General features: G+C 45.9%; 1 protein-coding gene across 1 annotated transcript; it reads left to right on the top strand.

The window, feature by feature from the left end:
• The first annotated feature begins 1,173 nt into the window (after positions 1–1,173).
• ESCO2 (establishment of sister chromatid cohesion N-acetyltransferase 2) lies at positions 1,174–42,145 on the top strand. The gene is made up of 10 exons (XM_073624895.1): positions 1,174–1,341; positions 18,848–19,802; positions 26,008–26,077; positions 26,189–26,243; positions 26,340–26,478; positions 29,805–29,936; positions 34,200–34,289; positions 35,070–35,213; positions 36,893–37,077; positions 40,583–42,145. Exons 1-10 carry the CDS (start codon positions 1,289–1,291, stop codon positions 40,713–40,715), a joined length of 1,956 nt encoding a protein of 651 aa, XP_073480996.1. The 5' UTR covers positions 1,174–1,288; the 3' UTR covers positions 40,716–42,145.
• The last annotated feature ends 29,944 nt before the right edge of the window (positions 42,146–72,089 follow it).

Here is a 72,089-nt window from a genome sequence, read left to right on the forward strand (position 1 = left end):
TGCAGTTCCGCCACGTCCCTTGGGGAGCTTGCCCCTCTCTTGGAGCTTGCATCCCTCTGGGAGCTTCCCTCCCTCTTCTGTTATATTTGGTGTTTCGCACCATTGCTGCTATCAGATGGTAGAATACACCAAGAATTTCTATTAGTAGTATATACTGTGTATTAGATCAGTATATATAAATAAAGTATCACACTAGTATTTAGTGTAGATAAGTATACAGATTATCGGTCTGTAATAAGCTCTAATCAAAGTCGCTCTGTGCTATTAATAACACTAAAGATTTCTGTTTTGTCAGACAAATTCAAAACACGTCTGTTCACTTCAACTGACAGCTGAATGATTGGATGCATGCTGTGGCTTCTATTTATACCCTTGCTTCCACTGTGATGTCACACTGGATGGTGAGAGTTGATTGGCTGCTGCAGATTTTTTTTTTCTTACAAGCTGACCTACACCTATCCTGGAAGTGATGACTGGCAACACATGATGGGGGGGGGGGGAAGCACTCTGTCACTTGGATTATTATTATACAAATCTGACACTTGTGTTTATTAGGTTTTATTTTGAGTGGGGGGATTGACAATCATAATGCATTCGTTGGACATTCACCTTGTCATGTGTTTTTGGAAGGTGACTGGAAAGGAGGAGGCGGGGCGGGAGAGGAGAGGAGGCGGGGCGGGAGAGCCACAACACGGAGAAGACACACACGGGGGGGGGCTAAATGCAGGATAACACCCGGGGGGGGCGGGGGCAGACAGGCGTGTAAACTCATAGGGGGCGGAGGGGAAAAAAAACAAAAAAAAAACAACACACCCAGGGGGCGGAGCCGTTATAAAATGCAAAACTCCGGTGGGTGTAGCAATATGTCCGCTCTCAGTATATCCTAACTATGGAGGAGTGCGGGGAGGATGTAGCAAGATGGCGGCGACGGAACGTCAGTTCCGTTACACAAACTGACGGGTCGCCGTATCTGAAGAAACATCGCCAAAGCGGGAGAACATACGAGGGGGGGGGGCGTTGTTACGTCATAATCGCCAACCTATCAGAAACTCCAACCGCTTGTACTGCGCAGTTGGGAGTTTTTTTTTTGAGACAACACGGCGTCAGGAGCGCGCGCGCTACCAGCTCGCCTCACACAGCGCGGACTCAGTGTCGGGAGCGCGCCCCCCCCCCCCATCTCGCAGAGGATGCCGGGAACTGAGGTTTGAAGTCTCTGGCGGGAGATAGTGAGCGGTAATCGCCGTGTTCAGTCAGTGTGTGTGTGTGCTCGGACCGATCTCTTCCCGCCATGGCCGCCCGGACACCCCGCAAGAGGAAGTACAGCTCCGCCACTGGAGACGGGTGAGAGGGATGGGGGGACATTGTTATCTCATACAGTATATAGATTTACACTGTCTGGTAATACATAGCTAGTATGTTCAGCAACTACAATTCCCAGCGTGACCCGAGGATCCGTGGGGGGATCTGGAGGAGTTTTTATTTATTTTATTTTTAATTTTTTTTAAATTATTTTGTATTCTCATATGATTGTTCTGTAATGAGTTGCAGTTCTCAGGGGGACCCATAGGTGGCGGTGTAGTACACGGAGCAGATTACAGTAGCTGTCACTGTTGCTATCATGTAATGGACTGCAGTTCTCAGGGGGACCATAGGTGGCGGTGTAGTACACAGAGCAGATTACAGTAGCTGTCACTAGTGCTATCATGTAATGGACTGCAGTTCTCAGGGGGACTATAGGTGGCAGTGTTGTACGCAGATCTGATTACAGTAGCTGTCACTAGTGCTATCATGTAATGGACTGCAGTTCTCAGGGGGACTATAGGTGGCAGTGTTGTACGCAGATCTGATTACAGTAGCTGTCACTAGTGCTATCATGTAATGGACTGCAGTTCTCAGGGGGACTATAGGTGGCAGTGTTGTACGCAGATCTGATTACAGTAGCTGTCACTAGTGCTATCGTTATGTAATAGTAATGGACTGCAGTTCTCAGGGGGACCCATAGGTGGCAGTGTTGTACGCAGATCTGATTACAGTAGCTGTCACTAGTGCTATCGTTATGTAATAGTAATGGACTGCAGTTCTCAGGGGGACCCATAGGTGGCAGTGTTGTACGCAGATCTGATTACAGTAGCTGTCACTAGTGCTATCGTTATGTAATAGTAATGGACTGCAGTTCTCAGGGGGACCATAGGTGGCGGTGAAGTACACGGAGCAGATTACAGTAGCTGTCACTGTTGCTATCATGTAATGGACTGCAGTTCTCAGGGGGACCATAGGTGGCGGTGTAGTACACAGAGCTGATTACAGTAGCTGCCACTAGTGCTATCGTTATGTAATAGTAATGGACTGCAGTTTTCAGGGGGGACCCATAGGTGGTGGTGTTGTACACAGAGCTGATTACTGTAGCTGTCACTAGTTCCATCGTTATGTAATAGTAATGAACTGCAGTTCTCAGGGGGACCATAGGTGGTGGTGTTGTACACAGATCTGATTACAGTAGCTGTCACTAGTGCTATCGTTATGTAATAGTAAGGCCCCTTTCACACTGGGGCGGTGGGGGCGTCGGCGGTACAACAGCGCTATTTTTAGCGCTGCTGTACCGTCGTTCTTGCAGCGGTATTCGGCCGCTAGCGGTGCGGTTTTAACCCCCTGCTGGCGGCCGAAAAAAGGGTTAAAATCCCTCGTACAGCGCAGCTATAGCCGCGGTATAACCGCGCTGTCCCATTGATTTCAATGGGCAGGAGCGGTGAATACACCGCTCCTTCACCGCTCCAAAAAAGCGGTTTGCAGGACTTTTTTCACCGCCCTGCCTGCGCACCGCTTCAGTGTGAAAGCCCTCGGGCTTTCACACTGAACAAACAGCGGAGGCTGTTTAGGGGCGGTTTGCAGGCGGTATTTTTAGCGCAATACCGCCTGCAAACCGCCCCAGTGTGAAAGGGGTCTAATGGACTGCAGTTTTCAGGGGGGACCCATAGGTGGCGGTGTAGTACACGGAGCTGATTATAGTAGCTGCCACTAGTTCCATCGTTATGTAATAGTAATGGACTGCAGTTCTCAGGGGGACCCATAGGTGGCAGTGTTGTACGCAGATCTGATTACAGTAGCTGCCACTAGTTCCATCGTTATGTAATAGTAATGGACTGCAGTTCTCAGGGGGACCATAGGTGGCAGTGTTGTACGCAGATCTGATTACAGTAGCTGTCACTAGTGCTATCGTTATCTAATAGTAATGGACTGCAGTTTTCAGGGGGGACCATAGGTGGCGGTGTAGTACATGGAGCTGATTACAGTAGCTGTCACTAGTGCTATCGTTATCTAATAGTAATGGACTGCAGTTTTCAGGGGGGACCATAGGTGGCGGTGTAGTACATGGAGCTGATTACAGTAGCTGCCACTAGTGCTATCGTTATGTAATAGTAATGGACTGCAGTTCTCAGGGGGGACCATAGGTGGCGGTGCTGCGCTCCAAGTGATGATAAAAAAAGTATAAAAGTGCTAAGTGTTCAAAATGATAGACTCCAAAGTATTCAAATTCATACACTTCAAAAAAACACAATATAAATGCAAAATAATAGTAGACAATCTAAAGCGCTAAGTACTCAAAATTAGATGGATGATAAACTTCCAATGTGCAATATAGGGGCGACTTGTACAAAGGAAAAGCATCCAAATCGAGGCTATCCTAAACAGAATAAGGGCCCTTTCACATGGACGTGTCCGGGCTCCACTTTGCTCAGCGGGGATCGCTTGGTCACCCATAGACTTACTATAGGGCTTCCGTTGTCGGCTGTGTCCTCTGCACCCGCTGCTGACAGCTCAGCGTGGGACAAGACTCGCAAAAATGTATAGCGATTGCTTCTTTACAGGGCTAGATAGGTTAATGTTAGATCATGGATGTCTGGAGATGTAGAGATGTTAGGGTGGACTTATACTTTAATACCTGGTGTTGACAGGTACCGGCTCCCACTTCCGCTTGAATTGACTGGGCAACGCGAGAAAAAGTCTTCCTCCTCACACATGCGCACCAGGCAGCTGGCTGTCACATAGGTACTCACATAAAAGCAAATAAATAGAGTAAAAACAAAAAAGAGCAGCGAGCGGAAGAAGCAGACGACTCCCTGATGAAGTCACGTGATCGTGACGATACGCGTCGGAATAGACGGGCACCGGAAATGTGAGGGTGCGAGCTTGCTGCTCGTTTTGTTTTTACTCTATTTACCTGCTTTTATGGGAGTACCTACCTTGGCTGTAATCAAACACCTAGTTTTTACATACTTCACTATTGGGGTCCCCCGTTCTCTTTCTCTATATTATTGTTGTGTCTATCTAGGAGGATTTCTACCGCTATTGATTTATATAAAAGGAGATATATTCTAATGAGAAGCATCCACCAGGACACCAGGCTCCATAGATATTGCCATCTAGAAGAAATTCTTAGGGTGACCTACTGCAGGACCCCGGAATTCCGGATTACCTCCTGGCTATTTCACGCCGTTACCTTACAGCGGTAAGGAGCCATTGCACCCCGAGGTGTGACTGCACTGAAGGAAAAAAAATCACCAATTCACACCATAACAACACATTGGGGGTTGATTTACTAAAGGCCAATAGACTGTGCACTCTGCAAGTGCAATTGCTCTAGAGCTTAGTAAATGAGGTAAAGGTTCAATTTGCAAAGAGAACTCTTTACCAATTACATGCAAGGAAAATAAAAATACAATTTTATTTTGCTTGTACATGATTGGATGATGGAAGCACAACTGAACTTTGCAAAGTGCACAGAGTATTTGTCTTACACTGTGCCAGCTGGTGGATGTTAGAGACGTTGTGCTCCTCCACCTTCTGTTTGAAGATGCCCCACAGATGATCAATAGGGTTTAGGTCTGGAGACATGCTTGGCCAGTCCATCACCTTTACCCTCAGCTTCTTTAGCAAGGCAGTGGTCATCTTAGAGGTGTGTTTGGGGTCGTTATCATGTTGGAATACTGCCCTGCAGCCCAGTCTCTGAAGGGAGGGGATCATGCTCTGCTTCAGTATGTCACAGTACATGTTGGCATTCATGGTTCCCTCAATGATCTGTAGCTCCCCAGTTCCGGCAGCACTCATGCAGTCCCAGACCATGACACTCCCACCACCATGCTTGACTGTAGGCAAGACACACTTGTCTTTTTATTCCTCACCTGGTTGCCACCACACACGCTTGACACCATCTGAACCAAATAAGTTTATCTTGGTCTCATCAGAGCACAGGACATGGTTCCAGTAATCCATGTCCTTAGTCTGCTTGTCTTTAGCAAACTGTTTGCAGGCTTTCTTGTGGATTATCTTTAGAAGAGGCTTCCTTCTGGGATGACAGCCATTCAGACCAATTTGATGCAGTGTGCAGCGTATGGTCTGAGCACTGACAGGCTGAACCCCCACCCCTTCAACCTCTGCAGCAATGCTGGCAGCACTCATATGTCTGTTTCCCAAAGACAACCTCTGGATATGACACTGAGCACGTGCACTCAACTTCTTTGGTTGACCTTATGAGGCCTGTTCTGAGTGGAACCTGTCCTGTTAAACCGCTGTATGGTCTTGGCCACCATGCTGCAGCTCAGTTTCAGGGTCTTGGCAATCTTCTTATAACCTAGGCCATCTTTATGTAGAGCAACAATTCTTTTTTTCAGATTCTCAGAGTTCTTTGCCATGAGGTGCCATGTTGAACTTCCAGTGACCAGTATGAGAGTGAGAGCGATAACACCAAATTAAACACACCTGCTCCCCATTCACACCTGAGACCTTGTAACACTAACGAGTCTCATGACACCGGGGAGGGAAAATGGCTAATTGGGCCCAATTTAGACATTTTCACTTAGGGGTGTACTCACTTTTGTTGCCAGCGGTTTAGACATTAATGGCTGTGTGTTGAGTTATTTTGAGAGGACAGCAAATTTACACTGTTATACAAGCTGTACACTCAGATTAGTTGCCTGCCGCATGCAGCTCAGACTGATTGTTGAGTGTATGTTAACCACCTGCCGCCCGCCACATAGCAAACTGACGGCGGCAAAGTGGTTGATAAATCCTGTCATGACGTCGCCAGGATATCAAGCCACTGCGCGCCCCCGGGAGCACGCATCACAGCAATCGTTGTTGTGGAGTGTCAGTCTTACACACTGCAACACCGGTCTAGGTAAAGAGGATGCCCACACTGGACCACCAGGGACGCCCTCCACTAGTCACCACCAGGTATGCCACCCATGGCCACCAGGGATAACAATCAGTGCCCACAATGGATGTCTGCCAATCAGTGATGCCCATCAGTAGCATCATTAGTGCACTTCATCAGTGCCCGTCAGTGCAGCCCCATCAGTGAAGGAGAAAGCTTACTTATTCACAAAGTTTTGTAACAGAAACAGAAAAAAATTTTCTTCAAAATTTTCGGTCTTTTTTTATTTGTTTAGCAGAAAATAAAAACCGCAGAGGTGATCAAATACCACCAAAAAGAGAACTCTATTTGTGGGAAGAAAATGATAAAAATTTAGTTGGTACAGTGTAGCATGACAGCGCAATTGTCATTCAAAGTGCGCCAGCGCTGAAAGCTGAAAATTGGTCTGGGCAGGAAGATGTAGAAGTGTCCTGTATTGAAGTGGTTAATGACCCCTCACAATCACTTTGCAAAACTTTGAAATGAATCGATTTACTATCTTCATCAGTCAGCCAGCCGATTATTTGACCTGCATACAGAACGCATTATTTGTTTACATATCATGTATTACAGTGCAGCACACATACAGCTCAGTACACCGTCTATACATGTCAGTAAGTCAGTCCTGGGCAGGAAGTGAGTGGTTCTAAAGGCCACAATTTTTTTTTATACAGTATATTTCTCCTCTAATAGTATATACAGTATATTTCTCCTCTAATAGTATATACAGTATATTTCTCCTCTAATAGTATATACAGTATATTTCTCCTCTAATAGTATATACAGTATATATCTCCTCTAATACTATATACAGTATATCTCTCCTCTAATGGTGTATACAGTATATCTCTCCTCTAATGGTGTATACGGTGTATCTCTCCTCTAATGGTGTATACGGTGTATCTCTCCTCCAATGGCGTGTACGGTGTATCTCTCCTCCAATGGCGTGTACGGTGTATCTCTCCTCCAATGGCGTGTACGGTGTATCTCTCCTCTAATGGCGTATACGGTGTATCTCTCCTCCAATGGCGTGTACGGTGTATCTCTCCTCCAATGGCGTGTACGGTGTATCTCTCCTCCAATGGCGTGTACGGTGTATCTCTCCTCCAATGGCGTGTACGGTGTATCTCTCCTCCAATGGCGTGTACGGTGTATCTCTCCTCCAATGGCGTGTACGGTGTATCTCTCCTCCAATGGCGTGTACGGTGTATCTCTCCTCCAATGGCGTGTACGGTGTATCTCTCCTCCAATGGCGTGTACGGTGTATCTCTCCTCCAATGGCGTGTACGGTGTATCTCTCCTCCAATGGCGTGTACGGTGTATCTCTCCTCTAATGGCGTGTACGGTGTATCTCTCCTCTAATGACGTGTACGGTGTATCTCTCCTCTAATGGCGTGTACGGTGTATCTCTCCTCTAATGGCGTGTACGGTGTATCTCTCCTCTAATGACGTGTACGGTGTATCTCTCCTCTAATGGCGTGTACGGTGTATCTCTCCTCTAATGGCGTGTACGGTGTATCTCTCCTCTAATGGCGTGTACGGTGTATCTCTCCTCTAATGACGTGTACGGTGTATCTCTCCTCTAATGGCGTGTACGGTGTATCTCTCCTCTAATGGCGTGTACGGTGTATCTCTCCTCTAATGGCGTGTACGGTGTATCTCTCCTCTAATGGCGTGTACGGTGTATCTCTCCTCTAATGGCGTGTACGGTGTATCTCTCCTCTAATGGCGTGTACGGTGTATCTCTCCTCTAATGGCGTGTACGGTGTATCTCTCCTCTAATGGCGTGTACGGTGTATCTCTCCTCTAATGGCGTCTACGGTGTATCTCTCCTCTAATAGTATATACAGTATATATCTCTTCTGTTATTCTCAGAGTATATTAGATATTTTGCTCCCTAACCATATAGTTGGTTATTTATATTTCCCACTGCATAGAGATATTTAAGAATAAATTGCCTTTTTTTTTTTTTTAAACTTTTTTTTAAACTTTACATATTAACTAAATTATACACCGTCCTTTTTTTAAGGTTATTAACTGATTAATCGAAACAATAACCAGCCAACTAATGGATTCTGAAAATATTGGTTGGTTACAGCCCTAATCTGATCCGATGGGTGTGAGCACAACCTTGCGATTTGATTCTGGTGCAGACAACAAAAAAGGTCCTGCACGATTTGGGGCCGAATGCGTTGTGAATTCAGCCATTGCAGAATTTGTATCGCACGCACATCGCATGTGATCTGCTCAGCAATGTGATATCTGTCATCACACCAGTGTGAACCGGCCCTTAAGAATGATCACAGAGGACAGAGGGCAACATTTCAGAGCCCCATCAGGATTCCTCTGTCACATGCCTGACAAAAGGCTCCTGCACGGCCACAATATGTTGTCCTCTGTGATCTTCAATAAAGAGTTTTTTTCCATAGTTCTACTTTAATCTTCAGGCCTAAAATGATATTCTACACGTGAGCAAAAACCACAAAATAGGCTCTGATAGCAAAAAGGTTTAGCCCTGGTTCACCCCCAGTGTGATCTTGTAATCAGTGAGCCGCAGATCAGTGCGATTTGGAGCTCCGATTTCATTGCAGCTGTCGACTTCCTTTAACAGACGTCAATGCAAGTCGTAATGAAATCACAAAAAAAAGTAGTGCAGGGACCTTCTGCGAAGCTGCTGCGACTGCAGTCGCAACAATTTGAACAGTTCCATTGGCGGCAATGGGGTACGACTTGTCGTGCGATTTTTTTTTTTTTTTAATTAGTCGAATCGCACTGGTGTGGACCAGGGCTAAAAAGGGGTAAGTCCACCCTTTCATGAAAAGGTGAACGACCACCAAATCCCCCGGACAGCCTTCTGGAGTGTGATGCTGGCAGTACACACATGTGAATGAGTTCTTGGGGAGAAGATCGGTGAATGCGGCACACAGAGCCGGGAACACGTCTTGGTTGCTATTTTTATCCAGGAGGAATGTAGCTGTCCAGTCTAGAGGGGAGGACCTGTTCACACCAGTGTGTGTGCGTCACATGCATTGCTACAACGCATTGCAGTGTTTTTATATTGAAAAAATTAAAAAAAACTTTATTGAGCTATTTAACCCGTTGCATAGCAGTGCATATTAATGTGCAGCACTTTATTAGTTTTATATATAACTTTATTGAATTATAAGTCCAGGTTCACATTGCTGTTAGAAATTGTACGAGTTCCGCTGAGCTCGCACGGTTCCAACCCGGCAATGCAGTCCGACTTCGGGGGAGATTTGACAGATATCTGCGCGGGTTGCTGCACAGACGTCTATACAAATCTTCACCCCACAGGAACTACTTTTGAGAATCGGTGCGTCGTGTCAGTCGGCTCCGCACCGATTCGGACGATGCAATAGCCGCGATGCGATTTGACATGCCAAATAGTACCAATGTGAACCAGGGCTTAAACGATCGACGCAGCTCATTAACACTTGTGTGAATGAGGACACCCCCAGAACCAGCACCTTCATGCAGCTTTCATAGGCCTGTCTCTGTTGGTCAGCAGGTAACATTGTTCTCATCCTTGTGCTTTACACTATGGGGGGTCGGTTAGTAGTTTTGGGGAGGTCCGTACTTTGGGTGGTCAGGTGCTGTTGTCATCCACCTATCAGACTGTGTGTGACCTCTGGGGTTGGCAGTATAGACCTCACACAAGCATTCTCTGGCAGGGAACTCTGGGAATTGTAGTTTAGCTCTCACAGGACTGTGTGCTGAGCATAGCAGGTGGAACTACAACTCCCAGAATGCCTGCGGTGAAGATTTTCTCCTTTTTTATAGGCAGTCACCCCCTCCCCCTTCCCATGCTTTGGCTTCTGCAGGCTGGTGAGTGCAGAGGGGGAGAGGAGCACTACACAGGGGGTGCAAGTACATGTCTCACAGGCTAGTGGTAGATTGTAATTAGACTACTAGGTAGGTTGCACACAGGCTGGTTGGTGGGGTAGGTTGCACACAGGCTGGTTGGTGGGGTAGGTTGCACACAAGCTGGTTGGTGGGGTAGGTTGCACACAGGCTGGTTGGTGGGGTAGGTTGCACACAGGCTGGTTGGTGGGTAGGTTGCACACAGGCTGGTTGGTGGGGTAGGTTGCACACAGGCTGGTTGGTAGGTTGTGCACAGAGATTGCTAGGTATGTAGCATGCAAGAGGCTGGTAGTGTCGAGTTGTCTTCACAGGCCATGTGCCCCATAGATCAGGATGGAAGTCTCCACCATGTACAGTCCAGGGGGGGGTCAGCAGTATATCTTGCAGTCATGGCCCATGTTCTTCCATTGGTGTATAGGAAAACTAAAGCTGCCCATACTTTATACAACTAGATTGTACAATCTCTATACAAACTTCTTTTAGATTTACCGAAATGTAATATAAAGACGTGCCTAAAGAACACATGGAATTTTATGCAATCGGGCAGACCCTCGTTGATGGTCGATCTGAAGGGCAATTGTACAATCAGATCTGCACAGTGTATGACCCATGTTTATATCGGGTGCAGAAGGGATACTCGTCTTTATATTGCTATGGTAAACAGACGATGCAATGGGAGAGATTTACTAAGGCCTGGTTCACACCTATGCGTTTTTTTTTAGTGTTTTCAGTTTTCCAGAAACACACTACAGTCCATTTACCATGGTTTCCTATGTATGTAGTTCACATCTGTGCGTTTTATGGAAAGAGACAGGGACTTTATTCTGGTTTTTGGTTCCATAGACTTCAATGGATCAAAAATGTGTATTGCAAAATGCACCCAGAATTAGGGCTGGGGAAAAAAATCGATTTAAATCTTGAATCGAGCTGAGAGGTCAAATCGATTCAAAATTTAAGCAGATCGATTTTTTTTTTTTTTTTTAGATATTTTTTTTGGTTTTTTTTCACCGCGCCGATCCTAAGGAGCTGCGGGCAGGAGTTTTTAGGTGAGGCCGCGGCCGAAGCCGGGCCTCGCCTAAAAACTCCTGCCCGCAGCTCCTCTGGACCTGTGTGGTGTCCAAAAAAAACCTCTTTTTGAATCGTGAATTGAGGTTTTTTTTTTTTTTTTTAGAAAATCGCCCAGCCCTACCTGGAATATGCAAACTGCAACCTGCATAGGTATGAACCAGGCCTCAAACTGGAGCATGCAAAATCTGGTGCAGCCGTGCATAGCAACTAATCTGCTCCCCCCCCACTGAATGCGGCTTTGAAATCGTGCAACTTCACTTGAAATCGAACAAATTCAAAGCCTCAGGCATGTCGGTGTGATTTGGCTGATATCTGTGCGGCTTCATGCAGACATGTGTATTTAAGTTGCACCTGAAATCGCCAAAAATAGTGCAGGATCCTTCTTTTTCTTTTTTTTTGTACTTCTTTTTTTGTAAACCAGTTTGAACAGTTCCATTTCCGACCATAGCGTGCAACTTGTCATGCTATTTGGACCTGTGAAAGTTGCGTTGGTTTTAGTAACTAAACCCCAAAGTGTTCTCCACAATATCGCAGCCAGTGTGAAATGTGATAGGATGAAGGTATTGCAAAGCTAAACTTTTTTCACAAAGTATAGAAATCTAAAATTGCAGCGTTGTGTAAGGAATCCATCATGGCGGAAACCCCGTCCAGTACAAGGAGATAACATAGGAGGACCTAGAAGTGTTTTACTAGACTTTTATTATTCTTCTTCTTCTTGTCATAAAGGGAAGTCTGTCAAAGCACATTGTGTATACATCATTGCTTTATGGTGGCCTGCAATGTACTAAACTTGTATTTATCTAATGCAGAGGTAAATCTAAGCAGCTCTCAACATGCAGATAATGGGGCTGATTTACTAAAACTGGAGAGTGCAAAATCATGTGCAGCTCTGCATAGAAACCAATCAGCTTCCAGGTTTCATTGTCAAAGCTTATATGAACAAGCTGAAGTTAGGAGCTGATTGGCTACCATGCCGAGCTGCACCAGATTTTGCACTCTCACGTTTTTAGTAAATCGACCCCAAAGTGTTGCAGGGAAAATGGAATCTAAAACAGAAATGCCGTTGAAGATGACCGATTTTTTTTTTTTTTTTTTTCCTTCACTGTAAGTCCTCATTCCTAGAGGAGCCGAGGCCTGTAGATGGAGGATGGGCTGAGTGTTGATGTGGCTGAAGCCTCCAGATACCTGTGTGCTCGGCTCGTTTACACCACAATCCCTGCGTTTGCTGTGCTTTTTCATTTCTCTTTGAATAATTAAAGTGGAGGGCCACCCTGAAAAAAAAAAAAAATTCACCAAAAATCCTAAAAAAAAAAAAAAAAAAAAAAATTTTGAAAAAAAAAAAAAAGTTTCTTAGTTTCTGTCATAAAATGTTTGTTTTCTCCTGCACTGATGAGGCGGCGCTGATATGTAGAATTGATGGGCACTGATGAGGCAGCACTGATATGTAGAATTGATGGGCACTGATGAGGCGGCACTGATATGTAGAATTGATGGGCACTGATGAGGCGGCACTGATATGTAGAATTGATGGGCACTGATGAGGCAGCACTGATATGTAGAATTGATGGGCACTGATAAGGCGGCACTGATATGTAGAATTGATGGGCACTGATGAGGCGGCACTGATATGTAGAATTGATGGGCACTGATGAGGCAGCACTGATATGTAGAATTGATGGGCACTGATGAGGCAGCACTGATATGTAGAATTGATGGGCACTGATGAGGCGGCACTGATATGTAGAATTGATGGGCACTGATGAGGCAGCACTGATATGTAGAATTGATGGGCACTGATGAGGCGGCACTGATATGTAGAATTGATGGGCACTGATGAGGCGGCACTGATATGTAGAATTGATGGGCACTGATGAGGCGGCACTGATATGTAGAATTGATGGGCACTGATGAGGCGGCACTGATATGTAGAATTGATGGGCACTGATGAGGCGGCACTGATATGTAGAATTGATGGGCACTGATGAGGCGGCACTGATATGTAGAATTGATGGGCACTGATGAGGCGGCACTGATATGTAGAATTGATGGGCACTGATGAGGCGGCACTGATATGTAGAATTGATGGGCACTGATGAGGCGGCACTGATATGTAGAATTGATGGGCACTGATGAGGCGGCACTGATATGTAGAATTGATGGGCACTGATGAGGCGGCACTGATATGTAGAATTGATGGGCACTGATGAGGCGGCACTGATATGTAGAATTGATGGGCACTGATGAGGCGGCACTGATATGTAGAATTGATGGGCACTGATGAGGCGGCACTGATATGTAGAATTGATGGGCACTGATGAGGCGGCACTGATATGTAGAATTGATGGGCACTGATGAGGCGGCACTGATATGTAGAATTGATGGGCACTGATGAGGCGGCGCTGATATGTAGAATTGATGGGCACTGATGAGGCGGCACTGATATGTAGAATTGATGGGCACTGATGAGGCGGCACTGATATGTAGAATTGATGGGCACTGATGAGGCGGCGCTGATATGTAGAATTGATGGGCACTGATGAGGTGGCGCTGATGGGCAGCAATAGGTGTTACTGTGATGGGCACCGAGACTTTATTGAGGGGGCACTACTGGCAGCTGTTGGGCACTGATTGGCACATCTGATGGGGGGCTGCGCTGATAATCAATGTTCTGATTATCAGCACAGACCCCCCCCCCCCCCCCACTCCGGACAGGGAGAGCAGCAGATTGGCTCTCCCTGTCAGTGCAAACCGAGGATGTCAGTCTGCCGTATAGACCGGGCGGGAAGTGGTTATCCACTTCAGGCCCAGAAGACCATTTTTTGTGATACAGCACTGCGTTATTTTAACTGACAATTGCGCGGTCATGTGATGCCGTACCCAAATAAAATTGATGTATTTTTTTTTCCCCACAACTAGAGCTTTCTATTGTTAGTATTTAATCACCCCTGCCATTTTTTTTTTTTTTTTTTTTTGTGCACTATAAACAAAGGCTGACCATTTTGAGAAAAAAAAAATATATTTTTTACTTACTGCTATAAAACATTCCCAATAATTGAAAAAAAAAATCTAATTTCTTCATCAGTTTAGGCCAATTTGGATTCTGCTACATATTTTTGGTAAGAAAAATCCCAATAAGCGTATAGTGATTGGTTTACGCAAAAGTTATAGTGTCTACAAACTGCGGGATAGATTTATGAACTTTTTCTTTTTTTTTTTTTTTTTTTTTTTAGTTTTCTTGTTTACTAGTAATGGTGACAATCAGCGATTTTTAGTGGGACCGTGGCAGACATATCTGACACTAAGTGACACCAATAGAGTGATCAGTGCTAAAAAAAAAAAAAAAAAAGCACTATCACTGTATAAATGACACTGGCAGGGAAGTAGTTAACATAAGGGGTGATCAAAGGGTTAACTGTTCCCTATGAGTGCTTTCTTACTGACTCTAGGAAGAGACACCTCTGTGCAGGAATCTCCATCTTCCTGACAGAACGGTGGTCTGCCTTGTTTACATAGGAAGACTGCCGTTTTGTGTCTTTTAGTGAGCGATCGCGGGTGATCCAGACCCGCTGATTGGCTCCCGCTGTGTCCAATCACAGCAGGAGCGTGGCTCCAGTAGAACGCGCACACCCAGAGCCGATGGGAGATATTTTATACAGGTACATGATTTTGCACTGAAGGGCCACCCTGCTGCAGTATATGTACGTGGGGTGTGTTTGTTTTGTTTGTTTTTTTATTTTTACCAAGTTTTGTTCACATGTGTTTGCAGTATGTTAATGTGCAGAAAGATGCAGTATGCTGGACTTTTGTTTCGTTTTCTTTTTTTGCACATAACAGCACTTCATTGATGTAAACTGGGCTCATTGAAATACATAAATATTTTTTCTTGCATATGTGTTTTATGCTGCGTTTTTACTGTGTTTATATGTCATTTACAGTGGGGGGGAGGAGTATTTGATCCCCTGCTGATTTTGTACGTTTGCCCACTGACAAAGAAATGATCCGTCTATAATTTTAACGGTAGGTTTATTTTAAACGGTGAGAGACAAAATAACAAAAATATCCAGAAAAACACATTTCAAAAAAAGTTATAAATTGATTTGCATTTTAACCACTTAAGCCCCGGGCCATTTGGCTGGCCAAAGACCAGAGCACTTTTTGCAATTCGGCACTGCGCCGCTTTAACTGACAATTGCGCGGTCGTGCGACGTGGCTCCCAAACAACATTGACGACCTTTTTTTTTTTTTTTCCCCACAAATAGAGATTTCTTTTGGTGGTATTTGATCATCTCTGCGGTTTTTATTTTTTGCGCTATGAACAATAAAAGAGCGACAATTTTGAAAAAAAAAGCTATATTTTTTACTTTTTGCTATGATAAATATCCCCAAAAAATATATAAAAAAACATTTTTTTCCCTCAGTTTAGGCTGTTACGTATTCTTCTACATATTTTTGGAAAAAAAAAAAATGCTATAAGCGTTTATTGGTTTGCGCAAAAGTTATAGCGTTCACAAAATAGGGGATTGTTTTATGGCATTTTTATTAATAATTTTTTTTTTTTACTAGTAATGGCGGCGATCTGCGATTTTTATCGTGACTGCGACATTATGGTGGACACATCGGACAATTTTGACACATTTTTGGGACCATTTTCATTTTTACAGCGATTAGTGCGATTAAATTGCACTGATTACTGTAAAAATGACACTGGCAGTGAAGGTGTTCACCACTAGGGGGCTAGGGAAGGGTTAAGTGTGTCCTAGGGAGTGATTCTAACTGGGGGGGGGGGGCTGTGTGTGACATGTCACTGATCATAGCTCCCGATCACAGGGAGCAGAGATCAGTGACAGTGTCAGTAGGCAGAACGGGGAGATGCTTGTTTACATTCGCATCTCCCCGTTCTTCCTTTTCGTGAGACGACCGCGGTCGGACTTGCGGAGCTCGTACAGGTACGCCCATTTGCCTGTCCGTGCCATTCTGCCGACATACATCGGTGTGCGCCAGTCGTTATGTGGTTAATGAGTGAAATAAGTATTTGACGCCTTCACAAAACATGACTTAGTACTTGGTGGCAAAACCCTTGTTGGCAATCACAGAGGTCAGATGTTTCTTGTAGTTGGCCACCAGGCTTGCACACATCTCAGGAGGGATTTTGTCCCACTGCTCTTTGCAGATCCTCTCCAAGTCATTAAGGTTTTGAGGCTGACGTTTGGTAACTCGAACCTTCAGCTCCCGCCACATATTTTCTATGGGGTTAAGGTCTGGAGACTGGCCAGGCCACTCCAGGACTTTAGTATGCTTCTTCTTGCGCCACTCCTACATTGCCATGGTAGTGTGTTTTGGGTCATTGTCATGCTGGAATACCCATCCACAACCCATTTTAAATGCCCTGACTGAGAGGTGGTTCTCGCCCAAGATTTGACGGTACACGGCCCTGTCCATCGTCCCTTTGATGCGGTGAAGTTGTCCTGTTCCCATAGCAGAAAAACACCCCCAAAGCATAACATTTCCACTTCCATGTTTGACAGGGGGGATAGTGTTCTTGGGGTCATAGGCAGCATTCTTCCTCCTCCTCATCTAAACACGGCGAGTTGAGTTGATGCCAAAGAGCTCGATTTTGGTCTCATCTGACCACAACACTTTCACCCAGTTCTCCTCTGAATCATTCAGATGTTAATTAGCAAACTTCAGATGGACCTGTACATGTGTGTTCTTGAGCAGGGGGGACCTTGCGGGCGCTGCAGGATTTCGGTCCTTCACAGTGTAGTGTGTTACCAATTGTTTTCTTGGTGACTATGGTCCCAGCTGCCTTGAGATCTTTGACCAGGGCTGATTCCTCACCGTTCTCATGATCCTTGAAATTCAACAAGGTGAGATCTTGCATGGAGCCCCCAGACCGAGGGAGATTGACAGTTATTTTGTGTTTAACCTGCAAAAAATCGCACCAACTTTTGTCACCCTCTCACCAAGCTGCTTGGCGATGGTCTTGTAGCCCATTCCAGCCTTTTGTAGGTCTTCAATCTTGTCCCTGACATCCTTGGACAGCTCTTTGGTCTTGGCCATAGTGGAGATGGAATCTGCTTCTGTAGACAAGTGTCTTTTATACAGTTAACAAGCTGAGATTAGGAGCACCCCCTTTAAGAGAGTTCTAATCTCAGCTCGTTACCTGTATAGAAGACACCTGGGAGCCAGAAATCTTGCCGATTGATAGGGGATCAAATACTTATTTCACTCATTAAGATGCAAATCAATTTATAACTTTTTTTTTTATGGATGTTTTTCTTCTGTCTCACTGTTAAAATAAACCTACCATTAAAATTATAGACTGATCATTTTTGTCAGTGGGCAAATGTAAAAAATCAGCAGGGGATCAAATACTTTTTCCCTCACTGTTTGTAGCGCTTGAGTCGGCCTCAACCCGATAGAACACCTTTGGGATGAATTAGAGCGGAGACACTGAGCCAGGCCTTCTCGTCCACCGCAGTGCCTGACCTCACAAATGCACTTCTGGAAGAATGGTCAAACACTCCCATAGACACACTTCTATACCTTGTGGACTCCCAGAAGAGTTGTAGCTGCAAAGGGTGGGCCAACTCAATATTGAACCCTACGGACTAAGACTGGGATGCCATTGAAGTTCACGTGTGTGTAAAGGCAGGTGCCCCAATACCTTTGGCAATATAGTGTATATACCTGGTCCTGCCTTTCCGGGCAGGGGATGCGAACGTGCGCCGCCGCCGGCTCGCTCCTGCTGTGATTACACACAGTGGGAGCCGATCAGCGGGTATGGCGGACTCTGTCTGCTGGCACCTGCCGATCAGCAGTCTACCTATGTAAACAAGGGAGATTGCGGTTCTGTCAGGAGGGAAGGCAGTGATCCTGTGTCTCTGCAGAGCACCTCCCACACAGTAACCAAGCACGGGTTAGGCACACATTTCAGCCTTTGATCTCCCCTGATGTTAACCCCTTCCCAACCAGTGTCAGTTCAGTGACAGTGCATATTTTTTTAGCACTGATCACTGTATAAGTGTCACTGCTTCCCACAAAGTGTCACTGTCTGACTGTCTGCCGCAATATCGCAGTCCCGCTATAAGTTGCTGATCACCGCCATTACTAGTAAGGAAAAAAAATTATCTATCGATAGATATCCCATAGTTTGTAGACGCTATAATTTTTGCGCAAACCAATCAATATACGCTTATTGGGCTTATACATTAAAGCTAAACTGCAGGTATATATTTTATTATATAGTTATTTTACATTGGTCCAGCGTGGACCTAACCTAAGTACACATATCCCATATCTGTGGGATCCTTGTGGAAGCTGGAAATCGCTGTAGTTGTCACAGCTATTTCAGTGAACCATGCCGTCTTCCGGGTCTAGTGCCAAGCAGCTTTCCTGCTGCATGGTAAAGACGGGGTCGTTCCACTTGGCACAAGTGCCATTCACAGAGTAGTTTCATTTTTCTAAATGCAAACAAGGTGTTCTCTGATTGGACTAGTTTTAGATTGCAACGTCACCATCTTGCATCTCCACCACATTCAATCAAAGAATGCTTTTGTATTAAGAAAAATGCATGGTGTTGCTGGAATGTAGATGACCCTGAGGACTTCAAAGAATGCCATGGTTGACATAGAGCTGCCTGTATATATTTATTTGGGGGTTTATATATTTGTTTCAACAATTCTATTTTTTGTTTCCTGTCATCAGACGTTGGTCGTCATTTGGGACCCCTATCAAGAAGTTGATAGTGGACTGCAGCGTTGTCCTAACTCCCCTCCAACCCAGGAACTCCAATAAGAGCCACGTCATGAAACGTGCGCCCACACTGGCCTACACCACTATCAAAGATCCCAAGGAGAAGGAGAATTTTGGGGCCTCTCCTGTGAAGTCCAGCGTGGCCAGGAAGCTTCTTGTCTCTCCTCCAGCAGAGAAGGATATGGAGAATGATGCCTACGCCTTTCCACCGCTGAGGTCACCCACCTCTGCACAGAAGGCCATGATGCCGGCCAAGTCTTTCTACAAGAAGGGTGCTTTGTACGTTGGCCTGTTGGAGAGAAAACTGATCAAGGAAACCAAGTCTAAGGGTGGTGTGGTCTCCTCGCCTTCGGCCAACAACAGAATAAAGAGTCTCAAGGGGAAAGATTCTTTGAAGTACACAAAAACCAAAAAGCCACCAAGTCAGAAAAAGAGGGCTCCTAGTCAAGGGGTACCATCCCCCAAAACGGAGAAGAAGATGGAGGGAAAAGAGACTCCCTCACCAGTGGCCACAGAGAGCCATGCCCCCAGTCCCCAGAAGAGCGCTATCTTGGGATTAAAAGTGAAACAGAGGCCCAAACTCACGATGGGAGCAGCTTTTTTTGCTACCAGTAAACGGCCCTATTCGTCACGCAAACTTCCCGCTCACATCAAGTTCCCTTCGTCCTCCAAGCCAAAACCCTCACTGCAGAGCAGCGCTCAAAGTACAGGTTCGCTTCCCAGTTCTGATGAGAAGGTGAAGAAGAGCGCTAGTCTGGAGAGAATGTCAAGTGAAGAGAAGGGCACTGAAATCATCAAAACTAGTGACCCGAAGGATGAGAAACCAAAGAGCGGAGACATCCTGGTTCCTCAACCAAAAGTCACAAAACGATCCCAACCTTCCAGGCAAGATGATACGGAGTCACAGGTATGGTTTTCAATTTTTTTTTTTTTTAATTTGCTGTAAGCTTTGAGGCTTGCAATCTAGAGCTAAATGTAATTGGTCAGGATTATTCATGGTTCTTCTGCCCTGAATAGAGAGGTTTTTTTCAAAGCCATGTCTGGTGAGGCTCACCACCAGGCCTCATAGAAAACAGTTGTTGTATATCTCTCACCTAGGGTTGTCCCGATACCGATACTAGTATCGGTATCGGCACCGATACCGAGCATTTGCCCAAGTACTTGTACTCGGGCAAATGCTCCCGATGCTTCCCCCGATACCTAGAGGACAGCTGTGATCGGCGTGTGGGGGAGTTACAAGATTTTCCCCCAGCGGCTTTCACCAGCTTTAGTGACATACAGCAGTGATCGCTCACAGCTGACTGTCACTGCATCCTCCTCCATGCCCCCTCTGTTCCTCTGTGCCTCTCCGCTGTCCCCCTCCGTTCCTCTCTCCTTATCTGTCCCCCTCCGTACTCCCCCTTCGTTCCTCTCTCCTTATCTGTCCCCCACCGTTCTCCCCCTCCGTTCCTCTCTCCTTATCTGTCCCCCTCCGTTCTCCCCCTCCGTTCCTCTCTCCTTATCTGTCCCCCTCCGTTCTCCCCCTCCGTTCCTCTCTCCTTATCTGTCCCCCTCCGTTCTCCCCCTTCGTTCCTCTCTCCTTATCTGTCCCCCTCCGTTCTCCCCCTCCGTTCCTCTCTCCTTATCTGTCCCCCTCCGTTCTCCCCCTCCGTTCCTCTCTCCTTATCTGTCCCCTCCGTTCTCCCCCTCCGTTCCTCTCTCCTTATCTGTCCCCCTCCGTTCTCCCCCTCCGTTCCTCTCTCCTTATCTGTCCCCCACCGTTCTCCCCCTCCGTTCCTCTCTCCTTATCTGTCCCCCACCGTTCTCCCCCTCCGTTCCTCTCTCCTTATCTGTCCCCCTCCGTTCTCCCCCTCCGTTCCTCTCTCCTTATCTGTCCCCCTCCGTTCTCCCCCTCCGTTCCTCTCTCCTTATCTGTCCCCCTCCGTTCTCCCCCTCCGTTCCTCTCTCCTTATCTGTCCCCCTCCGTTCTCCCCCTCCGTTCCTCTCTCCTTATCTGTCCACTGCATTCCTCTCTCCTTATCTGTCCCCTCTGTTCTCCCCCTCAGTTCCTCCGTCTTCCCCCTCCTTCCTTTGTGTATGGATAGAGTCAGCTGACTCTGTCCATTCACATAACTGAAACATTGTAATCTCCTGTGATTATGATGTGTCAGTTTATGAATGGAGAGAAGCCGCTGTCTTCTCTCCATTCATTCTCAGTGCAGCTGAGGCTGCAGAGAAAGGGACTGGGGAATCTCTATCCTCTGTCTCTTTCTCTGTCTCAAGGGGGAGATATCAGAGGTCTGTTAAGACCCCTGATATCTCACCTAAGCCCCCCAAAAGGGCTGATTAAAAAAACAAAACAAAAAAAAAAACAATAAAGAATAAAAAAATTTTATTGTAAAAAATAAAAATTGTAAAAAAAAAAACAAAAAAAACACACACACATACAACGTTCACCCCCCCCCCCCCCAAGAAAAATAGCAAAAAAAAAACTGTCACGTGACATTAAAAAAAAGTATCGGTAATCGGTATCGGCGAGTACTTGAAAAAAAGTATCGGTACTTGTACTCGGTCCTAAAAAAGTGGTATCGGGACAACCCTACTCTCACCTGAAGTCTTCATTGGCTGCCACAGCTCAACTGCAGTGCATAAACCACTTCAGCTCCAGGCCTTTTCTGGTCAGTATTGATAGATACATATATGTATATGTATATATATATATATATATGTATATGTATGTGTGTATATATATATATATATATATATATATATATATATATTTTTTTTTTTTAAAGCAGAGGCCCTAGAGAATACATTGGTGGGTGTTGAAAATTTTTTTTTTTATGTCACGGTATATTTGTGCAGCGGTTTTCAAACACAGTTTTTTTGGGGGAAAATGCACTTTTTTTTTTTTAATTTTAATGCAAAAAAAAAAACAATACATAACCCAATTTTTTGTAAATGATAAAAGATGTTACGCCGAGTAAATGGATGTCGAACATGTCACACTTTAAAATTGCACATGCCTGTGTACCTGCAACAAACAGTGTCAATTTTTACTAGCTGTTGGTGACGCTTTAAATGCCTTTTCAGGTTACCACTAGGGCTGCAACTAACGATTATTTTCATAATCGATTAGTTGGCCGATTATTGTTTCGATTAATCGGTTGATAAGCTGATAAAAAAAAAAGTGTGTATAATTTAGTTAATATGTAAAGTTTTTTAAAAAAGGGCAATTTATTCTTAAATATCTCTATGCAGTGGTAAATATAAATAACTATATGGTTAGGGAGCAAAATATCTAATCCACTCTGAGAATAACAGACAGAAGAGATATACTGTATATAATTTTAGAGGATATATATTATTAAAAGGGTGAATCTGGTAAATATCATCAGACTCAGATCAATTTAAAAAACAAACAATGTCTTCCTTAAAAAAAAAAAATTGCATTTTAAGAACGTTAGATCGATTTTCTAATCGTTAGTGGGGTCAAATTGACATTCATTTTCATCCACAGTGACAATTTGGAAATAATAGAAAACTTCTTGGTCAAAGGAATTTTTCAGACAGTGTATGTGGTTTTCGTTCATTTTAAAAACACAATGTTAAAAACAAGTGAAAATTTCAAACATTCTTTCATTCAGCGAATGTACAAAGACTTTTCGTCATTTTTTTTTACTGTAGAACTGTGAAAGTAACATTTACAGTAGCGATTATTTGCTCATTTTGTACTATAAAAGGCTCAATTTAATTTTTTTGAACCCCATTATGTTACTGGCCGATTAATCGATTATGAAAATAGTAATCGATTATTTTCATAATCGATTAGTTGTCGATTAATCGATTAGTTGTTTCAGCCCTAGTTACCACTTCAGATTTACAGAGATTTCTGTCCCATGATCTGACCTTTTGCGGTGATATCTCATGTGCGGACGGACATATGCATTCGCCTTTGCTTTTTTTATTTTTTTTTTATTTTAAACTCGCTTTTAATTTATTTTTTATTTTTTTTATCACTTTTTTCTTATAAGGAATTCCTTGTAATAGAAATAAGGAAAGACGGGTCCTCCTTTTATGGGTCGGGTCTGCAAGACGCTAAATCTCTTCTCTACCTTTTTAAAAGTAAAATATTTTTTAAAAAAGTGATCTCTTTACTAAAAATAATAAAAACAAAAAACTTACTTTACTTCCGCCCTTAATGTCACTCCAGTCCTCCAAAGTCATAGAGGTGATCTGGTCTGTCCACCTCCATGACCAGCCCGCACGAACGTTTGGATCGTTTCCCGGGCTAGCTGGTAAGAGCTCTAAGCCAGAGTAACACGGGAGGGGGGATGGAAGGGTTTAACGTCCCCTCCTGCCGCTTTCAAAAGCTATCCAGCGGCTAATCAGCCACTTGGATCCCCTTTTATGAGAAACAGAATCGCTGGTTAAAAAAATAGACTTGGGCTTCAACCATAACCCCCCCCTTCAAAGCCGCAACATAAATAATATATTGGAGTTGGTCATTTTCTAGACGTCCATTGAGGGACAGAGGAAGTCATTCACCTTCAGGTTATACTATCGCCTATGTGAGGATTAGACACTGGCAGACAGAAAAAAAAGTGGGGCCAGCTAGTGCTAGTAAAAATAGGTTGAAGTCCACATTTAAGGCCAGTTCACACCATAAATCGCACAGGAACGCACTGATTCACACGTGGGGTGCAGTGCAATTTCAGACCATTCATTTTATCGCGTTGGACCGCGATCGAAGTAGTGCATGCAATACTAAAAAACGCACAGCAACTAGATCACATGGTGCTACTGTATCATGTGATCTGGTGCAAGCAGACACTGCATTTGCTACCTGTGTTTGGGGTATCGTTAAGTTAACATTGATACCCGCTGCATGGAAGGCTTTCCTGTACCCTGTTCTGGTGTAAACTGGCACTAAATGCCCTTTTTTTTTTTTTAAATGATTTCCTGCCATGACAGGTGTACTTGCTGGGCGCGCTCTATGGTCTGTGTGTATCCTCGGCTCCATACAGTATACAATGCTGTATTCAGCAGTGACACTGGGACTTCCTTTCCAACTTCCAGAATGAGCTGCTCAGACATTAACTGGAAGCTTTGTATTCTATGAAAAAAATACAAAGCTCTCATTGGCTGAGGCAAGTGGATGATGACATCGTGATCTCTGCCTCAGTCAGAGGAAGCTTTGTATTCATTCATAAGATACAAGCTTCCCATGAATGACTGAGGAGCTCTCAGCCCGAATCTATTTTGTTCCCCGTTCTGCTGCCAGAAAGCAGTGCTGTATAAGAGCTGCGCAAAAGTTATCACATTTACAAACTATGGAATATTTTTATTTATTTTTTTTTGCTAGTAATGGCAGCGATCAACGATCTTTAGCAGGACCGCGACATTGCAACGGACAAATCGAACACCTAACTGACATTTTTGACACTTTTTTTTTTTTTTGGGGACCAGTCACACTAATACAGTGATCAGTGCTAAAAATATGCACTGTTACTGTACTAATGACACTGGCAGGGAAGGGGTTAACACCAGGGGCGATCAAAGGGTTAAGTGTGCTCCTAGGGGATGCTTGCTAACTGTGTGGGGGATGGACTGACTGGGTGAAGACAGAGATCCGTGTTCCTGCTCAGCAGAAACACAAGATCTCCATCTTCTCCCCCTGTCAGAACGGTGATCTGTCTTGTTTACATAGGCAGATCGCCGTTCAGCGTCTCCTGCGAATGATTGCGGGTGGCCGTCGGACATTGACGTTGGTAGTCAGCGTGCGCGCTCCCCCAGTGTCTATTGCACAAAATGATGTACAGGTACGTTGTTTTGTGCACTAGAGCCGACCTGCCGCAGTACATCTACGGTAGGCAGTTGACAAGTGATTAAAGGGACAAAGGGTAAGTTCACCTCCTACAGACAACTCTGTATGGTGAACTCACACAGGTCCCTCTCCTCGCCCCCCCAGGTCCTGCTGACCTGGACCGCCGCAGTCTCCGGTTCTAAGCCCCGGTATATCCGCGCCAGGTGTCTGGGACTTCCCCTCCAGCTGAATGTCCCAAACCTCCCTCGTCAGGGGGATGTTTTGGAGCATTCTAATTGGTCACGCACCGACCAATCAGCAGCTGTATAGCCCATCCTGTCAGCTTTGCTGAAGATGTGAGGATGGAAAGAGAATTTCTAAGCCCCGGGCTCCTGGTGCGGATATACCGGGGCTTAGAACCGGAGGTTGCGGCGGTCCAAGTCAGCGGGAGGAGGGGGACCTGTGGAAGTTCACCTTACAGATTTTTCTGTAAAAGTGAACTTACCCTTTAAAACGTGGGGTTAGGCGTCGATCTTTTGCACAGCAGGTCTAATGAGAAGACTTCCATTGATCTGGTGCATTAGCAAAAAACTGGTGCATGCTGGTAGTAGGTTATCCTGGGCTGGTCTACAGTTTGTTTCTGTTTTTGTTTTTTTAGCCAGTGTTCAATTCTCCTGTAGGTGGCAGTATAACATGATGGTGAATAACTCCCTTTGTCCTGCAATGGGAGGGAATTTCCCCTGCGTCAGTGATGACCGCATCAGAAGAGAGCAAAAATCTGTACCAAGTACACTTTTTTTTTTTTTTTGTAGCGGAGAAGGCTAGGACGTCTGCTTAGTTTTTGTTTCTGGTCCTGTTGCAAATTTTCCTCACTCTTGTGTAGTTGTCACTGGGGCAGGAATTAAAGCGGAGCGCCACCCAAAAGGTTTCTTGTTGCCCTCTGTGAAGCTGACGACACCTGCACCCACAGCCAATGGAAGGATCGGCTCGGGGTGCCAACATCGCGGGATCCTGGACAGGTAAGTGTTCTTATTAAAAATCAGCAGCTACAGTATTTGTAGCTGCTGACTTTTAAAAAAAATTTTTATAGGCTGGAACTCCGCTTTAAAGAGGAATTTTAGAGCACTGAATAGCATTAAAAACCTTACAGGGGTTCTAGTTCCTTTCATTGGAATGGATTAGAATTCGCAGTATTCCTGAGAGCAAGTAGTTACTGACAAATCGTACCTACAGTAACTTTACTGCTTACACATGTGGAGAGCGCTGCTGCCCTCCTGTGGACACTTGTATGTGGTGCGCCCTCATTTCTGTGTTCTTCTCTTTACAGGAAGCTGAAAGTCATCCCCACAGTATGTTTGATGTGGACGACTCCATCCTGAAATCGTCAGACAAGAAAGGTAGTAGATATAGCTAATCCCTTTTACAAATTGATATATCCAAAAGTTGTAGTTGAATCTAAATCAAATAAATGAAATGTCTGATCAAGTAATGGAATTTTTTTTGTTTAGTTTTAGGATCCTCCGTTTATCCCATCTTCAGTACACCGTCTGCAGCAAAGAAAAGGTCAGTAGTAGCGTTTCTGTTACAAACCTTTGTAGTATTGACAAAGAAGCTTACCTGCAGTGGATTTATGTGTTTGCTTCTTTTCCAAATTTGCAGGCCGTTTGACCTGCGGGCAGAGATGGTGTCCCCTGTTTGTGCCAGCACCCCTCTAGGGACCCCGGCGCACCTAAACAAAATCCCAAAACCCGGCAAGAAGAGAGACTCCAACAAGGCAGATGAGGACCAGCTGATTATTGTAAGTTAAAGTGGAACTTTATTCAGGAAATGAAGTCCTGCTAGATCTCTTCAGGCCCTTTTGCAGGTATAGCCATGTAAAATATTAAAAAGAAGTGTTTAACCTCTTCTTCAGCTCCGAAAGGTTTACCCCCCTTTAATGACCAGGGCATTTTTTTGCCATAAGGTTGCTTTAACAATTGCGTGGTCTATATCCTTTTTTTTTTTTCTCCCACAAACAGTTTTCTTTTGGTGGTAGTTGATCTCCTCTGCGTTTTTTTTTTTTTTTTTTTTTTTTTTTTTTTGCACGATAAACAAAAAAAACCCAACAATTAAAAAATAAATAAATAACTTTTACTTTCTGCTATAAAACACACCCAATAAAAAAAATAAAATCTGATTTCATCGGTTTAGGCCAATATGTATTCTGCTACATATTTTGGAAAAAAAAAAAAAAAATCCCAGTTAGCGTGTATTGATTGGTTTGCGCAAAAGTTATAGCGTCTACAAACTAGGGATAGATTTTTTGACTTTAACGCTAGTAATGGCGGCGATCAGGGATTGCGGCAATCAAAACGGACATCTGACACTTTGGGGACAAGTGACACCAATACAGTGATCAGTGTTAAAAAAAAAAAAAAGATGCACTGTCACTGTACTAATGACACTGGCAGGGAAAGGGGGTTAATATCAGGGGCGATCAAAGGGTTAAATGTGTTCCCTGGGAGTGTTTGTGGGGGATGGTTTAACTGTTGGAAGGCAGAGATCCGTGTTCCTGCTTAGCAGAAACGCAAGATCTGTCTTCCTTACTAGCAGAACAGCGATCTGCCTTGTTTACATATGCAGACCGCTGTTCTGCCTCTCTCTGAACGATCGCTGGGTTTCCGCCGGACCCGCTATGTCCAATCGGAGCGGGGCTGCGGTGCAAGCAAGAGGATCACTTGCAGCAGTGGATCTCCACTCCTGTCCTCAGGACACACTAACAGGACAGATTTGAAGTATTACCTTGGGGAGATGCAGACTAGAATACTGCAATCACTGAGCAACAAATGATATCACCTGTGATGTATTTCAGTTATCTTGCAAACCTGGCCTGTTGGTGGGTCCTGAGGACAGGAGTTGAGAACCACTGCCTTACAGGTATGTGATTTTTGCACTTAAGGGCCGCCCTGCGGCGGTATATGTATGCGGGGCGGTCCTCAAGCGGTTAACCAATTCAGCTCTTTGGTACTATGTGCTTCCAAAGAGTTAACCTTTAATCACAAGCCGCAGCCATCAGCCTTTGTGGGCTTCAAAGTGAAAGTGATGTGTCAGCTCCATAGCTACCGACCACTTTCACACAGCTGGCCACGTGGTGCCCCTCCCCACCTCCCACCGGTGACCCGCCCTCCTCCCCACCTCCCACCGGTGACCCGCCCTCCTCCCCACCTCCCACCGGTGACCCGCCCTCCTCCCCACCTCCCACCGGTGACCCGCCCTCCTCCCCACCTCCCACCGGTGACCCGCCCTCCTCCCCACCTCCCACCGGTGACCCGCCCTCCTCCCCACCTCCCACCGGTGACCCGCCCTCCTCCCCACCTCCCACCGGTGACCCGCCCTCCTCCCCACCTCCCACCGGTGACCCGCCCTCCTCCCCACCTCCCACCGGTGACCCGCCCTCCTCCCCACCTCCCACCGGTGACCCGCCCTCCTCCCCACCTCCCACCGGTGACCCGCCCTCCTCCCCACCTCCCACCGGTGACCCGCCCTCCTCCCCACCTCCCACCGGTGACCCGCCCTCCTCCCCACCTCCCACCGGTGACCCGCCCTCCTCCCCACCTCCCACCGGTGACCCGCCCTCCTCCCCACCTCCCACCGGTGACCCGCCCTCCTCCCCACCTCCCACCGGTGACCCGCCCTCCTCCCCACCTCCCACCGGTGACCCGCCCTCCTCCCGTGGTTCCCAGGCTGTTCTGTGCCCGGGAACACATCCGCTGGCTGGGGAAGAGAGATTGCAGTGAGACCGAGGCAAATCCACGCCTCGCTCTCGCATGCAAAGTGATGTCACTTCCGGTTTCAGATGCATCCTTTCCTGGCCAGCCCAGCCACAGGACACATCTAACCAAGGTGATCTGTGCTTGGTTAGATGGTGCGAAGGGCAGGGGGGAGACAGCCCCTGTAGCCTCGCACACCTGCGCATGCGCGAACCCACATGCATGTAAACCGCAGTCACACCACACGTGACATATCGCTGCGAACGTCAGGGTAAGAAGAATAATTCTAGCTCCTAGTTGACTCTAAACTGATGAGCTGTAAAGGCTTTTAAAGCGTCACTTATGTTCATTTTTGGGCGCAAGCAATTTTAGGACATGAAATTATTGATATCCAATTACACGCTGCAACCTCATCTCTTATATTTTAACCAAAAATGGGTGGTGTGGTTTTGCACTAAAATTCATTTTATTATAATTTTTTTTTTTCCTGAAAATTTGCATTCAATCTACAGTTGTGGAAATATCATGTGGAATAAAAATTTTGCAACTATCAGCTTTTTATTCTGCAGGGCCTCTGCTTTCAGAAAATATATAATGTTCTGGGGGTTTGTCATTTCATTGCCAAAATAAATATAAAAATTTTACATGTATGTAGAAAATAAATAAATTGCTCTGGAGCTGAGCTGGCGTTATGGTTAAAAATCCAGTAATACGCCGTCTCATCCTGCTCTGCACATGCTCAGTTGCTCTCTAGTTTTTGGCATTGTGCCGTTCTGCTGACAGCATTAAGATTTACTGCTTGTACTTCTTGTCAGCGTCCCGCGATTCTACAGTGATTGTCGCTTGGCAAATCCCGCCACGATCACGGTGCCATTGGAAGTGACGGGGATCGCACGGGCGTCTCGGGATTTGCTGCTATTTGGAATTGCGACCATTGCGCCTGTGATTCCCGGAGCCTAGAGGATGTGACCCTCCACTTTCTGTGTAAACACCCTCTGCCCTTATATGTGGACATTGATCCCCATGTTTACATTTACCTTTCTGATAAACAATCCCTCCTGAAAGTTATCTCACTTTTTTTTTTTTATGATTTGTTAAATAGAACGGCTTCCTCTTTATAAATCCAACTCTATGCAAAGATGGGAAGCGGAGCTCAGTACATCATATCCCCATTCCTCCTGGAACCTGCCTATTTATAGTACATACATTCCACTACTCTGTAGCCTCCCCCTGATTTTCTCCTGGTTCCTGTTTTGTCTCTGGAACAGGAAGGGGAATCTCAGAACAGACTGCAGGAGATTTAACCCTTCTGTGAAATGTTTTGTGCCGTGTATACACTATATACATTTACCAATGCTCTGTTGTCTCTGATTAGGATGCCGGGCAGAAGCATTTTGGTCCTGTTGTGTGCAGCACCTGCGGTATGATCTATTCAGCAGCCAGCCTGGAGGATGAGACTCAACATGCACAGTATCACCAACGTCTACTGGAGAGCATCCGCTATGTGGTAAGGGAACACCACCCACACAATGTGCTGTCAGGGATCAGCTTAGGAATGCCTCCTATTCAATCTACTACATGATTGGATGTCAGGGATCAGCTTGGGAACCCCTCCCACTCAAGCTACTGTATGGCAGGGATCAGCTGCGGATCATCTCCTACACAAGCTACTGTATAATTGGATAGCAGGGATCAGCTTGGGAACCCCTCCCACACAAGCTACTGTATGATTGGATGGCAGGGATCAGCTTGGGAACCCCTCCCACACAAGCTACTGTGTGATTGGATGGCAGGGATCATCTGCGGATCATCTCCTACACAAGTTACTGTATGATTGGATGGCAGGGATCAGCTTGGGAACCACTCCCACACAAGCTACTGTATGATTGGATGGCAGGGATCAGTTGCGGATCATCTCCTACACAAGCTACTGTGTGATTGGATGGCAGGGATCAGCTTGAGAACCCCTCCCATACAAGCTACTGTATGATTGGATGGCAGGGGTCAGCTTGGGAACCCTTCCCACACAAGCTACTGTATGATTGGTTGGCAGGGATCAGCTTGGGAACCCCTCCCACACAAGCTACTGTATGATTGGTTGGCAGGGATCAGCTTGGGAACACCTCCCACACAAGCCACTGTATGAATGGGTGGCAGGGATCAGCTTCTGATCATCTCCTACACAAGCTACTGTATGATTGATTGGCAGGGTTCAGCTTGGGAACCCCTCCCACACAAGCTACTGTATGATTGGAAGGCAGGGATCAGCTTGGAAACACCTTCCAAGCAATCTCCTCTATGATTTGGATGCCGGGGGTTAGCTTGAGGAGCGTATAGCTAAACTAATGCTGGAGATCATTTCTTTGTAAATCTTTTTTTGTCTGCGTTTTCTTGTACTCCCCTGAAGCATGTGCTGTATACAGAATCAGCAGTTTACAGCTTCTAGCTCTGACCCGGTCAAAGACTGATATAACATTTCATTTTCTTACTTCATCACAAAGGTGATCTCCTCTTTTAACCTTAGATAACTGAGGCACTGCTACTGGTGCAACTATTAGTGTGGCTGCAGTAATTGCTATATCAGTCGGGAGTATGGTTTACCTTTTTATTTATTTATTTATTTTACATCTGACTGCTTGCTGGCTTTCTTGTAGAAGTGATTTTACAGCTTCCTGATCAACTTTAGTGATCTCTAAATGTCTGTCCTGAGCTCACCTGTCCCTAGGATCTTGGTTGCCAAAGTCAAGAGGTATAGTGGTGGGACATCAGTTCGGTGATCTCTCCCGGGTAGTATGAACCTGGAAGTGCTCGGCTGTGATTACTTCCAGGTTCAGAGCTGTCAATCTCAGGGTGGAAGAAGCTAATCCAAGCAATAGCCTGTGCTCAGTCAGCTTCAGCAGATGTCCCTCTAAAGGATAATTTCAGCTTTGGAACATGTTAAAATGTACCACCCATCATTAGGGTGACAGCAGGCAGGGAACCTTCTCCCCACTTCTGCTGTCACAATTTGAAAACCGCACGGCTGTGCAGGACTCCGCCCACAAGGCCCTGTCATTTAGGCTGGGTTTACACCGATACTACATGACAGTGCTAGACTTTGTGCTAGTATGACTTGTCCTTTGACCAATCAAAACAATCCCAGTGTGACGTAAATTCCTTTTACTGCTCCTGTAATCGCCATGTCACAAGTCGGATGGTTAGGACAAGGATCCTACTTTGATCCGACTTCAATGCTATTCAGTGGGCTGAAGTAGGATCAAAGTCGGACCAAAGTAGTGCAGGGGAGGTACATTTAGTAGTGGGAGGGGTTATATAGAGGGAGTGAACTTCCTGTCTTAGGGCGTGCCAGTGTCCATCACCTAAAGGTGGCCTACTATTGTTCACATGTCATGAGACACAAGCTCCCAATGTCGGAGCCTGGCTTAAATCCATTTCCTGTGAATGAATGAATGACTACAAGTTACTGCCAGCCATTGCAGCTGACGGCTTGTAGTGCTTGATGAAGTATGGGGGCGCTGGTGATCTTCTTTCTCTCAGGTAACTGTCTGCCCGTACAAACAGAAAGCTATGCTGAGAGTCTGCAGGAGCCTCTTGTCACTGCCTTAGTGATTATTAAATCAGAGCTTCCTGCTACCTGAACATCTGCTGTAGATTGCAAGCATAGTGCGTTTTGAATGCGGTGCTGGAAATGCGCGAGGAACTTGGGGTTTCCTGCACCGCATTCTGCTGTGAACTGGTCCTTAAAGTGATTGTAAATGTTCACCTTGTAAAACCCCTTCAGTTTTAAATAGAAATTAAAGTGTGGTGTGTGTGTGTGGTGTGTGTGTGTGTGTATGTATATATATGTATGAAAGCGCTTATATAGCGCTGTCAATTTACGCAGTGCTTTACATATATATTGTACATTCACATCAGTCCCTACCCTCAAGGAGCTTACAATCTAAGGTCCCTAACACACATTCATATATGAGGGCCAATTTAGACAGGGGCCAATTAACCTACCAGCATGTCTTTGGAATGTGTGTGTGTGTGTGTGTGTATATATATATATATATATATATATATATATATATATATATATATATATTTATTCATAATTTTTTTTTTTTTTTTTTTTTAATCTATCCCCTTCTCTTTCTGTGTGTATGTGAGATCACATCCCCTCTGTTCTCAGCTGCATAAGAGCCGTAGGAAGGAGAAACAGCAGACTGAGCTTCCCAGCGAATGGAGGGGAGCACACTGAGTTTCCAGCATAGCTAGAGAACTGACCACACCGTGCTCTCCTGCTTAGTGTGGTCAGCTTTTAATAGGAAAGCAAAGTGACTGGCAAGGATTTCACATAAAAGGAAGCAATACAAAGAGAACAGGAGACTTTCTCATACAAGTACAGCAGGCACATATTAGGATCATGAAGTGTTGGGGTAACCAACACTTTAAAGCGGAGTTCCACCCAAAAGCAAGACTGCCGCTTTAAGCACTTCTCACCCCCTTACATGCCACGTTTGGCATGTCTTTTTTTTTGGGGGGGGGGGGAGCGGGTACCTAGTTTTGACAGGTACCCAGCTCTCACTTCTTGCTCTAGAATACTCCTCCTCCTCTCTCCCTCCCTCAGCAATCCTGTGGAACACATCACAGGTCCCAGAAGATTGCCTCTCTACAAAGAGCGCAGCGCGACTCGCGCATGCATAGTGCACCCCTCGCTGTGAAGCCGCAAGCTGCCCACACTTGCAATGCCGCGGAGAGGAAGAGGAGCGAGTCTTTGGGCAGCCGAATCGCTGGACCGTGGGACAGGAGAGTGTGTTTAAAAGTCAGCAGCTACACTTTTTGTAATAAACTTACAAACTAGTGGAACTCCGCTTTTAAACTTGTGATAAGAAAACAAACCAACACACAACCCCAGTGTGGGGCTCCCACTTCTGCCCCTCCTGTGTGTATTACCCAACCGTAGTCAGCTGATTTTGTGACATTGAGATAAAAACACAGCCACCCTCCGCCCCTCCCCCACCCTCGCGCTCCCTTCATTGCAGTGGAACCGTTCGAGTCGCTTCGACTTAAAGCGGAGGTTCACACAAAAACGGAACCTCCGCTTTTCGGAACCCTCCCCTCCTCCGGAGTCACATTTGACACCTTTCAGGGGGGAGGGGGGTGCAGATACCTATCTAAGACCGGTATTTGCACCCACTTCCGGCATAGACTCCCATGGGCTGTCTGCTGGGACACACACGGGTCCCAGAGACAGCGGGGACCAGTTAGGAAGTGCAGCGCGACTTGCGCATGCGCAGTAGGGAACTGGAAAGTGAACCTGCAGCGCTTCACTTCCTGATTCCCTTACAGAGAATGGCGGCGGCAGCACCCGAGGACCGAGGGACGATTCGGTCTCGGGTGCCGACATCACTGGACCCTGGGACAGGTGAGCGTCCTTATTTTAAAAGTCAGCAGCTGCAGTATTTGTAGCTGCTGACTTTTAATTTTTTTTTTTTCCCGGGACTCCCTCTTTAAAAATAGGTTCCTGCGCTACTTGGGGGCGACTTTGGAGTGGCTTGCATTGACTTCTATCGTCAAACGTTTGAAAGTGGCGCTGTGCGGGTGGCTTTAGTTGGGCGACCTTTGAAGCCGCCGCAGTGTGAACCGAGCCTTAGGAGAGCCTGTTCTGATTTCACTCAGATTTATTCCTGTCTTATAACATTCTCCTTACAAATCGTGAATGAAATCACTTTTTTTTTTTTTTTTTATGCTTTTACATTGAAGTGTCCTTCATGTCTTGTTCCAGGGCTGGAAGAAGGAGCGGGTTGTGGCGGAATTCTGGGATGGAAAAATTCTGATGATTTGCCCGGATGATCCGAAATACGCCCTCAGAAAGGTGAACGGGGGATGGGGTGATGTGCCTGTTGGTAAAAAAAAATGTTCATTATATGGAGACTGAGCCGTGCAGTTTGTAAGTTGGGTTTAGAGTGAACATCGCCGGGTCGTGTTGTAGATCATTACCATAGCAGGCGCTATTAAATCTGACCCTCCGGCCCTGCCTTCGGTCTTGCACAGTGGTACCGGCTCCTCTTCTGGACTGAAATGGCTCACTCTGATTTCACTGCACACTGTCGGCTTCTCACACTGTGCATTAGAAGCTGCAGCAAGTTTAGATGAAGCCTCATTTCCTGGCTGGGGACATCCAGCATCATCTAGCTCTTTCCTCCCTCGATGATTGTCCCTTTCGTTGGTTGGAGTTTATTTCTTTCAGTCATGAAGGTTCAGCATCACATACGGGCATTACCCAGTTTGGTCTGTATGCAATTGCAACCTGCCTAGACATGCCAACTCCTCCAAACTGACATCTACCTAGCATTTTTAATCTCAAATAGTAAAAATGCCATTGGCTCCTGCTACTGCCAATCACAGCCTGTGAGGGGCAGAGTGGTGGGCAAGGCCAAGCTGCACTGTGTGTCAATGGAGACAGAGCCAGCTCAGGAGCTAAGAGGGGAGGGGCCAGGACCACCAGCAGCGGACCCGAGAAGAGGGAGATTCTCCATGCTAAACCATTACACAGAGCAGGTAAGTATGACATATGTTTGTTAAATAAAAATTGTGCCTTTTACAATCGCTGTAAATGTCAGCTTTGATGCTCATGCTTTCATCTTCTGAATAGGCGGAGGAAGTGCGGGAGCTGGTGGACTCGGAGCTCGGCTTCCAGCAGACGCATCTGATTTTCCCAAGCAAAACCAGGACCTATCTGTTTGTGTCCAATGACAAGAAGATTGTCGGATGTCTGATCGCAGAGCCAATCAAACAGGTGGGTGTGGCCTGTGAGCCATGAATTACTTCTCCCAGTCCGTACCTGTTCACAATGAAAAGAGCGATAAAACTAGAATTTGGTGCAGGATGAACTGGCTTCCTGGATCGACTGCTTAGTTAAGGCCAAGACTTGGAATTTGGGAGTTTTTCTGTTCTCTTATAGCTAGAAATTCTGGTTGTTAAAAGGGGTGAGGGGGCCTTACAGGCGATCAAGCATTGGTGGGGGGGGGGGGCTGGGCGCGTTACAGGCAGTCGAGTATGGGGGGTGTTACATTTGATCAAGCAATTGGGGGGGGCATTACAGCTGATCAAGCATGGGGGGGTTACAGGTAATCAAGCATGGGGGAGGGGGGGGGTTACAGCCCATTAAGCATTAGGGGGTGGCGTTACAGTAGATCAAGCATTGGGGGGGCGTGTTACAGCCGATCAAGCATTGGGGGGGCGTTACAGCTGACCAAGCATGGGGGGCGTTACAGCTGATCGAGCATTGGGGGGGGTTACAGGTGATCGAGCATTGGGGGGGGGGGCATGTTACAGCCGATCAAGCATGGGGGGGTGTTACAGCCGATCAAGCATGGGGGGGGGTGTTGCAGCCGATCAAGCATGGGGTGGTGTTACAGCCGGCCAAGCATGGGGGGGCGGGCGTTACAGCCGGCCAAGCATGGGGGGGGCGGGCGTTACAGCCGGCCAAGCATGGGGGGGCGGGCGTTACAGCCGGCCAAGCATGGGGGGGCGGGCGTTACAGCCGGCCAAGCATGGGGGGGGCGGGCGTTACAGCCGGCCAAGCATGGGGGGGCGGGCGTTACAGCCGGCCAAGCATGGGGGGGCGGGCGTTACAGCCGGCCAAGCATGGGGGGGCGGGCGTTACAGCCGGCCAAGCATGGGGGGGCGGGCGTTACAGCCGGCCAAGCATGGGGGGGGCGGGCGTTACAGCCGGCCAAGCATGGGGGGGCGGGCGTTACAGCCGGCCAAGCATGGGGGGGGCGGGCGTTACAGCCGGCCAAGCATGGGGGGGCGGGCGTTACAGCCGGCCAAGCATGGGGGGGCGGGCGTTACAGCCGGCCAAGCATGGGGGGGCGGGCGTTACAGCCGGCCAAGCATGGGGGGGCGGGCGTTACAGCCGGCCAAGCATGGGGGGGCGGGCGTTACAGCCGGCCAAGCATGGGGGGGCGGGCGTTACAGCCGGCCAAGCATGGGGGGGCGGGCGTTACAGCCGGCCAAGCATGGGGGGGCGGGCGTTACAGCCGGCCAAGCATTGGGGGGGCGGGCGTTACAGCCGATCAAGCATGAGGGGCGTTACAGGCGATCAAGCATTGGGCGTGCGGTGTAGGCCACCAAGCATTGGAGAGAGGCGACCCAGTACCGGAGGGGCTGCACAGGCAGCAGTAACGCATTGAAAGTTTAGACTTCCTGTGCCCCTCAATGTACATCGAAAAATGAAAATACAAGAATCCTATTTTATGACAGTGGGAGGGGTGTCTAAATGGTGGCTTATTAAATATATTTTATTTACTAAGCTAAACTGCTAATTTTAGACTTTAGATTAAATAATATCTAAAAATAGGATATTTAATAATAATGCTTATGACGTTAAGTGAGGGAGAGGTTGGGCCCTGAAAGTATTTTTACTATCATATCATTTAAAATGGTCATTGCCCACTTCTATTTTTTTTCCAGGCATTTCGAGTCCTGCCCGAGCTCGTCTCGGAGGTGAAGTCTCCCCATGTTGACGCTTTGGAGCGACACAGAGCTTGGCGATGTTCTTCTGACCCGGAGCCGGCCATCTGTGGGATCAGCAGAATCTGGGTCTTTGCACTGATGCGCAGAAAGGCCATCGCCAGCCGCCTAGTGGATTCAATGAGGTGAGGAGGTCTGATGTGTCAAAACATAGAGGGTTAAAATAGCCACAGACAACGGGTTAAATTGGTCAGTCAGGTTCATTGATGACCACTTATCCTGGAATGCCATCAAAGAAAATGCATTTCTCTAGTAACTAGAGAGACAATACCATGCTGAAATTACGTCAGATTTACCTGCTTTGTTTAATGGTTTTGCACAGAGCAACCCTGATGCTCCTTTTTTCGGGTCCCCCACTGGTACTCCTGGGACACCAACAACCCCCCAAGCTGAGTGCCCTCTGTAAGCAAACGGCTTCCTATGGGGACGTGTGTGTGTGTCTGGCCAGCTCACTGGCTGTGATTGACATCATCAGGAATCAATGGCACTTCTGACTCTAATGAGGGGAGAGCGGGGCGCTCGCTCTCATGCACATCGCTGGATCAAGATCTGGCTCAGGTAAGTGTGTGTGTGTGTGTGGGGGGGCAAGGTAAGAAAAACCTTCTGCCTTTAGAACCACTTTAACTCCTTTCCAACTGCAGTGCACATGTATGTGTCAGGATGGCGGTGGCCTTTGTTCCATGTCACATATTTGTTGTTTTTTTTTCTTTTTTTTTTTTTCTTTTTTGTGCTTGGAACATGCTGTCAACAACACAGTGATAATATGGAGCCATTATGATGGTCTCCAGATCACTAACGGCCAATCGCATGTCTCCAGCATTGGGCCTTGTGGGAAAAGGGGTAATATTTATCGTTTAGGTCTACATTACCATTATCTTAAAACGTGCTCACTAAAGGAACCCTTTAAAGTGAAACGGAGATCCTCGCCTAGGAAGCCTCGTTCTATGGGAGTACTTGCTGAAGAGGAGGGACCCGAGAAGAGGAGGACCGGGGGTGCAGGTAAGTATAACATTTTTTTTTTTTTTTTTAAATCGGAGCTTTATCGCTTTTAGGTATTCAAATGATTACTTAAACTGATTATTTTCTATTCAATAAGGTAAAAAAAAACTTTTGGGTGCAGCGCCCTCCCCCTTTATACTTACCATTTAGATCCAACGATGTGCATGAGGTCAGCAGCTCTCCGGGGTCTCTCTCTGGCTCACACAGCCATTGGCTCCTGCTGCTTTCAGTCACAGCCAGTGAGGAGAGAGTGATGCTGAGCTGCGCACTGTGTGTGAATGGGGCAATGTCCCTTCATAGGAGCGAGGTGACTCAAGTGCCTCCATAACAAGAGACTTTCTATTGGGGGCACTTTGCGGTGGGGGGGGGGGCAGAAAACAAAAGAAGACCCTCTGGCGGGACTCTAAAGGGCAATTACTCCAAAAAATGTGTATGCAAAAATATGTATGTAAAATATATACGTTTAATACAAAATCTAAGAATAGACACAACATTAGCTGTATCAACAGATTACAGGATGGAATTAAAATTAATGTAACATATTCATAATGAGATCAAAAACAACTAATTTACATCACTCTTGTACATTTGGACGGAGTGATTCTCAATGCGTTTCAAGGTCATGCGTTATTCCTCTTCATCAGGAGAAAGTGGTATGAATATCTATATCATGTATAAGCAGGTATGTCACATCAAGAACTTTAAAAGCAAGGAAGTATGGCTGTGCTACAGTTTCCCCGAAAATAAGACCTAGTGTGATTGTCGGTGATGGCTGCAATATAAGCCCTACCCCCAAATAAGCCCTAGTTAAAGTCCTTGTAGGTCATATTTTCACGGTAGGGCTTATTTTCTGGGAAACAGGGTAGGACTTATTTGGGGGGTAGGGCTTATATTGCAGCCATCACTGACAATCACACTAGGTCTTATTTTCGGGGAAACAGGGTAGCACCACAATGCCCAAGAAGAATAGAGACGGGCAAGGCCACTCCAAATGACAGCCAAAAGGGGGGGAGGGCTAAGGAGGGTCCCTGGATCCTCTAATTTGGAATCCGCTTCTATGCTGTGCATCTAGTGATTGAGATCTTTGTCATCTTCAGTCTGGTGTGGACTGCTCTCAGTCTGGGTTGGGTTTTTCCCCTCCTTTACCCCCCCCCCCCCCCCCCCCCAATTTTGGCCATTAATTGGGGCTGGCCTTGCCCGTCTCTATTCTTCTTGGGCGTTGTGGGGCTAGCACACCCATACTCCCTTGCTTTTAAAGTTCTTGATGTGACATGCCAAGATACCTGCTTATACATGATATCCTAGATATTCATACCACTTGCTCCTGCTAAAGAGGAATAACGCATGACCTTGAAACGCGTTGAGTATCACTCTATCCAAATGTACAAGAGTGATGTAAATTAGTGGGTTTTAACCTCATTATGAAACATATGTTACATTAATTTTAATTCCATCTTGTAATCTGTTGATACAGCTAATGTTGTGTCTTTATTCTTAGATTTTGTATTAAACGTATATATTTTATATTCACATTTTTGCATACGCATTTTTTGGAGTCATTGCCCTTTAAAGTCCCGCCAGAGGGTCTTCTCTTGTTTTCTGTGTTCCATATTAGGGATGTAGGCAATTTCTCCTATACCCCACTAGAATTGAACTATCCTATATATAAGGGGCGGGGGACCCCAAAAGAAGCAGATCAGGGCTCTTCTGTGCAAAACCATTGCACAGAGCTTGTATGACCTGTTTAATATATATCAAATGTGCTGCCTCGGGCGCCTGGGCTTTGGTGCAGAGAGGTCACCTATTTGCGTGAATTGCGTTCAGTACAACTGTGCCCGGCACGATTACCTGCACCTTACCGAAAGCTCACGTGACAACTAATCACAGCAGTTACGTGATCTTAAACATCTTCGCCTCCTGGCATCCTAAACTTCTTTATGGGCTGGGAAGCGCCAGCATGAAGTAAAAAATTCTTTCCAAAGAGCATTTTGTAGATTAGCATTGCTGGACCCCTTCTTAATGTTCCCTGCTTGTCTAGCTTGATGAATTTACTCTTTGGTGCCCAATCTTTTGACACAAATTATATTGATTCTAAGCTGTGGCCTGCGTTTATGACCCATTTATAAAATGCAAACTGCGGTGTGAAGCTGGCAGAGCCCCATGGACTTACCCTGTTTCCCCGAAAATAAGACCTAGCGTGATTGTCGGTGATGGCTGCAATATAAGCCCTACCCCCCAAATGAGCCCTAGTTAAAGTCCTAATAGGTCTTATTTTCGGGGAAACAGGGTAGGGCTTATTTGGGGGGTAGGGCTTATATTGCAGCCATCGCCGACAATCACGCTAGGTCTTATTTTTGGGGAAACAGGGTAGTAGGGAGCTCTTTGATTACAGGGGAGCTGGTCATGTGACTTTTGATCATTGTGCAGCTGAGCCCCTGAGAGTTGCTGACCTGTGACCATTTTAGAGAACAGGGGAGTCTGACAAAGCAGGTTTGTTCCAGGTTTGTGTTAAAAAAAAAAGTCGGTAATTTTCAGGATGGAAATGGCAGACCAAGCTCCCCGTCCTAATACTTTTGCTCACGACAGGGTAACGTTAAGCTTACGCTTCATTCCATCTTGTTCCGTTTTCAGGGGCTCCTTCATCTACGGCTCTCACCTGACAACAGAGGAAATCGCCTTCTCGGATCCAACGCCGGACGGCAAGCTCTTCGCCACCACCTACTGCAAAGTCCCCGACTTCCTGGTCTACAATTTCCTGAGTTAGAGAGTTTGTTTTTTTTTTTTTTTTTTTTTTTAGAGTTTTTAAGTTTGTTTGAGTTTGTATATTTTTATTACTGGAGGGAGAAGTTTTTGCCGAATGACATGGTTGCACTTTGCCTGTTTTTAGAGGTTTATTTGCTGCTAAAGAGGAATTTCCTCGTGTTGGTTTGATAATGTTGTTGAGATTGAGAGAGGAAGGTGAATGTGGTTTTGTAGTGTCTGAAGTTTGTAATAAATGTTCCTCTTGTACATACATTGGATCTGGGCCTTGCTGAAAGGTGATGGCACATCCACTTATAAGTTAAAGTTGTATTAAAACCTCCACTATTATTTCATCTTCCCCTCTACGTCCATTTTAACTTTCTATTTTTTTATTTTGCTCCCAAAAGCTTTCTAACCTGTTGCCACCCACAGAACAAAAGGGGGTGAGCTGTACTGTCCAAATGCCGCATGTATGCGTCACCGGGTGGCATTGGTTCTGTACTGAGAACTCGCTGTCAGAAACGGGCCAAGCTGTCAGTTTTCAGCCCCCTACTAACGATTAGCAGGACCGGATCCCAATCATAGTGACTACTCTGACAGCCAATCGTAGTGGTCACATGATCGCCGATCCTTCCTGACCCCCTGAGCATTCAGAACTTTTTAGTGTCAAAAGATTGGGTACCAAAGGGACGTAGGGGCTGGTGGAAAGGGATTAAAAGATGACTGCTATTGTGTTCACTCTCTGGCCGCCTCCCCGGGTAGGGAGGGTATTGTGCAAATCACACATGTAAAATCCGATTACAGCAAAACCAGCTGCCAATCCAAGAGCTGGTGGGTGGAGTAGCACAACTGTCGGTGTTTCCTGTACAGGTGTAGTCCCTGGAGTGCCCACATGGGGGGGGTATGCTAGAGCTCCAGCGAGAGACCCTGCAATGCAGCATAACCACCCTTTTCAGATGCAATTGTTTATAGGAAGAGATTATGGGGTCTCAAACTGGTGGCCCTCCAAGCTGTTGCGAAACGACAAGTCCCATGATGCATTGCAAGGCTGACAGTTCCAAGCATGACTCCCTCAGGCAGAGGCATGATGGGACTTGTAGTTTTTCAACAGCTGGAGGGCCACCTTTTTGAGACCCCTCTGTTATAGATCTTCGATTTAATAGTTCATGGGTTTTAATGAAGACTTGTATCTGTTTTTTATAAGAATTAAAGTGTTAACACAACTGCCTCAGATTGGTATTTGTAATGACAGTTTGGGTAAAGATGGAAACAAGTCATTACTGGCCGGGAATCCATTCTGGGCATCTTGCTGCCTTTTTAAAGTGCACTCTTCTTTTGGTGGTATGTGTGATACTCCGAGGAGGAAGGTAGGGCGAGGTAGACGCTGATTATGAAGTGTTTTAATGCAGGGCTTGACAAAAGTGCTGTGAATCTAGGAGCCGGGTTGTAAACGGCGATATGTAACGTGTATCGCAATCAATGTAGGTGCCTGAACTCATGCATTACGTTTGCAGGTGGCGGGGGGGGCACTCAATTGTATTTTTGGGGGGGGAGGAGGGGGTGTTTATGTGCTTGAATGTAACTAATTTTTTTACAATTAAAAGGAAACTACTTTTTTTTTTTTTTTTTTTTTCATAACGTAGGATTTATTTATTTTTTTTGTTTTTTTTTTTTTTTGTTTTTTGGGACAGGTTCTCTTTAATGAGACCTGCCCTGCACCTGGAACTGCATGTCTTGGCCATCAGGCGATACAAATTGTACCTCCCTGCAGCAGTAAATGGGCGCCTGGGATTTGTCAAGCCCTAGTTCAATGGATTGGGAATCTGTAAATTTAAGAAATGTTTAAATATGAACAATTTCCAACGGGGTTGTGCTGCCCCCTAGGGGCTGACTGTTGCATTTGCCTCAGCCCCCATGTCAATGACAGCAGGACTGCCTGGCCAGCATTATACATTCTGCTCCAGGAGCTATATCTGATCCAACAGGGAAAGGATGGAAGGATGGGCATCTGTGTGTTGTAGACTGATTGGATGGTGCACCACCATTGCCATATGTATGGGCTCAGCTTCTTTGATGTAGGCCCCACTGTACCTGTAAATACCTACGTAAAGCAGCCCTTTCCATTAGGTCCTGGCCTTCCCGTCTTTGGCCCTGGAAATTTTAACCTCTTCACGCCGGCCGCACACATATATACGACTTCTCAGCATGTGGACTTCACACCGAGCAGCCGCTGGTTACCAGAAAGCTCTCGATGTATACTAGTGATCAAGAGCTTTCTGATCATGTGACAGCCAATCACAGCGGTTCACATGACCCGAATACCCCCTCCCAGCTTTTAGAACCCTTGAAGGGTTTGGAGGCGGTTGGCGGGAAGGGGGTTAAAGGATTAGTTCACGTTTAATGAAATCTGCCAAAAAAAATGACCCTATGTAATGGCACTAAACCCTCCTGCCTCTTACAACAAGGAAGCTGCCATCTTGGCCTCTAATTGATCTGCAGTTGCCATGGTGATCAGTTAGGACTCCAGTACATTTTTATATGCTGTGCTCCGTTTTGCAAAAAATGCTCATTTCAATGCATTCCCCATCCTGCAGATGACGGGACGTAGAAAGCGTCGATGTGCGGCCCTGACGTGTATTTTTTTGAGTCGCGTCCATTTTTCACAGGTGCGGACTACCAAAAAACGCACAGGAAACGCATCTAAAACACAGCAAAAGCGATTTTTTTTTTTTTTTTTTTTGCTACAGAGCAGTGTGAAAGGGCCCATGGAGGTGGCAGGGGACAGATGCAGCATCTGATCCATGCTGTATCTACATAGCTAAGTATGTAGGTTGTGTGTTTTTTTTTATTTCCCCCTCCCTTGTCTTGAAGGGGTTGTAAAGCATTGTTATGTGTAAAAAAAAAAAAAAAGTCATACTTGCCTCCTTTGTGCAGTTGGTTTTGCACAGAGTGGCCCCGATCCTCCTCTTCTGGGGTCCCTCAGCGGCGCTCCTGGCTCCTCCTCTTCTCGAGTGCCCCGTCGGAGACACGCTCTCCCTCAGGGACACCCATGCGGGTGCACTCTACTGACACAGAAAGCAGGACTCGGTGCCCACGTCATTGGATTTGATAGCAGCGCAGCCATTGGCTCCCACTGCTGTCAATCTATCCAATCAGGACCCGAGACACTGGCTTTTGCTGGTGTGCTCGTTCCCGGAGTGAGAATAAGAGGGTACAGGTAAGTAAAATGGGGGCTCAGGGGGGCTGCAGCATTACAGGAGGTTTTTTCACCTGAATGCATTGAGGGTTTACAAACACTTTAAGCACCAACAAAACCAATTGCATTAAAAGCTAAAGAGAATACCTACCCTCACCTTGGGTAACACATTGCCACAAAACGTTGGGTGCACCTTAATGTTCTTGCATAGAATAGTTCACTTCCTTATCTGGTTCAGACTTTTCCTCTACTTTTTGTAAATATTTTTGTGTTTTCTTCTTCAGTTTGATTTCATTGTTTATTTCATTGTTGTGTGTTGATCACTTAAAGGGGTGTACAGTAAGGTTACCACATTGAATGCACCAACGGAGCACGTTTGATGTCCCCTATGCAAGAGAATTGTGGTTTAGGACAATCTCCTCACTTCACTCACTTAAAGCTAAAACACCGTTCTTTACACTTTTTTTTTTTTTTTTTATAATCGACGTTGCTTCTGGAAAACGTTCACTGTTGATGGATCAAGACACCAAATAATTAGATATAATCACATGTTTGAGACTATATCACAGGGTTGGTGGTTGGGGCAGTAAAATGCCACACTTCATTAAAAAAGAAATGAAAGCTTTTGTTTCTAGTATGTAAAATGAACTTGGATCCAGAGGGGTAGGGTGGGGAGGGGGGGAATCTGAGTAATGGGAACCATTTACGGATCTTGCATCAAAAAGGCATCTGATAGCAATACAAATACCTGTAATCTGCAGGGTAGTGATTACATAGGATTAGGGGCCTTCCCCATCTGACAAGTCGGGGGGGGGGGGGGGGGGGTCTGGCTGTGTTGTAGGATGAGACCTTCTCACTCTATACACAGCACATCAGATTACTTGTGGAGTTCGCTGGCACTAGCAGATATCCTCTTATTCAGGAGGTGATTTCATCTTATTCCTCCTGATAGAGGTTTGTTTTTGAATCTTCAAGGGGGTTTGTTCACTTTTTTAGTGCTGTAGTGGTCTTATGGTGCCTTTCTTCTGTTTGAAATGTTCCTTTAGCGCTCCCTGCTGCACATCCATTAAGCCACAGACATTGATATCGTGCCTCTGCCTCCCTCTCCATTCACAAAAAGCAGAAGTGCAGCAAGAGGGACCATGGGGGGGGGGGGGGGCTGGGGACTAGAAAAGTTTGGGGTTGATTTACTAAAACTGGAGAGTGCAAAATGTGGTGCAGCTGTGCATGGTAGCCAATCGGCTTATAACTTCAGCTTGTTCAATTAAGCTTTGACAAAACCCGGAAGCTGATTGGCTACCATGCACAGCTGCACCACATTTTGCACTCTCCAGTTTTAGTAAATCCCCCACAGAGTGCAAAATCTGGTGCAGCTCTGCATAGTAACCAATCAGCTTGCAGGTTTTATTGTCAAAGCTTAAGTGAACAAGCTGAAGTTAGAAGCCGATTGGCTACCATGCACCAGATTTTGCACTCTCCAGTTTTAGTAAATCAACCCCAATCTGTCTGTAATAAAAAAAATTGCAGAGATCATTGCTATTAGGATAAGAATGCAGAATATATTTGGATATAGTAAAGCTCAATGTACTTACCTGATACTAATCAGGATTTAAGAGAATTTGCATTTTGTAAAACTTGTTTGACTGACATTTTAAATATCACAAATAAAGCAGTTTCCAGTTTATTGGTCTTTCTTGTTTGTTTTTTTTCCTCTTTCCCTCTTCATAATAAAATATTGGAGTTGCTGACTTCAGCTTAGTATTGCAGTGACCTACTCGCCCCATGCCGGGTTTGGCTTGGAGAGGGACGGTTTCTGGTTGTTGTATTGTCCTAGGGGTATTCAAAGATAAACTAAGCAGTCATGATATTGAGCCCAGGTTCACAATGATGCGGGTTATAAATTGTGGGAGTTCAGCTGAACACGTTTTCAAACCGGCGATGCAGTTCAACTTCAGGGGCAATTTGACAGACATCTGTGCGGGTTCATGCACAGATATCTATTCAAATCGCCGCCAAAAGTAGTACAGGAACTGAAACCCTTCAGCCTTTACAACCACTTTAACTACTTTCCGCCCACGCTACAGAAAGACGGCTACAGCGTGGCCTTCCAGTGGTGGGAGGGCATTCATAGATGTCCTCCCGTGCCCCCCTGCATTCGAGTTCTTCGGAATCGGCTGATCACAGAACAGGGTAAAGGGCCAATCACTGCGGCACTTTACAACATCATCAGCTGTCAGCCAACAGCTGATCACAGAAGGAAACAGAAGCCGGTTATCTGCTTTTTTTTTTTCCTTCTCATGATCAGCGCGAGGAGAAAAGAAAGCAGCCAGTAACCAGCTTCTGTTGCAGGGACATCTGTCCCGCTAATCTGTGCCACCTACCAGTGCGTTAATCCTTGCCCACCAGTGGTACCTGTCAGTGCTGCTAATGTGTGCCCACCAGTGCCTCAACAGTGTCACCTACCAGTGTCACTGTGCTCACCAGTGCCACTGTGTGCTCACCAGTGCCTCAACAGGGTCACCTACCAGTGTCACTGTGTGCCCACCAGTGCCTCAACAGGGTCACCTACCAGTGTCACTGTGTGCCCACCAGTGCCTCAACAGGGTCACCTACCAGTGCCACTGCGCTCACCAGTGCCTCAACAGGGTCACCTACCAGTGTCACTGTGTGCCCACCAGTGCCTCATCAGTGTCAGCTACCAGTGCCACTAATGCGTGCCCACTAGTGCCGCTAATTTGTGTCAACTATCAGTGCCGCCTTTCAGTGCAGGAGAAATTTTTTTTTTTTTTTTTAATTAAATACCCACCGTTGATACTGGAATACCACCAAAAGAAAGCCATTTATGTGTGAAAAAAAAATGTAAAAAATGATAAAAGTTTAGTTTGGGTACAGTGCTGCATGACCGGGCAATTGTCATTCAAAGTGTGACAGCGCTGAAAGATGAAAATTGGCCTGGGCAGGAAGGGGGTGAAAGTGACCGGTATTGAAGTGGTTAAAACAACCTTTCAGTGTCTAAGTATTCCATAACAGCATAAAACACGCAGCTTATGTATAAAGAGTGTGCCAATAGAATCTCTGCTTACCCGTGGCTAGCTATAGAATATATGAAAACATTTTACATATACATACATATAAAATTTATTTTATAGCAGAGGAATGACTCTTGGATGTTTGGTTGCCATGGACCACCAGGACTTGTATTCTTGGCACAGTCTTCATACAGTGTATTATTAGTAGGAAGTCAGTTGGCTCTGGCGGTGGCTACAAGTCTTCCATGGATCTCTCTCCTCTAATCAAACAATTGAATAGAAATCTTCCATTAATCGTTCATATTGAACACCCCCGGGGGGGTGAACATTCAGGGCAAAGTAAGCGGCTTCCGTGGCAGCCCGCCTGCGCACTAATGCTATTGGGCGGTATCCTGGTAACGTGCCATACAGCTTGGCGGCCTTTGTGCTCATGCGTGCCGCCAGATCCTAAATATCAGTTGTAAAGATGGCGGCACAGAAGAGGGGTGGAGGTAGGTGTTCATTCAGCGGTTTAGTCCCGAAGGATCATCAGGAGGAAATAAAAAATATTTTTTTAATTCATGTTTAGTTTTGGATGGAGTGGAGAGGAAGTAGACCCCCAGTCAGGTTTTTATTGTGTAAAAAGAAGCAGCAAAAAATACTCTTGCGCACAGGTGTGTTGGCTAAAAAGTCCCAAGGGTTCAAGAAGGACTATGGATTTCGGCCTTGCTGCTCTCAAAGGATGGGATTGTCCTAGTGTTAAATAAAAAGAAGAGAAAAAAGAGCGCACCAGCCTAGTGCATTATCCTTGACAGATTTATTTAATTAAAAACAAGATAAAAACTACTCACAAAGGTCGAAGAAAAAATCGCATAGCAATGGCACAGAGGCAATTATTCCAGTGGTAGCAGTTTTCCAGGTCCCAGGAAGGAGGCATACGGACTACTGCTGGCTAACGCGTTTCGAAGGTTACCCTTCTTCATCAGAGCCTCAGAAGAGAAAAAAGAGCGCACCAGCCTAGTGCATTATCCTCTGATGAAGAAGGGTAACCTTCGAAACGCGTTAGCCAGCAGTAGTCCGTATGCCTCCTTCCTGGGACCTGGAAAACTGCTACCACTGGAATAATTGCCTCTGTGCCATTGCTATGCGATTTTTTTTTTCTTCGACCTTTGTGAGTAGTTTTTATCTTGTTTTTAATTAAATAAATCTGTCAAGGATAATGCACTAGGCTGGTGCGCTCTTTTTTCTCTTCTTTTTATTTAGGTTTTTATTGTGGTCTGTGCCCCAATTAGAGAGATTCACCTGATTTGTAATACAAAAAGGTGAAAGAAAACCCTTAATGAGGAAAAAAGTGTCGTTTTTTTTTTTTTTTTTTTTGGGGGGTGGGGTTTCCCTGACCTGCAAAAGTAAAAATGCATAATGTGCTAGTATGTGCTAGCACATTGTGTGAAACTTACCTGCAAACCAAGTTCTCATTGTCACCGCTGGAGGCAGCATTCATCTTCGCTCGTCTTCCTTCCGGGTCCAGACACTCCGGCTGTGTGACTGGTGAGAGCTGCCGGTCACGGCACAGGACTTTGAAGAAATGGCACAGTACGCCGGTCCCTCAGAGCGCATGTGCCGATGACATCACCGGCTGCATATACAGTAAGGCCCCTTTCACACGCGATTTTACCTCGATTTCAGGGACTGTCTGTGTAAACTTAAGGTCTATGGACCTCAACTCGCATGAAAGTCAGACCAAAGTAGTACGGGGATTACCTTGAAGTTGCTAATATATGAATGGTTATCATTGGAAATCATGGGGAACGACTTGTCATGGGGACTTTACGGTCCCAAGTTGCAGGACAAGTCGCACAGGTGTGAAAGGGGCCTAAAAATCTCCTAAACTGCGCACTTTTAGAAGCGATTTACAGTACCTAGAGGCAGGCCTATTATAAGGCTTACCTATAGGTATAAACAATATATGGAAGTTTACTTTCTCTTTAATGCTGGGTTGTCACCAGAACAGGAAGCGAGGGGGGAAATCATCCAATGGGAACACTAGTTCTGATGACACGGTACAGAGATTTTTAACTCATTTCCTGTTTTGACTACGAGACAGGAAATGAAATCTCCCCCAATGGTGACATTAGCTCTGGTGACAACATGTGGGGGAGACTTTCCTCTCATTTTCCAGTTTAGCTGACAGGACATGAAATCTCCCCAATGGTGCAACTAGTTCTGGTGACACCTAGGAAAGGGGGGAGGGGATCCTCTCACTTTGTTTTAGCTATGAGACAGGAAATAATCCAAAGGGGGCATTCATTCTGGTGACAACACTTTGGGAGGGGGATTTCTTCTCATATCCTGTTTGTTTATGAGACAGAAAATCATACGACGCCGCTGGTTCCGGTGGAACTTTGAAGGGATTTCTCCCCATTTCCTGTTTTGGCTATAAGACAGGAAGTGAAAGGAAATCTCCCAATCGGGACCCTAGTTTTGGTGACAAACGCGTGGTGGTGTTCCTCTCACTTCCCATTTTGGCTATGAGAGAGGAAGCGAGGAGAAATCATCCAAAGGACACAGATTCTGGTGACACTTTGGAGTGGGGGCGGGACGAGCGCCAACAGATTACATACAGGAGAAACTCCTGTTTTCTCGTTGGCCTCTTTAATACAAAGTCCCGCCTCCTTTGATGGACAGAACAGTCGTCCAATGGCAGTGCAGGAGATGGGACTTTGTATTAGAGGCCACCGCGTAAAACAGGAAATTCTCCTGTATGTACGGCACTCATTAAGCCCCTTTCTTGTCCCCTCCAAGGCAGCCAGAATATATATCTTTTGTGGGCCCGGCATTTGAAGATTCATTGGGGGCCACAAAAGATATAAAATGTCCAAATTACCAGGCAGGCCGTTCGAAACCGGAAACGCAGGCCGGACTTTGGACACGCCTGCCTTAAGCATAGGGGACTTTAAAGGACAACCAGTACACAAGAAATAATTTGCAAAAAAAAAATGTTAATTTATTTTGAGTTCCCAACAGGGAACCTGAGAATGCAGCCGGTGATTCGGCCAGCTGACCATAGAGCTGATCAGAGACCAGAATAGCTCCAATCATCTCTATGGCCATAGAAACTGGAAGCTACGAGCATTTCATGACTTAGATTTTGGCGGATGTAAACAGCGCCATTGGGAAATTGGGAAAGCATTTTATCACACCGACCTTGGTGTGGTCAAATGCTTTGAGGGCAGAGGAGAGATCTAGGGTCTAATAGACCCCAATTTTTTCAAAAAAGAGTACCTGTCACTACCTATTGCTATCATAGGGGATATTTACATTCCCTGAGATAACAATAAAAATGATTAAAAAAAAAAAAAAAATTAAAGGAACAGTTTAAAAATAAGATAAAAAAGCAAAAAAAAAAATAATAGAAAAAAAAACAACACATTTGCCCCCCCCCCCTGCTCTCGCGCAAAGGCGAACGCAAGCGTCGGTCTGGTGTCAAATGTAAACAGCAATTGCACCATGCATGTGAGGTATCACCGCAAAGGTCAGATCGAGGGCAGTAATTTTAGCAGTAGACATCCTTTGTAAATCTAAATGGTAACCTGTAAAGGCTTTTAAAAATGTATGTAGTTTGTCGCCACTGCACGTTTTTGCGCAATTTTAAAGCATGTCGTATTTGGTATCCATGTACTCGGCCTAAGATCATCTTTTTTATTTCATCAAACCATTATTTCAACCACCATTTTAATCTGCAGGGCCTTTGCTTTAAAAAAATATAATGTTTGGGGGTTCAAAGTAATTTTCTTGCAAAAAAAATGTATTTTTTCACGTACACAAATAGTGTCAGAAAGGGCTTTGTCTTCAAGTGGTTAGAAGAGTGGGTGATGTGTGACATAAGCTTCTAAATGTTGTGCATAAAATGCCAGGACAGTTCAAACCCCCCCCCAAATGACCCCATTTTGGAAAGTAGACACCCCAAGCTATTTCCTGAGAGACATGTCGAGTCCATGGAATATTTTATATTGTGACACAAGTTGCGGGAAAAAGACAATTTTTTTTTTTTTTTTTGCACAAAATTATCACTAAATGATATATTGCTCAAACATGCCATGGGAATATGTGAAACTACACCCCAAAATACATTCTGTTGCTTCTCCTGAGTACGGGGATACCACATGTGTGGGACTTTTTGGGAGCCTAGCCGTGTACGGGACCCCGAAAACTAAGCACCGCCTTCAGGCTTTCTAAGGGCGTAAATTTTTTATTTCAATCCTCACTGCCTATCACAGTTTCGGAGGCCATGGAATGCCCAGGTGGCACAAACCCCCCCAAATGACCCCATTTTGGAAAGTAGACACCCCAAGCTATTTGCTGAGAGGTATAGTGAGTATTTTGCAGACCTCACTTTTTGTGACAAAGTTTTGAAAATTGAAAAAAGAAAAAAGAATAAATTTTTTTTTCTTTCTTCATTTTCAAAAACAAATGAGGTCTGCAAAATACTCCCCATGCCTCTCAGCAAATAGCTTGGGGTGTCTACTTTCCAAAATGGGGTCATTTGGGGGGGGTTTTTGTGCCACCTGGGCATTCCATGGCCTCCGAAACTGTGATAGGCAGTGAAGAGTGAAATCAAAAATTTACACCCTTAGAAATCCTGAAGGCGGTGATTGGTTTTCGGGGCCCCGTACGCGGCTAGGCTCCCAAAAAGTCCCACACATGTGGTATCCCCATACTCAGGAGAAGCAGCTAAATGTATTTTGGGGTGTAATTCCACATATGCCCATGGCCTGTGTGAGCAATATATCATTTAGTGACAACTTGGTACAAAAAAAAAAAAGTTTGTCATTTTCCCGCAACTTGTGGCAATATATAAAATATTCCATGAACTCAACATGCCTCTTAGCAAATATCTTGGGGTGTCTGCTTTCCAAAATGGGGTCATTGGGGGGGGGGGTTTGGGGGGTTGTGCCATCTGGGCATTTTATGGCCTTCGAAACTGTGATAGGTAGTGAGGAGTGAAATCAAAAATTTACGGACTTAGAAATCCTAAAGGCAGTGATTGGTTTTCGGGGTCCCGTACGCGGCTAGGCTCCCAAAAAGTCCCACACATGTGGTATCCCCGTACTCAGGAGAAGCAGCTGAATGTATTTTGGGGTGTAATTCCACATATAACCATGCCATGTTTGAGCAATATATCATTTTTGTAATTTTTTTTTTTTTTTTTGTCATTCAATCACTTGGGACAAAAAAATTAAATATTCAATGGGTTCAACATGCCTCTCAGCAATTTCCTTGGGGTGTCTACTTTCCAAAATGGAGTCATTTGGGGGGGTTTGTACTGCCCTGCCATTTTGAAATGAGATAGGCAGTCATAAACTAAAAGCTGTGTAAATTCCAGAAAATGTACCCTAGTTTGTAGACGCTATAACTTTTGCGCAAACCAATAAATATACGCTTATTGACATTTTTTTTTACCAAAGCCATGTGGCCGACTAAAATTTAGTTTATTGGATTTTTTTTATAACAAAAAGTAGAAAATATCTTTTTTTTTTTTTTCAAAAATGTCAATCTTTTTCCGTTTATAGCGCAAAAAATAAAAACCGCAGAGGTGATCAAATACCATCAAAAGAAAGCTCTATTTGTGGGAAAAAAAGGACGCAAATTTCGTTTGGGTACAGCATTGCATGACCGCGCAATTAGCAGTTAAAGCGACGCAGTGCCAAATTGTAAAAAGTGCTTTGGTCAGGAAGGGGTAAAACCTTCCGGGGCTGAAGTGGTTAACCATCATTTGTTTAGCAGGTACACCATTCAGCTGCTGCACTGATTTATCTATCTTGACAGCAACAGCGTTTGCTCCCACGATATGTAAATCAGCGACTCCCGTGCTGTAGGAGGTGATTTCACCACCACAGTTAAAAAAAAAAAAAAATGGTGCATGTATGCCCATCATTAGAAGTGGGTGGATGAAGGGAGTTATCAGTGATCAGTGATAATACTATACACTGTACTAATGACACTGGCTGGGAAGGGATTAACATTTAGGGTGATCAAGGGGTTAACTGTGTGTCTAACAATTGTAATTTGTGTTGCTTTTATCACCACATCTCTGCTCCATGTACATACACTATAATATATTATTATATTACTTTATATTACAGTGTAATATAATATGTTTTTATATTTTATTAGATACTGTAGTGTATTATTTTACACAGTATATTATAATAATATATTTTTGTATTATATAGTGTATAATAATATATTTTTAGATTATATTGTATTCTATAGTGTATTATATATTTTTATATGATATATAATAGGGCTGGGAAAAAAATCGATTTAAATCTTGAATCGAGTTGAGAGGTCAAATCAATTCAAAATTTAAGCAAATTGATTTTTTTAGATTTTTTTTTTTTTTCGCCGCGTCGGTCCCGAGGCGCTGCGGGCATGAGTTTTTAGGCGAGGCCTGGCCTAGTCCGTGGCTACGGCCAGACGCCCCGGACTAGGCCGAAGCTGCGGCCTCGCCTAAAAAACTCATGCCCGCAGCGCCTCCGGACCGGCGCTTACACCGCGCCGGGCCTGAAGAGCTGCGGGCAAGGAGTTTTTAGGTGAGGCCGGACGCCGCGGACTAGGCCGAAGCCGCGGCCTCGCCTAAAAGTTCATGCCTGCAGCGCCTCAGGACCAGCGCGGTTTCCAAAAAAAAGACTCGATTCGAATCGTGAATCGAGTTTTTTTTAAGAGAATCGAAGATTTTTTTTTTTAAGAAAATCTCCCAGCCCTATAATATTATATTACATAGTGTATTACCATATACAGTATCTCACAAAAGTGAATTTTTGTAAATATCTGAACATTTTTGTAAATATCTGAAAAAAAAAAAAAAAAAAAAAAGAATTGTTGCTCTACAAAAAGATGGCCTAGGCCAGTGATGGTGAACCTTGGCACTCCAGATGTTTTGAAACATTTCCCATGATGCTCAACTACACTTCAGAGTGCAAGCGCGTCATGGGAAATGTAGTTCCAAAACATCTGGGGTGCCAAGGTTCACCATCACTGGCCTAGGCTATAAGAAGTTTGCCAAGACCCTGATATTGAGCTGCAGCACGGTGGCCAAGACCATACAGGACAAGTTCCACTCAGAACAGGCCTCGCCATGGTCAACCAAAGAAGTTGAGTGCACGTGCTCAGCGTCATATCCAGAGGTTGTCTTTGGGAAATAGAGATATGAGTGCTGCCAGCATTGCTAAAGAGGTTGAAGCTGAAGAGGTGTCAGCCTATCAGTGCTCAGACCATACGCCACACACTGCATCAAATTGGTCTGCATGACTGTCGTCCCAGAAGGAAGCCTCTTCTAAAGATGATGCACAAGAAAGCCCACAAACAGTTTGCTGAAGACAAGCAGACTAAGGACATGGATTACTGGAACCATGTCCTGTGGTCTGATGAGACCAAGATAAACTTATTTGGTTCAGAAGGTGTCAAGTGTGAGTGGCGGCAACCAGGTGAGGAGTACAAAGACAAGTGTGTCTTGCCTACAGTCAAGCATGGTGGTGGGGGTGTCATGTTCTGGGGCTGCATGAGTGCTGCCGGCACTGGGGAGCTACAGATCATTGAGGGAACCATGAATGCCAACATGTACTGTGACATACTGAAGCAGAGCATGATCCCCTCCCTTCGGAGACTGGGCCACGGGGCAGTATTCCGATATAACGACCCCAAACACACCTCCAAGATGACTACTGCCTTGCAAAAGAAGCTGAGGGTAAAGGTGATGGACTGGCCAAGCATGTCTCCAGACCTAAACACTATTGAGCATCTGTGGGGCATCCTCAAACAGAAGGCGGAGGAGCGCAAGGTCTCTAACATCCACCAGCTCTGTGATGTCATCATGGAGGAGTGGAAGAGAACTCCAGTGACAACCTGTGAAGCTCTGGTGAACTCCATGCCCAAGAGGGTTAAGGCAGTGCTGGAAAATAATGGTGGCCACACAAAATATTGACACTTTGGGCCCAATTTGGACATTTTCACTTAGGGGTGTACTCACTTTTGATACCAGCGGTTTAGACATTAATGGCTGTGTGTTGAGTTATTTTGAGGGGACAGCAAATTTACACTGTTATACAAGCTGTACACTCACTACTTTACATTGTAGCAAAGTGTCATTTCTTCAGTGTTGTCACATGAAAAGATAGAATAAAATATTTACAAAACTGTGAGGGGTGTACTCACTTTTGTGAGATATATATATTATTAATAATAATAATAATAATATGTTGCTCCTGGTGTATACTGTGTCATGATCAGTGTGCAGCAGGCTGGGCGGAATGACAAACTGGCCAAGATAAACACTCTGCTGTACACCATGAAGTGACCCATTTTTCCAATTTGAATAGTCAAACCTGAACCAAGCGAGAGTACGGCTGCATTTGCATTCCCCTGAAACATCCTGTGCTCGCTGACGGGGGATGTTGTTACGGGAGGCACCTCTGGTTATCTGTTCAGGGTTCGTGGAAAACTTGACTTTGTTATTATAAAGATATTAAATTAGAACTGAAGGAAAAACATTTCCATTTTAGATACAGTTAGGCTTCTTTCAAACATGCAACCAGGGGGCATCAAAATCAGGAAGTTAAGCTGCATTTTTATCACCCCAAACTACCCCCCCCCCCCCCCCATCTGGCTGAACACTGACATGCAGCTGAACAAGTCCTAAGGGAGGATTATAAACCCAGTCTTTTTTTTTCCTCTTTCTTTACTACCTGGGGGAGATTTCCCTTCACATCCTGCCTCATAGCCATAAGAAGAAATGGGAGGAAGTTCCTTTAACCACGTCCCGACCAGCCGCCGCAGTTTTACTGTGGCAGAATGGCAAGGGTGGGCGAAACGGCGTTATGTTACGGTGGCCGCGACAATCTGATTCGTTGTAGAACCGATCAGTCTCCAGGCACAGGCCAATGGTTTCTGGCCTGGACCTGCTGATCGGTCCTGACAAATGAAATCCTAGTGATGTAATCTTTCCTCCTGGAACTCTTTTCATTCCAGAGAGAGGAGAGATAACATCTAACTGTGAGTTGCACCAACAGTACACATAGGCACATATTTTACCCCCGATCACCCCCCCAGTTAACCCCTTCATACCCTGTCACTGTGTCACCCAGTGCAGTGTTCATATTTTTCTTTGATCACTGTACTGGTGTCATTAGTGACACTAATCAGTGTTAGGGTACTTAGTAATAGGCCCAGATAGGTCTAGGGACCCCCCCTAATAAAGGTTTAACCCCTTGATCACCCCCTGTCACCAGTGATCACCGTATTAGTGTCACGGGTGATGCTGGTTAGATTTTTTTTTATAGCGTCAGGGCACCCGCCGTATATTACCCAATAAAGGTTTAACCCCCTGATCAGTTTTGACAGGGTGACATCAGTTTTCAGCGTCAGTCAGGGTCTGCGTCGCCCCAGGCAGCGTCAGATTAGTGCCAGCAGCGCTAACACCCACGCACGCACCATACACCTCCCTTAGTAGTATAGTGTCTGAACGGATCGATATATGATCTGATCAGAACTATACTAGCATCCCCAGCAGTTTAGTGTTTCCAAAAATGCAGTGTTAGCAGGATCAGTCCAGATACCTGCTAGCACCTGCGTTTAGCCCCTCCGCCCAGCCCAGCCCACCCAAGTGCAGTATCAATCGATCACTGTCACTTACAAAAACACTAAACACACATAACTGCAGCATTTGCAGAGTCAGGCCTGATCCCTGTGAACGCTAACAGTTTTTTTTTAATGTTTGAAGCAGTCGCTGCCAGTCAGGAGCTCTTTTTCCTGTGAGTCTCACTAGTGTACCAGTAAATTTAGAGACCAAAATGTCAAATCAAAGGTACAGTAGTGAAGAGGCCTACATGTTTCTGAGCATGACAGATAGTGAAGAGGAAGTCACTCATCTGTCAGATTCAGGCTCAAAATACGAACCTGTAGACAGCAGCGGCACCCTGACAGATAGCTCTGTCGACGGAGTTGTGGTCCCTGCCAAGGTCAGGCGTACCCAACACAATTCTTCTGCTGTCGTTGAGGTGCAAGAACCACAGGTCCCTCGTATGGAGCAGAGCAGTACTAGTGCCGCTCATCCTTCTGGTGAACTGGCAAGCACCAGCGGTCTAGTACATCCTGGTTGTACATCCAGCACTGCAGTAACATGTGGTGACGTTTCGAGTCCCATAAGTGCAGTTCAAGCTGGTGAGGTGGCAAGCATGAGTAGTGTCCACTGCCACCAAGAAGAAGACAAACACAGGCCCGTCGAGCCCATAGTGCCCTTCCTGCTGCATTTGCCAATCCTAATTGGGAGCCCACCACTTCTGCAGCACCCATACATTCCCCCATTCACTGGCCAACCCGGCATTCAGGTGGAAACAGTTGATTTTACGTCACTTGATTTTTATTCGCTGTTTTTCACGGAGGATCTCTATAGATCTATTGTGGACCAAAGCAATTTGTATGCTGGTCAATTCATCATCGCTAATCCCCATTTTACCCTTGCCAGAGATTGGAAACCTATTACGGTTTCCGAATTTAAGACCTTTCTGGGCCTATCCCTCCTCATGGGCATAACTAAAAAGAGTGAGTTGCAGCCATATTGGTCCGCTGACCCAATTCACCATACGCCCGTGTTCTCTGCCTCCATGACCAGGGCACGATACGAGCAGATCTTGCGGTTCATGCACTTCAATGACAATGAGCTCTGTCATCCTCGGGGTGACCCTGGATACAGTCGGCTCTACAAAATTCGGCCCCTCGTAAACCACTTCAACCAGCAGTTTGCAGCCTTGTTTACTCTACATCAAGTTGTCTGCGTTGATGAGTCCCTGATTAAGTTTCCTGGCCGCTTGTCATTCAAACAGTATCTTCCCAGCAAGCGTGCTAGATAAGGGGTCAAGATGTATAAGCTCTGTGACAGGGCCACAGGCTATACATGTAGTTTTATGGTTTACAAAGGAAGAGATAGTTACAGTACGTAGTGTCAGAGAACTGCCCAGATTACATAGGGAGCGCTGGTAAGATTGTGTGGGACTTGGTGTCAACCTTATTCGGAAAGGGGTACCACTTATATGTGGACAATTAAAAATTATTATTATTAATTATTACACGAGCGTGCCACTTTTTGGTCACTTGTTTGATCGTGGAATTGGCGCATGTGGCACCGTTCGATCTAATCGCCGGGGCTTCCCCCAACGCCTTGTAGAATCCCGTCTTAGGCTGGGGGAGAGAGCCTGCTTGAAGTGTAATAACTTGCTCGCTCTGAAGTGGAGGGATAATAAGAATGTTTTCGTTCTGTCCTCCCTTCACACAGACACGACAGTCCAAATTCCTCCGGCGACTGGTGTTGTGGAGAAACCCCTCTGTGTCCATGAATATAACCTTAATATGTGAGGGGTGGACCTCAACGACCAGTTGTTGGCGCCGTACCTAATTGCCGTAAGGCCAGACGGTACAAAAAAGTGTCTGTATACCTATTTCAATTGGCTCTGCTGAATGCTTATGTGCTATACAAAGCTTCAGGACGAAGTGGATCCTTCCTTAAATTCCAGGAAGAGATCATCGCTATTTGCTGATAGGCATGTTGAGTACATGGAATATTTTATATTTTGCCACAAGTTTCTGGAAAATTACTATTTATTTATTGTTTTTTTACACAAAGTTGTCACTAAATGATCCACATGCATGCCATGCACTTGCACTTGAGAGGAGTTCTGTGAACAGCTGAGCGGCACTTTTCAATCAATAGATTCCACAGCCCTGAGGGACACCAGACTGAATGGGGGAGACATAATTGCCTTCACGAACCATCGTTGAAGATGGCTATTTAACAGGGGAGTACTTGGAGCCTTCACTGTCCAGGAGCTGAGCATACCACCTTGAACTGATCCTTCCATCTGTGTCCAGTATCTGAGCGACATCTGATGAATACAACAACATCTGATATACATAATATAAGATCCCAAGCCTGTCTGATCCCTCTGTCATATGACATTTGGGGTCCATCACAGCTGGTAAGAGTACCCATTTATATCTTGAGTTCCGCTGTTGTTGACTACAGACAAGCCTTACACTGATTGTTCCACGATTGGGATTACCTTCACCTGAGGATATACCACTTGAGATTTTTTGTGGACATTTTTTCTCACACCCTCACTAGGTTATATTTAGCATAGCCAATTTATATTGTCTTTTGGTTTCCTTTTAGATGTGTTATCTAGTTTCCATTTTATTTTCACCTTTTAGTAGCGCTACACTATTATTATATTATTGCTCAAACATGCCATGGACATATGTGGAACTACACCCCAAAATACATTCTGCTGCTTCTCCTGAGTATGGGGATACCACATGTGTGAGACTTTTTGGGAGCCTAGCCGTGTACAGGACCCCGAAAACCAATCACTGCCTTCAGGCTTTCTAAGGGTGTAAAACTGTGATTTTACGCCTCACTGCCTATCACAGTTACGGAGGCCCTGAAATGTCCAGATGGCACAAAACCCCCCAAATGACCCCATTTTGGAAAGTAAACACCCCAAGGTATTTGCTTTTTCCATTTATATTGCAAAAACTAAAAATCATAGAGGCAATCAAATACCATCCAAAGAAAGCTCTATTTGTGGGAAAAAAAGGACCCGAATTTCGTTTGGGTACAGCGTTGCACGACCTCGCAATTACCAGTTAAAACGATGCAGTGCCAAATTGTAAAAAGGTAATTGAGCAGCCAAATCCTCTGGGGCTGAAGTGGTTAAAGTGAGGGAATCCCTGGTTGTCACCAGAGCTAGCTTCTCGTGGCAAGATTTTACCCTCTATTCCTGTTCTGGGGACAACCCAAAATATGTTTGTTTTTTTTTCATTTTGAGCAAATCACCAGAACAAATAAAAAGGGTGAATCTTCCTAATGGGGCCATGGTAATAAATACCTGACGGGGTCCTAATCCTTCTTTACCTTATTCAAAACTTTTAGTTATACTTTAACCTCTTCCCGACTGCACTATAAGCCAAAAGACAGCTACAGCGCACTGTTGGGTGGCACTGATGGGCATTGGCAGGTGACAATGATGGGGAGGCACTGATTGGCAGCACTGGTAGGCACTGTTTGGACTGCACAGATAATCAGTGTACATGTCCCTTTTAGAGAAGCCAGTTATTGGCTGTCAGCATGAGGAAAGAAGTGCTGATTACCGGCTTCTATGTACACCTGTGATGAGCTGATCACGTGGTAAAGAGCTGCTGATTGGCTCTTTACCTCAATCTGTGATCAGCAGTGTCCTCCGGACGCAGCTGGCGTGCGGCCGGCGCAATCACGGGAGACCGTCATATGACGTCCTCCCAGAATCAATGCCCCCTGTGCACCCGCTGATGTGCGCTCTGCGGGGCCATCGTATTAGCATTATGGGCCCCTGCGCAAAGTAACACACTGGGGCCCCTACCAGCCTGCATCAGGTGTCCCCATCACAGTGCCCATATACATCATGTTAACCCATGACAGTGCCCATATACTGTATATCAGGTGTCCCCATCACAGTCACAGTGTCCACTTACATCAGGTGTTCCCCATGACAGTGTGCCCTTACATCATTGGGTTTCACCATCACAGTGTCCCTTTACATCATGTGACCCCATCATAGTGCCCATTTATCAGGTGTCCCCATCAGTGTCCCCATACATTGGGTTCCTCCATCACAGTGTCCCCTTACATCATGTCACCCCATCACAGTGCCCATTTATCAGGTGTCCCCATCACAGTGTCCCCATACATTGGGTTCCTCCATCACAGTGTCCCCTTACATCATGTCACCCCATCACAGTGCCCATATACATCATGTTACCCCATCACAGTGCCCATATACTGTATGTCAGGTGTCCCCATCACAGTGTCCACTTACGTCAGGTGTTCCCCATGACAGTGTGCCCTTACATCATTGGGTTCCACCATCAGTGTCCCCATACATTGGGTTCCCCCATCAGTGTCCCCTTACATCATATCACCCCATCACAGTGCCCATTTATCAGGTGTCCCCATCACAGTGCCCATATACATCATGTTACCCCATGACAGTGCCCATATACTGTATATCAGGCGTCCCCATGACAGTGTCCACTTACATCAGGTGTTCCCCATGACAGTGTGCTCTTACATCATTGGGTTCCTCCATCAGTGTGTCCCCTTACATCATGTCACCCCATCACAGTGCCCATTTATCAGGTGTCCCCATCACAGTGTCCCCGTAGATTGGGGTCCCCCATCACAGTGTCCCTTAACCACCTCAATACTGGGCACTTTCACCTCCTTCCTGCCCAAGCCATTTTTCAGATTTCAGCGGTGTCACATTTTGAATGACAATTGCGCAGTCATGCAACACTGCACCCTAATGAAATTGTTATAATTTTTTTACCCCCACAAATTGAGCTTTCTTTTGGTGGTATTTGATCACCTCTGCGGTTTTTATTTTTTGCGCTATAAACAAAAGAAGAGTGACAAGTTTGAAAAAAAAAACACAATATTTTTTACTTTTTGCTATAATAAATATCTAATTATTTATTTATTTTTTTAAACAAATTTTTTCCTCAGTTTAGGCCGATATGTATTTTTCTACATATTTTTGGTAAAAAAAAATCGCAATAAGTGTATATTGATTTGTTTGAGCAAAAGTTATAGCGTCTACAAAATAGGGGATAGATTTATAGCATTTTTATTATAATTTTTTTTTTTTTTACTAGTTATGGTGGCGATCTGCGATTTTGCAGCAGACATATCGGACACTTTTGACACATTTTTTGGACCATTCACATTTATACAGCGATCCGTGCTATAAAAATGCACTGATTACTGTATAAATGTGACTGGCAGGGAAGGGGTTAACACTAGGTGGTGATTGAGGGATTAATTATGTTTCCTAGGGAGTGACTCTAACTGTAGGGGGAGGGGACTCACAAGGGGAGGAGACCGATCGGTGTTCCTCTGTACTGAGAACACACCATCGGTCTCCTCTCACCTGACAGGACGTGGATCTATGTGTTTTCACATACAGATCAATGGTCCTACTCTGTTACCGGGCAATCGCGGGTGCCCCGCCGGGCACGCGCATCGGGTCCCCAGTGATGCGGTGGGCACGCGCGAGTGCCACCGGCGGCGCGCGTGCCCCCTGGTGGGCCGGGAAGGCGAGGGCATCGTATGATGCCCTCCCAGAACGAGAGCCGCCTGGCCATCATATGCCAGTCGGAAGGCGGCAAGCGGTTAAAATCAGGTTCCCCCATCACAGTGCCCATATTGATCAGATGTCCCCATCACAGTGCTTCCATACATTAGGTGTCCCCCATCAGTGTCCTTATAAATCAGGTTGTCCCCATCACAGCACCCTTTACATCAGCTGTCCCCCTCACGGTGCCCATATAGATCACATCGGGGCTTTTTTTCTCGGGGGAATAGGTGCAGGAACTCCCCCTTGTCCTCAGTCCCTACCCACCTCTGACCATCGTCCTTTGATTCCACCCCCTACCCACCTACCAGTACTGCCCCTTTTAGAGAAAACAGAACCAAGCATCATTTTGTGATGTTAAATCATTTGTATGGAACATGTTAATGATAAAAAGAAAAGCAGTAAAATAGATCCCATGCAGCCAGCAACAATAGAATCCCAGCAATAGATCCCCACACAACAATAGACTCCCCCAGCAACAATGGACTCCACCCCAACAACAATAGATCCCCTGCAGCAACAGTGAACCAACCACAACAACAAAATATCACACCCAGTAACAAAATATCCACCCAAGCAACATTAGACCTGCCCCCCCCCCCCCAGCAGCAACAACAGATCTCCCAGCAGCCAGCATCAATACATCCTCCAGCAGCCAGTAAAAATAGACCTCTCCCTCAACAGTAGATACCTTCCAGCAAGATAAGACCCCCCCCAGCAACAATATATCCCCGTCAGCAACAATAGACCCTCACACAAAATCAGATCCCTGCCAGTGACAATAGATCCCCCAGCAGCCAACATCAATAGACCCTCCAGCACACCCCACACCCCTTGCTATTACATACATTCAGTGCTGGAGGTGCCGGAACTGTGTTTCCGCTGAAAAAAAAAACCTTGGATCACATGTCCCTATCACTGTGCCTCCATACATTAGGTGCCCCCCCATTACAGTACCCATATGGATCAGATGTCTCCATCAAAGTGCCCCAATACATTAGGTGTCCCCCATCACAGTGTCCTCTTAAATCAGGTTCCCCTAATCACAGTGTCCCCATACATTAGGTGTCCCCCATCACAATCTCCACCTACCTGAATGAAAGTGGCATCACTCCTGTCAGACATTAACAATCTCCTGGCGCCCCCTCCTCCATAGGAAGACACTACACTGCACCCTGGACAGCCGCCCCTCCCCTTACCCCGGCCCTAGTGGAGAGCACTAGACGAGGCGCGGTCCTCCTCCCCTTTAAATGCTGTGCAGGTGTCGCGGCCATAACGTCACTGGTTGCAAGTCGCCAGGAGGCTGTAGCAACTAAGCGCCAGTAAGGCTCAGGTGGAGGTGGACGCGGAGCCAGCGCTATGCCAGGGTTTGCTGGTGCAGTGATATGCACATAAGCAGCACCTCTTGCCTCTGTCTCCCTCCTCACTGGGCAGATTGATAGCAGCGGGGGGCGGGGCAAGCTTCCCAGTCTGTGTCAACAGACGCAGACAGGGTGGCTCAGCAGTGAATGCAGACGAGTGCCCCCATAGAAAGCGGCTTGCTATGGGGGCACTCGCTGAAGAGTAGGAGCCTGGAGCGCCGGCGGGGGACCCCAGAAGAGGATCTGGGCTGCTCTGTGCAAAGCTATTGCACATAGCAGGTAAGTATAACATGTTTATTATTTTAGCCACTTAAAGTGCAGGTTCACCTCTACAGAAAAATCCAGTCCCGCTGATCTGGAGCACGGCGATATCCCATTATAAGCCCTGGTATAGCCACGTCACCGGTCCGGGGCTTAGAAATCCCCTCGGCTTTCTCTCCTCTTCTCCCCCTGCTGACAGGACGGGCTGCGCGGGTTGCACATGTGATGGCGCCGACCAATTAGAATGCTGCTAAACGTACCTCATGACTGGGTATGTTTTGGAGATTAAGCCCAGGGGCTTTCTAAGCCCCAGACCGGTGATGCAGCTATACCAGGGATATCGCCACACTCCAGGTCAGCGGGACTGGGGGTAGGGGTGTGAGGATGAGGTCCTGTGCAAGTTCACCTTACAGATTTTTCTGTAAAGGTGCACTTACCCTTTAACCACTTGCCACCCAGGCCAATTCCGACATTTCTCGACTACATGTAAAAATCATAATTTTTTTGCTAGAAAATTCCACAGAATCCCCAAACATTATATATGTTTTTTAGCAGAGACCCTAGAGAATAAGATGGCAGTCATTGCAACTTTTTATCTCACACTGTATTTGCGCAGCAATTTTTCAAACAATTGTCTTTTGGAAAAAAAAAAGTTTCATGCATTAAAAAAAAACTGAGCCCAATTTTTATTGTATAATGTGAAAGACGATGTTACGCCGAGTAAATAGATACCTAACATGTCATGCTTAAAAATTGCGCACGCTCATGGAATGGCGCCAAACTTCGGTACTTAAAAATCTCCATAGGCAAAGCTTTAACATTTTTTACAGGTTACATGTTTTGAGTTACAGAGGAGGTCTAGGGCTGGAATTATTGCTCTCGCTCTAACGTCCGCGATGATACCTCACATGTGTGGTTTGAATGCGTTCGCTTCTGCGAGCGAGCACGCGGGGACAGGGGCGCTTTACTTTTTTTTATTGTTAATTTTACTTTTATTTTTCTATTTTGACAATTTCTTTTTAAGTTTTTTTTTGATCACTTATATTCCTATTACATGGAATGTAAACATCCCCCTGTAATAGGAATAAGCATGACAGGTCCTCTTTACAGCGAGATCTGGAGTCAATAAGTCCCCCAATCTCACCTCTAGGCTGGGAAGCCTGAAATCCCCCCACCCAAAAAAAAAAAAAAAAAAAAAAAGATCATGGCTTCCCAGCTGAGGCCATGCCATTTTTTTCGAATACAGGGGCCGGGCGTGACGTCATAACATCGCGCCCGGCCTCCAAACCATCATAGAGATTCCAGGGACCATGTGGTCCCTGGAATCTCTATGGTCAGCATCCGAGGCCGGCGGATCCCTTCTCCGGTTCACTGATGGCAGGGGCGAGCCCAGATAAGCACCGGAGGGTGGCGGGAGGGGGGGGGGGGGGAACCCTCTTGCCGCCTATAAGAATGATCAAGCGGCTGAACAGCCACTATGATCATTCTTATGGTGTAGGGAATCGCCAGCTCTAAAAGAGGATATCTGAATGATGCCTATAGCTGCAGGCATCATTCAGACATCACTGCTTAAAGTCCGCGACGTCATATGACGTTACACGGGCGGCAAGCCCAGGCCTTTTTCTGACACTTATTATTTACAAGTTTAAATTAGTATTTTTTGCTGGAAAATTACTTAGAACCCCCAAGCATTATATATATTTTTTTAGCAGAGACCCTAGAGAATAAAATGGCGGTCGTTGCAATGTTTTATGTCTCACGGTATTTGCGCAGCGGTTTTTCAAATGCAATTTTTTGGGAAAAAATACACTTTCATGAATCAAAAAACAACAAAACAGTAACGTTCTTTTGTATACTATGAAAGATGATGTTACGCCGATACCTAACATGTAAGACTTCAAAATTGCGCACACTCGTGGAATGACGACAAACTACGGTACTTAAAAATCTCCATAGGCGACGCCTTACATTTTTTTTACAGGTTACCTGCTTAGAGCTACAGAGGAGGTCTAGGGCGAGAATAATTGCTCTCGCTCGAACGATCGTGGCAATACCTCACAGGTTTGAACACTGTTTATATATGTGGGCGCGACTAACATACTAGCACATTATGTGATACTTACTTTAAAACAAAGCCCTCCAGCCGGGCGCTGTTACCGCTGATAGGGCGTCCATCTTCACCCGGTCTTCCTTCTGGGTTGGTGGGCTCCGGTCCTTTGGATGAGCCGTGATGATATTACTCCCGCGCATGTGTGTGGGAGCCGCTGTTTACCCTACAGAACTCTGAAGGAATGGCATGGGTATGCCGCTCCTTCAGAGGACATGTGCCGGTGACATCACCGGAGACTTCGCAAGTAAATGTCTCCTAAACAGCGCATGTTTAGGAGATATTTACTGTACCTATAGGTAAGCCTTATTGTAAGCTTACCTATAGTTAAAAATCAAGCACTTTAACATACAGTCACCAGAGCAATGCAGTGTTACCATAGTAACACTGTACTACTCTGGGGAAGTGATCAGAATTTCTCTATTTTTTTACACATTATGATTGGGGTCTGGGCGGTTGGTGATTTGGGGTTTCAGTATAAATTATTACTCACAGAGCCAGGTACAAATGATTACTCACAGAGCCAGTAATAAATTATTACTCACAGAGCCAGGTATAAAAAAGATCATAGTTACCATTAAGGAAAGGAGCACTCTCTTGCCCTGGATCATCAGATCTAACCCCTTCACAGGCGGAAAGAGGAGTGGGCGTGTACTGCTTTTCCTATATGCGGCCGCAGCACCTTGTCGGCTTATATGTGCAGCCATCGGTCACCTGGCAACCAGGACACAAGGAGAGGGGGAGGGACAGAGAAGTCAAGGCCACCACCTTCTCTATATGCGGCCGCAGCACCTTGCTGGCTTTCAAGTGCGAGAGGCGGGGCACATGCCCGAACTGCGGCTTTCAGTTGCCATAGTGGGCGGGGGAATGGAGAGAATATCTGATCCTCCCACCATCACCAGGAATATCATATCGATGCATATCGTCCCGCGGCTCGCCCTGCCAGCTCTTTTTAAGACATGCAGCCCAGCGGCCCTCAGCCCACCGGGCAAACGCCCAGTCTGCCCTATGGCCAGTCCGGGCCTGTAAGCAACCATTTTTAATGAATGAAACAGATTCATTCCATTTGTTCCATTTGTTTTGTTGTGATTAGCTGTAATTGGCCCTGTCTGTATCATGTGATGTGACCAATCACAGCTAGCATTACAATTGTACACAATGGATGGAATGAAAGGAAGCCATCCATTGATTACAATTGCAATGTGATCTGCTGTTATTGTGCCCCTGATGACGTCACGTATGACGAAACACATAGGGTGGAGACATGCACACACGCTACCACTCATGCACGATTGATGGTGGGCCATCTTGCTTCCTGGAAAAAATGACCAATTTTACCACATGCTTGTTTTTAAGCTACCCAATGTGAATGTTACTCTTGTTACCAATAAATATTCCATAAGTTATTATGCCATGTGGATTATCCCTTTATTACATGTCTGGTGATCCCTGACTACCCCGGATGGGCCATTTTACTCACAGGGCTTTACTTCCTGGTTTGATCTATTCACCTCTAAGGCGCATATCTAGTGACAAGTGCGGGTGCGCTGGAGGTCCGGATCCTTCAGGTTGGATATTGTAATTGAGCGCATTTGACCAATTACCGTATTAAGGGATCGCACGCCCTCTGGTAAGCGTGGTTGTATTTATTTTGATTGGTGACACCCATTCTATCCTACCTTCATCACTCTCACAGGACTTTTTCATCCTGAGTGCTTTCTATATGCAATAGCAACAGTTGCTCTTGGAAACTCTTATGGAATTTCACACATGAACTTTGTATATATATATATATATATATATATATATATATATATATATATATATATACATATATATATATATATCATGGTTTTGAGCGCTACAATTGCCCCACAATTTAGGGAGGACGCCAGATGGCATCCACCCGGAACAATGAAAGTCCCACCTGGCCGTCATTTGACTATAGGCCAGGCAGGAACTGGTCAAGCAAACTAAAGCAGAGTTCCACTCGGCCCCTTCCTCCTTCCTCCACCCCTGAACCAATAACAAAGCGCAGCACGCTTCATGCATGCGCAGTAGGGACCCGGCAGTGAAGCCTTTCCCTTACCAGAAATGGTGGCGGCTGCACCCGACAGCTGATCGGAAAGCTGAAAGGGCAGCTCCCAAGAAGATAATGGGTGCAATGGGTTCATGCGTGAATCAGGATGTCCTTTTAAGACTTTTTTTGGTCAAAAACGACTTGGCCTGACTCTGAGGGAAGCAAGAGTCTATGCAAGACTAAGCAAGAGGCTATGTGGCCGGAAAACCAGTGGCGGTGCGTCCATAAGGGCGCACGGGTGCCGTCCCCTCTCTCTAGCCAGGCCCCTCTATGACCAATGGATAGATTCATGCACCGCCGCTGCCACCCCCTATTCAGGCACCCGGACCCTTTTCGGGAACCGGGTGCCTGAATTACAGCGGCAGGGGTGTTTTTGAAGCACCTGATTAGAGCCATAGGCTCTAATAGGCTTCAAAATAGGTAAACTGCCCACCCAGGTGTGTTGGAAAAGCGAATGAATATTCGCTTTCCTAACACTGAACCGCCTCTCCGCCAATCAGGTGCTTGTTTCTGTTACCCGTCACCTGATTGGCTGAAATGACAGGCGCCGATATTGGACGCCTATCAGGAGGAGAGGATGGGAGGAGACGCATGAAGGACATCGCTCGCTGCGGTCAACCGCTGCCCCACCGAGACAGGGTAAATGCGGGGCAGAAGGCAAGCGGGCGCCCGGGGGGGTCACAGTGGCGGCATTCGATGGGCACAGTGGCAGCATTTGATGGGCACAGTGGCAACATTTGATGGGCACAGTGGCAACATTTGATGGGCACAGGGGCAGCATTTGATGGGCACAGTAAGGATGCATTGAATGTTTTTTTTTTTTTTCAGAATTTTTCAGTTTGTTTGCGCCCTCCCAAAGATTTTGAGCACCAGCCACCACTGATATTTTCCCTCTCTTTCATGCTCTCGCTCACTCTTTCTGTCCTTCCTCTTTCTTCTTCTCCTTTCTCCCTCTCCCTCTCTCCTTTCTCCTTCTCCTTTCTCCCTCTCTCCTTTCTCCCTCTCTCCTTTCTCCCTCTCTCCTTTCTCCCTCTCTCCTTTCTCCTTCTCCTTTCTCCCTCTCTCCTTTCTCCTTCTCCCTCTCTCCTTTCTCCTTCTCCCTCTCCCTCTCTCCTTTCTCCTTCTCCCTCTCCCTCTCTCCTTTCTCCTTCTCCTTTCTCCCTCTCTCCTTTCTCCTTCTCCCTCTCCCTCTCTCCTTTCTCCTTCTCCCTCTCCCTCTCCCTCTCTCCCTTCTCCCTCTCCCTCTCTCCTTTCTCCTTCTCCCTCTCCCTCTCTCCTTTCTCCTTTCTCCCTCTCTCCTTTCTCCTTTCTCCCTCTCTCCTTTCTCCCTCTCTCCTTTCTCCCTCTCCCTCTCTCCTTTCTCCTTCTCCTTTCTCCCTCTCTCCTTTCTCCTTCCCCTTTCTCCCTCTCTCCTTTCTCCTTCTCCTTTCTCCCTCTCCCTCTCTCTTTTCTCCTTCTCCTTTCTCCCTCTCTCCTTTCTCCTTCTCCTTTCTCCCTCTCTCCTTTCTCCCTCTCTCCTTTCTCCCTCTCTCCTTTCTCCCTCTCTCCTTTCTCCTTCTCCTTTCTCCCTCTCTCCTTTCTCCTTCTCCCTCTCTCCTTTCTCCTTCTCCCTCTCTCCTTCTCCTTTCTCCCTCTCTCCTTTCTCCTTCTCCCTCTCCCTCTCTCCTTTCTCCTTCTCCTTTCTCCCTCTCTCCTTTCTCCTTCTCCCTCTCCCTCTCTCCTTTCTCCTTCTCCCTCTCCCTCTCTCCTTTCTCCTTCTCCCTCTCCCTCTCCCTCTCTCCTTTCTCCCTCTCCCTCTCTCCTTTCTCCTTCTCCCTCTCCCTCTCTCCTTTCTCCCTCTCTCCTTTCTCCTTCTCCTTTCTCCCTCTCTCCTTTCTCCCTCTCTCCTTTCTCCCTCTCCTTTCTCCCTCTCCTTTCTCCCTCTCTCCTTTCTCCTTCTCCTTTCTCCCTCTCTCCTTTCTCCCTCTCTCCTTTCTCCCTCTCCCTCTCTCCTTTCTCCTTCTCCCTCTCCCTCTCTCCTTTCTCCCTCTCTCCTTTCTCCTTCTCCTTTCTCCCTCTCTCCTTTCTCCTTCTCCTTTCTCCCTCTCTCCTTCTCTCCTTTCTCCTTCTCCTTTCTCCCTCTCTCCTTTCTCCTTCTCCTTTCTCCTTTCGCCTTCTCCTTTCTCCTCCTTTCTCCTTTCGCCTTCTCCTTTCTCCCTCTCTCCCTTCTCCTTCTCCTTCTCCTTTCTCCCTCTCCCTCTCTCCTTTCTCTTTCTCATTTCTCTCTCTCTCTCTCTCTCTCCTTCTCTCCTTTCTCCTTCTCCTTTCTCTCTCTCTCCTCGCTCTCCTTTTCTTGCTATTTCCTTTCTGTTCTTCAGTCACTATAAGCATGCTGCCACTCCAGAAGAAGACCCTTTCCTGAAATGGTGATGGAGGGAAGACAGAGGGCGCAGTCTGAGTGTAGTACAAGCCTTCTCTTGGATTGCATTACTAGCACTAGTATTCACTTATCAACACTGACTGTGGTTGCAGGAAAGAAAATCATGGCCAGATTTAGATTTATGGAAAGTGTTCTTTACTGTTAAGCCCCATACACACTATCAGATTTTCTGCTGATTTTTTTCCTTCCGATTTACCAAAACCATATAATATGGGGTCAAACCTTAAGGGGTTTCAATTTGTATGCAATCCAGCAGGCCCTTGCACTACATGGTTTTGGTAAATCTGAAGACAAAAATCAGCAGAAAATCTGATAGTGTGTATGGGGCTTTAGAGCAATAAAATGTGGAACTCCCTCTAACAAGAAGTGGTACAGTCTGAAAAAATCCGACGCCTTTAAAAAAAAAATGTCATTGTCTTCCTCTGAAGCAGAATATACAGGGCTATGGAAATGGTTAGAAAATAAAAATGATACACACATAGTTTGAACTGGTTGGACCTGTTGTCTTATTTCAACCTTATAAACTTCAAAACCGCAACAGTGTTTTACCACCCCCCCCCCAACTGCTCGCCCGTTTAACTGCAGGGGTGTACTTGGCTGCAGAAGGAATTCTACCCCCCCTGCCACTTTCGGTGGTCACTGCTGCCCTCCAATTGTGACCTATTCTAGTGAATGAGGCCATTCTGAATGCGCCCCGGAACTGTGGATGCAACGTGCTGGTGCAGGATCCAAGGGATTGAAGCAGGCAACAAGGAGGCGATACAATGCCTCCGCACCACCTGGCAAAGGCTCCCCAAAGAGCTATCTGGCTGTGGATCACTCTTCAGAGAAAAAAATGAAAAACGAGCCATTAATGAAAAAATATGCCTTATAAGTACTGTGTATGTATTTGTGAGACTCTCATTTGTATTGCTGTCATTATCCCCTTCCCGTCCCCTCCGGTGGCCCTTTAACTGGGTCTTTATGCCGAAGGGGGGGATGGATTTCCCGATCATATAATCACTGATTGGCTGTCACATTGGTTAGAGGAACTGAAGCTCACCCCTCCAGGTTCCGATCATAACCGGAGATTGGCAGCCATCTCTCAAAGCTCAATCACTATGCAGGGAGCACACAAACCTTGGCCGCCCTCCTTCCTGCTACACATACAGGTGCATCTCAGAAAATTAGAACATTACATAAGACTAGGGTTGCAACCAATGATTATTTTTCATAATAAATTCGTTGGCTGATTATCAATTTAATTATTTGATTAATTGGATAATTGCTTTAACCACTTCAATACCGGGCACTTTCCCCCCTTCCTGCCCAGAACAATTTTTAGCTTTCAGCGCTTTCGCAATTTGAATGACAAATGCGCGGTCATGCAACGCTGTACCCAAACTAAATTTTTATCATTTTCTTCCCACAAATAGAGCTTTCTTTTGGTGGTATTTTATCACCTCTGTGGGTTTTAATTTTTGCGCTATAAATGAAAAAAGGCCGGCGATTTAAAAAAAAAAAAAACTGATGGGCACTGATAGGTGGCACTGATGGCAGTGATGGCACTTATAGGCGGCACTGATTGGCAGCACTGATAGGCAAAACTATTGAGCACTGATAGGCAGCACTGATGGGCACTGATAGGCGGCACTGATGAGGAGCTTCTGACAGGCATTTCTGAGTAGCACTGATTGGCACTTTGATGAGGCACTGGCAGGCATTACTGATGGGGCACTGATTGGCACTTTTTTTGGGCACTGTTGT

Source organism: Aquarana catesbeiana, linkage group LG04, assembly GCF_042186555.1.
Source record: "Aquarana catesbeiana isolate 2022-GZ linkage group LG04, ASM4218655v1, whole genome shotgun sequence".
Taxonomy (NCBI): domain Eukaryota; kingdom Metazoa; phylum Chordata; class Amphibia; order Anura; family Ranidae; genus Aquarana; species Aquarana catesbeiana.

Coding starts and splice junctions, on each gene's coding strand:
- ESCO2 (XM_073624895.1), top strand. CDS start 1,289: ATGGCCGCCCGGACACCCCGCAAGAGGAAGTACAGCTCCGCCACTGGA. Junction 34,290..35,069: donor CGAAATACGCCCTCAGAAAG/GTGAACGGGGGA, acceptor TCTTCTGAATAG/GCGGAGGAAGTGCGGGAGCT. Junction 37,078..40,582: donor CGCCTAGTGGATTCAATGAG/GTGAGGAGGTCT, acceptor TTCCGTTTTCAG/GGGCTCCTTCATCTACGGCT.